This window comes from Rhinolophus hipposideros, assembly GCF_964194185.1.
Source record: "Rhinolophus hipposideros genome assembly, chromosome: 3".
Taxonomy (NCBI): domain Eukaryota; kingdom Metazoa; phylum Chordata; class Mammalia; order Chiroptera; family Rhinolophidae; genus Rhinolophus; species Rhinolophus hipposideros.
Window position 1 is genome coordinate 9,734,369 of NC_138049.1, and position 72,089 is coordinate 9,806,457.

The window sequence follows — 72,089 nt, forward strand, 5'->3', positions numbered from 1 at the left end:
ATCAGGAAGTGTGAATCCTCCAACTTTGTTCTTTTTTAGGATTGTTTTGGCTATTCTGGGTCCCTCAAAATTCCATGTGAATTTTAGGATAAGTATTTCTATTTCTGAATAAAACACTGTTAGGGTTTTTCTCTACATTGTATTGACTATGTACATCACTTTGGGTAGATGAATATCTTACCATCTGTACATTTGAACAATTTTAAGTCTTCCAATCCATGAACATGGGACATCTTTCCATTACCTTATGTCTTTAAAAACTTCTTTCATCAGTGCTTTATAGATTTCGGTGTACAAATCTTTTGTCTCTTAAGAATTCTATAAGAAAAAAAGTAAAATTCCTAAGTATTTTATTCTTTTTGAAGCGATTGTTTGCTGTCATGGTTTTAATTTCATATATATATATATATATATATATATATATATATATATATATATATATAAAATGAAATTTGTCTGAATATATATATTTGTCTGAATGCCCTCTCCATCCTTAAAAAACTAAATAAATAGAAATCTCTTCTTATGCCTTGGATGCAATATCTTTCTTATTTCCCTGGGAATGTGAATATTAGTTATGTTTTTAAAAGTTTTCTCTCCCTGCCTTTAAGCTGCTACCTCCTGTTTATTTTGGTCTCCATCTTCTGTATTGGAGAATTTACCTGGATATCTTATGGTCCTAGCTTGTCTGATCATGATTAAAAGTAAGGGCCAGAAAGCTGCTTGGGTGGGGCTTGTCTATTCTGAACTTCACTCTAGGATGGTCGAAGTGAGCTGTTTGTTAGGGAACCTGGAATCAAGAGTCTAGGTCTTTCCTTGTGAGGTGGTCAGACTCCTCAGAGAGAAAGTTGCTAGTCTCTTGCCGGGAGAGTGGAGGTTTTGCTTCGGATTCCTGGGGGCTGAGTGGGGGAAGAGCTCTGGCACTCCCAGCTTGCAACGCTGAGTCTGTACTTTCTCACTTAATCCTTGTGATTTTAATACAGTATGCATGTTCTAACCTGTGCTACTCATCTCCAGTCGAGACTGTTTTTTCTATGCAGACAATATGCCTCTAGTGGCCACCAGAATGGGTGAGGAGCTGCTGCTCATCCCTCTGGACTGAGGCAGGGGATCTACGGCTCTAACTGCTTCTCTAATCGTCTAGGTCTGTGGGTTTCAGTCACTTTTCCTTCCCTCGCCAGTTCTAGATGTCTCTGTGCTGTCAAATTCTGAGACTTTTAAGGTGTCTGCAGTGTAAATCTAATGTTTCTCAGCTTTCCCCACTAATGGCTTAGTATTTGGCTTTTTCAGGTCTGCTAGGGCAATTCTTTCTCATAGGTCTGCTGTCCCACAGTTTTCTTATTCTCCTTATGGTTTTTTGGCTTTAAAGGAAGAAAGCACACAAGCACACAACCTCTTGGTTTCAGGATTTGCCAAAGGGATGACTAACACGGGCTACTGGCTCCTTTCTCCAAAATCAACTCTGGAGAAACTAGAAAAGAACACAGAATCTAGGGTCTAAACAACAATGACTAAAAGTACAAAATAAAAACAAAATGCAAACAAAAGAAAACCTTGAGGAGGGTATGGGTACGTATGGCCTCTGAAGCTGGAATGGGGCATGGCCTGGCAAGTCAGGAAGAATGCATGTAGATTTGGGACAATCCCTGTCAGTCCTCTTAACTGAAAATCAGCTCAGACAATAGATCCAGGTGTTAGTTAGGGCAGGGCCTGACCTCTGCTGGATGAGGACTTCATGAACACCTGTGTGGATTGACCTCAGGCATTGGCCATGGGCCACATACTTCTCCATACCCTCAAGACTGGTGGGTTACACTGCAGATGCCTTACAACCTTGGCTCCACTTTAGAATCACCAGCAGCAAAACAAACCCAGCTCCCAGACCTCACCCCAGACGAGTGAACCAATTAGAATCACGGTATTGGAACAAGGCTTTGGGATCTTCAAAAGCTCCCCAGGTGGTTCCACAGTGTGGCTGGATGAGAGACACTGACTCAGGAAAGTCACATTCTCCCCAGGCGGCCTCCTCCTGATGTTCACAAGTGAAGTCCTAACCTGAAGCTTTGTCCAGGCAGTGGCAAGAAGCAGGTGATTGGAGGGACTCTTTGATGCCTGTGGTTCTTTCCTGGGACTATATCTATTTCCACTCAGATCTGTCTGTTTCCTGCCTTTGTCCACTACCGCTCCCTGCCCCTTCCCTGTAAATCCCCCCGCTAAGTAGCTGATTTTTCCAGGAAACATGGACTCAGAAGTTGGAATGACTAAATACTTGAGGAAAAGAACACCTCAAAAAACTGGGCCACATAGAATCATCTGATGTAGAATTACTGGAACAGATAGACTGTCCAAACCTGTAGAGAATTTTTATAAAAGTTTATTTGAGCTAAAATGACCAAATACGTGTATGCTGTTGAGCAAGATCTCAAATGCTCCAGAGAATAACAGTTTTGTAGTTTCTTTTATGCATTTGAAATTAAGGATGGAATTTAAGGAAGATGACATGAAGGTGGGAGATTGGATTACAGGATAGTTAAGATTATGTGCTTTCTGGAGGGTGGTCCTGCTTTAGAAGTGTATTGATTGGTGTGTTAACCTAGTACACAAAAACAATGGACAGGGCTAGCTTAAGGCAAAGATAACCTTTTACTAGGACGTTATAGGCCTGAGGTGTGACTGCTCAGGTAGGAATTTACAATCAGATCATCCTGTCCGGTTACCATGACCTGCTCAGGTAGGAATTTACAATCAGATCATCCTGTCCGGTTACTTTCCATAGAACCCCCTTTTTCACCCATATATTGAAGTTTAAAATAGACAGGATATATTAATATATAGTTTACTTAAAGCTATAATGGGAGATTATTTTACTGTCAACTTTTATGTGACTTTTTGTTTTAAGTATGTCAATATAGGCAACAGGTGGTTGGACCTCAGATTTTCAAATTCAACTAGATTCTGTCTTCTACATTCAATAATTTAACTCATTTAGATGTAATGTAATTGCTATTATAAGATTATTTCTGTCTTCTATTTTCCATTTTTTCCCTATATATTTCTTTTCCTATTTCCATTGGATAGATTGGAATTTCTTTTGCACCTTAATGATTTTACATTTTTGTTCTTTTGCTGTTTGCTTTTAATTTACTATCATACTCCTATTTAATTATCCCCATTGGTTCCTTAAACCAATCAACTTCTATATTCTTTTTTCCCCAATATGTTTGACCCCCTTTAATTTTTTAAGATTTTATTGGGGAAGGGGAACAGGACTTTATTGGGGAACAGTGTGTACTTCCAGGACTTTTTTTCCAAGTCAAGTTGTTGTCCTTTCAATCTTAGTTGTGGAGGGCGCAGCTCAGCTCCAGGTCCAGTTGCCGTTTCTAGTTGCAGGGGGCACAGCCCACCATCCCTTGCGGGAGTCGAGGAGTCGAGCTGACAACCTTGTGGTTGAGAGGATGCGCTCCAACCAACTGAGCCATCCGGGAGGCAGCTCAGATCAAGGTGCCGTGTTCAATCTTAGTTGCAGGGGGCGGAGCCCACCATCCCTTGCCGGACCTGAGGAGTTGAACCGGCAACCTTATGGTTGAGAGCCCATTGGCCCATGTGGGAATCCAACCGGCAGCCTTCGGAGTTAGGAGCATGGAGTTCTAACCGCCTGAGCCACCAGGCCGGCCCCAACTTCTATATTCTTGTTCTAAAAGACTACTCATGAAAACATTGGCTAGGATTTTCTCTTTCCTTTCCTTTCCTTTCCTTTCCTTTCCTTTCCTTTCCTTTCCTTTCCTTTCCTTTCCTTTCCTTTCCTTTCCTTTCCTTTCCTTTCCTTTCCTTTCCTTTCCTTTCCTTTCCTTTCCTTTCCTTTCCTTTCCTTTCCTTTCCTTTCCTTTCCTTTCCTTTCCTTTCCTTTCCTTTCCTTTCCTTTCTTTTGTAATGGGTATACTTTCTTTTTCTTTCATTTAGCATAGCCTTTATTTAATTAAAAAAATTTAAGACAACAGTAAACTTTGGTTATCCTCCCTCTCCATACTTTTTGCAGCCTCTCTTGGTCTTATTTTTTTAATATGAGTTCTTTCTCTAAAAATGTGTTCAATATGGATGTTTTTGTGGCAAACCTTTGAAGTGGTGTATTTCTAAGTATACTTTTACTGTACCTTTACATTTGATTGGCAATTCAGATATTAATAATGTAACACACAGTGGACTGTTGAACAGCATGGGTTTAAACTGCATGAGTCCACTTATACGTGGATTTTTCCCCCATAAATACATACCATACTGTAAATATATAATGTCTTTCTTAGAATTTTCTGAATAACATTTTCTTTTTTTCTAGCTTACTTTATTGTAATAATATAGTATGTAATACATATAACATGTAAAATATCGGTTAATCAACTGTTCATGTTATTGGTAAGGCTTCAGATCAGCAATAGGCTATTAGTAGTTAAGTTTTTGGGGGAGTAGAAAGTTATATGAGAATTTTCAAATGCGTGAAAGTCCGCAACCCCAACCTTGGATTACAGTTCAAGGATGAACTGTAATAGGTTCAAAATTCTTTTCTTTCAATACTTTAAAAGTGCTACTCCATTACATTCTTCAACTCAATGTTGCTGTTTAGATGTCTGATGTCAGTCCAATTCTGGTTCCTTTGTGTGTGATCTTTTGAGTGTTATGCCCTTAGATAATACAACTGAATTGATTTGTAGTGATCACATCTTTCATCTTGGAATTTTCCTTTCCAGTGTGATTCTCTTCTTTAGGGCAAGCCATAGTTCTTAGATATGTCCCTTTGTACTATCTTTCTGTCTGTCATAGGGATCTGCTCTTAGTAAAAGCTCTGGTGGACCTATTTACATACCAATCTTTAAATGATGAATAAGACACAGTAAATTTAGGCAATAAATAAACCTGAAGCTAGAATGATAAACTCTAATGGTAGAACCCCAACTGCAAGCTGGCGAAGTCTGCAGATGAGTCTTTAGATACGAGTCGTTCTGACTTTCTCTCAGACCCTGCTATGTAGCAGCCCAGTTTATGTAGAGCTTATTACATGCCTAGGACTGTATGTACTTTACATACATGAGTTCATATGCGCCTTGCAACCTTGGTATAGATATTAGCTCCTTTTAACAGATGGCGAAACTGAAGACCAGAGTGGTTAAGTGTCTTGTCGAAAGTCACACACCTAGTAAAGTGGCAAAGCCAGGATTCAAACCCAGTCTGGCTCCAGGGTCTGGGCTCCCAGCCAATGCACACTACTCCATCTTTCCTGCCAAGGACCAGTAGGGCACTGATGCTAGAGCCAGAGAGCATGACAAGGGTCTAGACTCACTGAAAAATTGCTGAGTGCCGGGCAAGGTGCTGAGTACTTTATATGAAGCTTTTACCTTTTTAGGACTCCAAATTAATTCCTTACTTTGAAAAATTTCAGACATTTATAAAAGTTGCAATGAAGAATTTCTGCATACTCTTTACAACACAGCCACTATATGCTAACATGTTACCAAAGTTCTCTCTCTCTTTCTGTCTCTCTCTTTCTCTCTCTCTCTCTCTCTATTTATATATATATCTATATATATCTCTCACACACATATATCTATATATATCTCACACACACACACCTATTTTCTTCTGAAAACTTGATAATAAGTTGCAGTTGAAGTATCTCTAAATACTTCAGTGTATATTTCCTAAAACAAGATCATTCTCTTCCACAACAGCACAATGACCCAAATCAGAAAATTAGCACTGGTATATTATTATCTATACTACATATCTCACTCAGCATTATCAATTGCCCAACGAATTTCCTCTTTTTGCCCCGGGGTTCAATTCAGGATCGCACAGACATGTAGTTATCACGCCTCTTCAGTTTCCTTCAATCTGCAAGAGTTCCTCATCCTTTCTTTTCTTTCATGATTGCATTAATTTTCAGCTGCTGCTATAACAATTTAGCACAAAATTTGTGACTTTACCCACACACGCTATCTTATAGTTGTGTAGGTCAGAAGTCTGATATGGTCTCACTAGGCTAAAATCAAGGTATTAGCAGGGCTGCCTTCCTTTCTGTAGTCTTTCTAGGAGAATCTGTTTCCTGTCCTTTTCTAGCTTCCAGAGGCCATCCGTGTTCCCTGGGGTGTGGCCCCCCACCCCATCATCAAAGCCAGCCATGGCCAGTTGGGTTAAGTCCCTCTCAAATCGACACATCTCTCTGATGCTCCTTTCATCCTCACATCTCTGACCACAACTGGGAAAGGCAGATTTCTGCGTTAAAGCCTCATGTGATTAGATTGGGCCCACACAGATAATCCAGGATAATCTCACATTTGGAAAGACCCCTTTGCCATGCAAGGAAACCTATTCACAGGTTTCAGGTATTTGGGATGGGGAAGAGCATTATTCTGCCCACTAGTATAACTTTGACATTTTTGAAGAATACAAACCAGTTATTTTGTAGATGATCTCTTGATTAGAGTTCGTCTGGTATTTCCACATGATCATACTTGGGTTATGAAATTTTGGCAGGATGGTTGTGCTGTTGTGTTGTTTTCAATCCCGTTTATCAGGAAGCATGAGATGTGGGTCTGTCCCATTACTGCTGATGTTATAGCCGTTGGTCTCTTTACTAAGGTGGTGTCTGCCTGTTTCTTTTCTGTAAAGTTACTATTGTTTTACTTTGTATTTAATTTTTTTTCACTTTGAATTTAATAAATACCTCCTTAGGAGATTCTTTGAAACTATGTAAATATCCTGTTTCTTATCATACTTTCAGCCACTAATTTGAGCATCTGCTGATGATTCTTTGCTTGAGATAATTATTACTGTGGTGGTTACCAAATGATTCCATTTTCTCATTTACTCTTTTTTTTTTTTTTTTTTTTTTTTTAGGGTTAGCATACAGCCTGCTGAGATTTTATTTTGGAAAAAAAACACTTGACTTGGCTTTTAGTTGGGGGTGTGGGTCTGAGGCGGTCCCCCAAGCAGTAGACTCCTCCCCCAAGGGTGGGCTGAGGACTGGGGTGTCTCCTGTGCCCAATGTCCCCTTGCTCAGCTCCTTTCCCACAGGGTCGGAGGCCAGGAAGGAGCCCGGTAGCCTAGCCTTTTACTTGGGTAGGACGTCAGAGGACTCAGACACCAGCTTGCCGCCTCGAGTGTCAATCTTCTTCACAACCACGGTCCTGGAGGAGCTGGTGCTGGTGCGGCTGGAGGAGCCAGAGTCCCTGCCAGAGCTGAAGTTGGCCTGGAAGTGTACGCCGTAGTTGAAGCCAGGGCTTGTGACGTTTCCATAGGCTGGGCTCAGCGCACCTGAGAAGCCACTGCTGGTCCTGCTATGGATACTCATGTTTCACCTCCCAGACTCCAGCCGGCTCTCCTCGCCCTCCAGCAGCTCTCTGTGGGTGGCGATCTCCACGTCCAGGGCCAGCTTGACGTTCATGAGCTCCTGGTACTCGGCAGCTGCCGGGCCGTGTCCTGCTTGGCGGCTCTCAGAGCGGCCTCCAGCTCGGAGACCTTGGCCTGAGCGTCCTCGAGGGCCAGCTCCCCACGCTGCTCAGCATCAGTGATGGAGGCCTCCAGGGAAGCGCTCTGGCCTTTGAGGGCCTCGATCTCAGCCTGGATTCGGCTGATGTTCTGGTTCATCTCAGAAATCTCCGTCTTCGTGCGATGCCGGGCATCCCCGTGCTTCCCAGCCAACGTCTGCAGCTCTTCGTACTTGATCTGGAACATGGTCTCAGCCTCGCCTGGCTGCCGTTGGCGATCTCCTCGTACTGGGCCTTGACCTCAGCGATGATGCCGTCCAGGTCCAGGGAGCGGTTGTTGTCCATGGACAGGACCACGGACGGGTCGGAGACCTGGGCCTGCAGCTCACGGATCTCCTCTGCATACAGCTGCCTGTAGAAGTTGATCTCATCCGTCAGCCCTTCCAGGCGGGATTGCAGCTCTACCTCGTTCATGTAAGCTTCATCCACATCCTTCTTGATGAGGACAAATTCATTCTCCATCTCTGTGCGCTTGTTGATCTCATCCTCGTGCTTATTCTTCAAGTCTTCCACCAGCCCCTGCATGTTGCCAGACTCCGACTCCAGCCTCATTTTCTCCTGGGCCAATGTGTCCAGCTGCCGCCGAAGGGTGTTGATGTAGTTCTCAAACATGTTCTCCATGTTGCTGCGGGTTCTCTGCTGCTGCTGCACGAGGCTCCATTTGGTCTCCAGAATCTTGTTCTGCTGCTCTGAGCTCCGCACCTTGTCGATGAAGGAGGCAAACTTGTTGTTGAGGGTCTTGATCTGCTCTTTCTCCTGGTTGCGCACTGCCTGGATGTTGGGGTCCACCTCCAACTTCAGGAGGTTCAACAGGCTCTGATTCACTTGGACAGCTGTAATGGTCCCCATATTCCCAGCCCTGCCGTAACCTCCGGCCAGATTCATGATGCCCAGGCCAGACCGGTAGCCGCTGCCTGCCCGGAAGAAGGACGAGGAGCTCACGCGGGAGCCAGGTGTACTCGAGTACGAGTGGCTGCTGAAAGCCTGGGGGGCAGAGATGTTCCCCTTGTAGGTCTTCTGGGTCATTGTTGTGGACATTGTGGACATGGTGGAGGCTGGAGTGGAGGCGAGGTGATGAGGAGACGGAAGCAGACAGACTCGAGAAGAAGCCAAAAAGTTGCTTCTCTTATTTACTCTTCACAATCATGTGATGAGTGTTGTGATTGTCCTTATATCACAGATGGGGAAACAGGCTTACATAAATTACATAATTTCCCAAGGTCCCACAGGTAATACGGGTAAAACTTTAGGTGGGACCACCATATGGAGGATTTTCAGGACCCTCTACTGATTCTCTTGCACAGCAAGCTGGTTGGCAAGACACACATTAGCTGTTTTTAGAGAAAGAAAATCAGATGGCTCAATGGACTTCATTTGATGTAATGCTGCATAAAGTTTCATGCATTTATTTTGGGGGAAAACCCTCACAAGGACCAGGTCTAGGAATAGAATAGTAGAAACAAAATCATAGTAAAAATTGCCGACTCTGAGGAGGGTCTTTCTTGTGGAAAAACAAGTGGCACTCCAGCCAAGCCCCAGCTCACGGATCCTCACATCGCTGACCTTACGGTCCCCAGGCAGGGCTGGATTCTAGAGGAGCCGTGTTAGAAAGCAGCCCTTCTGCTGCTTTTGGTAACGAAACCTCTCTGGAAGGGGGCCAGCACCGGCTGGTTGGATCGGGTTTCCCACTCTAGTGGGCTGATTCCCCAAAGGCCCAGTGAATTTGTATTAACCTTTGCCCACTGAGCTCCCTTAACTCCTCTCAGCCAATCAAAGACCTGACATGCCAAAAGTCACTTGGAGGAGTTTCCGGGACAATAACCCAAGGCCCAAGCGAGCCTGATTCTGGCTAATGCCGTACTGAGGTGCCCCCAAGGCAGGCTGACTCATTAGTGGAGAAGGGTCGAGAGGCGCTGAGTCTGCCATAGAAGGGGTCCCTGCAGGACTGGCCCCGAGCACCCTCCAGGCCCTTGTAAGAAAAATAAATTTATTACTTCTGCTTTCTCCTGGTTGTGTTCTCCCGACTCTGACCTTAATCAGTAACGCATCACACAAACAGGGATAATTGGAAGCAGGTGATTCTGGGATGGTGCCCGGAGAGTTCCCACTGTTGGGCTGGGGGTTTTCTGTTTCTCACACGAAGCTGGGAATTAGGAGTTCAGGACTCTCTCCTCACTAATTCTGTGCAGTGGGTTAAGTCCTCTTACCGGCTTTAACTTTCCCACCAGGGAACAGTATTTTATTTCCTTGTAGAAATCTAGCAGTGCATTAGGACTAATATGTTTGTGATGTTCTCTGAGGGGCTACTGTGTAAAAGCAGCAGCGCTGTGTCTGCAGAGCAGATGGCTCTGGTGGTAACAATGTAGCCTCATGCTGAAGACACCATGATGTCTACTGATGATTGTATGCTGGTCAATCCTGGGTGTCCAGACGCTGGAAGAGAAAACTGTTTGGATGATACCTGAACTTGGTTGTAACAAACACAGTGGAACACAAGGTGCGTGATTTGTTTCTAGTTGCCTTTTTACAAGTGATTTCCGAAGATGAAGCAGGTATGCCCAGAGGTAACAAGAAACCTAAGGCGAACACAGAACATGGGGCAAGCAAGGGCTGGGTATAATTTATAGAGAACACTCAGGAAGAGTTTGAGCGCTTGGACTCTAGTGTATTCAAAGTTCTCCAGAAGGATCACTCTCTTAATTTTCCAGAGAAGCAGATGGCACAGGTTTTCTTAATAAGTACTTCATTACCTTGTGAGTTCTTTGTAGGCAGAGTTTGTACCTTTGTATCAGCTGGGCTGGGCTCAGCACACCGTAAGTGTTTAATAAACATTTGTTGAATGAATATCCGAGAGATCACAATTACCCCATTAGATAAGATACGTTCTTATTTATCAACCTCATTGTCTCCTCTTGCAAATCACATTCTTATTTTCTTCTTGGAAATTGAGTCCAGCGACTAAATGTCACTCAGTGTCTAGGGTGGTTCTATTATGGCTTCTCTGCCCACAGTCTGTACTGCTGTAGATGGCCAAGTGCCATTAGAACCTGCCACCTGTCCTGGCCTTGGGTGATCAGGTAGGAGCAGTAGACTCCTGGCTCCATGCTATCTTAGGTCTTGTATGGCTTGGCTCTTTTCCTATAATTTGCGATTATGAAAATGAGAGACTGCTGCTGGTGTGAAGGCTATGTGGTCTTAGGGTCTGGAGGGGCTGTCTTGGGGCCCTCGCAGGCTGATACATGCCAGAAGATGGACTGCAGGGAGGGGAGAATGGAGCTGGCCAGCAGACCGGCAGTGGACGAAAGGCTGTGTGGCCCCCAAGAGGTGGAGCCAGTGGCCCGGTTCCCATGGACACCATGAGCCAACTGTACATGGTGTCTTGGCTTCTGAGTGGCATTTCTGTGTCCTTACTTTAAATTCTTCTCTTTTACTTGAGCTGACTTCAGTGAAAATCACTCTTGAGCATACTGTTACCATATCTTATTATTTCTTTCTAAAGCATAAATAAATGCTCATGTTTGCCCCTTTAATTTAAAAAGAAAATCTATGTAAGCTCATGGCCACTGGTTTGAATTTAAGTAGTCACTTTCTTAAACATTCCAAGTATCCTTTATTCCTTTAGTGTCTCCAGCATGCTCATTCCTTGTCTCTAATTGGGTATCCTTAACAAACCACGATGCTGCTAATAAAAGTCGGACAAATGCTGTTTAGAGTGAGAAGAGTGCCTCCAAATGCCAACACAGCTATGCCTTAGTTATCTCACTGTTGTAGTCAGCTCTGGCTGTGAGAGCAAAGGCCAGATGCTGGTGGCTTAAACAACAAACATTGATTTCTCACAGTTCTGGAAGCTGCAAGTCCAAGATCAAGGTGCTGGAGAAAGCTCTCTTCCTGGCTGATGGCTGCCTTCTTAGTGTGTGCACCTGGCAGGCAGAGAAAATGCATTGGTCTCTTTCTCTTCTTATAAGGACTCTAATCCCAACATGGGGACTCCACCCTCATGACCTCATCTAAACCTGATTTCCTCGCCTAGGCCTTATCTCTGAATCCATTACATTGGCAGTTAGGACTTCAACATGAACTTGGGGGGCGGGTATAAACATATAGTCCCTAACAATTACCCATTCCTATGGTTTTTTAAAAAAATGGTTTTTGTGTATTTGAAAATAATATTTTCTAATTTGAAGATTCAGGTATACATGCATTTATTCTTGGTAACTATGTTGTTGTTCTCTATCTTTTATCTGCATACTTCTATAAAGATCTTCTGTATCCTGTCTATTTTTTATTCTGGTCAATCTATTAAACATTCAGAGACATATGCTCCCACAATGTTTGTGAGTCTGTTTCTCGTCATAATTCTAATAGTGCTGTATATTGTGAGCTGTATTATTAAGTAAATATAGTTTAAAATTATAATGTCTTCCTGGTGACCTTTGCCTTTATCACTATACTATGATAACCATCTTTTCCCCTGCTAATGTATTTTGACTTACAGTTTGTTTTGTCTCATTTTATGTAGCTATACCAGCTCTCATTTGGATTGTATTTTTCTGGTATCTCTTTTATCTATTTTTATATTTCTAACCTTTCTGTAATACTATGTTTTAAACATATCTCTTACAAAAACATGTAGCCAAATTTTGATTTTTAAAAAGTAATCTGAGCATTTTCCTTTTGTAGATATACATATCTTATGACTATAGATTTCCTCCTGCTTTTTATTTATCCTGTCTTTTCTGTGCTTTAACTTTCCCATGTTTTACTTTATTGGTTAATTTAGTTTTCTTTATTTTCCTCCTCCCCACACTTCACTTTCTTTGGAAGCTATGCGGTCTATTGCTGTTCTTTTACTGGTTACCCTAAAAGTGTAATATGGTACTTCATATTCATGTTGAGTTAAGCTTTGTATTTATACGCTTCCTGACAAATAATACCTGACTAATACCTTACACTGTTTTAACTTCAACTACCCCTTTCATATTTCATAATATTTATGTCCAATATTTTAGTTTAGTTATATTCACCCCATACGTCATTATTGTTATTGCTTTAAACTGGTCCAAGCTTCTTTATAAATACCTGCATACTTACTCATTTCTTTGCTCAAAGTTATTGCATTTCAACCTTGCTTCTATATTCAATTTTTTTTTCTTGCTGAAGCAATACTTTAGTTGCAGTTTTCTCAAGTGAAGTTTTACTAATAAAGAAACTGTCTTAGTTTGCCTTAAACTATCTTTATTTGTTCTCATTCTTAAATTATAATGTAGCTGTGCTTAGAATGCTAAGACAACATTTTTTCTGTGAGCACTTTGGAAATTTTTGCCATTGTTTTCTGGGTTCTATTATTACAGTTGAGAAGTCTATTGTCAAATGCTGTTCCTTTGTGGGCAATCTGTATTTTCTCCATGCTTCATATAATTTGTCTTTACTGTTTTGCAGTTTTTCTCTACAGTGTGTTAGATGTGGATTTAACTTTTATTTATTATGTTTGATATTTGAAGTTATTCCTGAGTTACGGAATTCCTGTCTTTTTTAAATTTGGAAGTATTGCCTCTTCACTTTTGTATTGTCTTTCTGTGAATTCCCTTTTAGAAATTTTTTGGATATTTTCATTTTATCCTTAGTGTTTCTCAAATTAAAATGTTTTCCATTTCTTTATGTCTCTGTTTCATTACGGATAATTTTCAAAGAAATATCTTCCAACTCACCAATGCCCTTCTTCAGCTGTGTCTAATTTGCTAACTCATCTATCCATTGAATTTTAAATCAGAATGACTATATTTTTCATTTCTAGAAGCTGTACTTCAATAGTTTTTCAAATGTCTGTTATTTTAAGTAGTTTCTTATTCTTATGTCTTTCTTCTCCCCTTTTCTGGGTAAATATTTTAAATACACTCATTTATAGTGTATCTAATTGTTCTATCATCTAAAGTTCTTGAAGGGATTAATTATGGTGTGTGTGTGTGTGTGTGTGTGTGTGTGTGTATGTGTGTGTTGACCTTTTTTTTTCCCATAGTGGATTATTTCCTCATGCATCTTTAAATTCTAGGTTATGTACATGTCTTTGATGGAGTTATCTTTGTGAATTTCTGGCCTGAGTTTTGGATGCATCTCGCATAATAGTTTTGAGTTTGCTTCTGTCAGATACCTTAAGAATATTAGCATTTTAGAAACATTTTTACCGTAATTTCTTAGCATAAATTTTTCTGGACCATGTAAGCTTGTAAATTTAAGCCAAAAACTGGAGTGAAAGCAGGTCTATCGCTGCAAATTTTCAGGATAGTTTTTTTTTCCCAGAAAAAGCCCTGGTCAATAATTAAAAGCTTCCTCGATGTTTCTCTGGGCCAGTGGATGAAATTTTTCCTTTCTTAGCTCATCTTTTTATTGAGAATGTAGTCCTTTGAAAGTCTTGACTTCATTCAGGGGGTCTCATTGTCTATGCCTGTGAGACATTACAGCTCAGGACTCTAGGTACAACTCCTTCTTCAACATAGATGATTTTAACTTTCTGATTTCAGTTCATTTTCAGTCCTTTACTTTATTATACGTTTAACTATGCATTTACAGGATTTTTGCTATACCTCATGAAAGCATGTTTTTAGTGTGAGGAGTTTCAGGTTGTTTATTACATCTTATAGCTAGACAGAATTATTACTATTGTTTCTTATATGTCAGCTTTGAGCCCATCTCACAATGTCATATAGGCTAGAGAAAAACAATTTGCAAATAAAGTGCAAAATTATATTATTGTCAGTCAACTCTGTACAAATTACTATGTTATTAGAATTGAAAAACCCCCAAATTAGTTATTTATGTTTGACTTTAGAATGTGTTCTGGTACTATTGCTATTGTGTGAGTGGAGTAACAATGTGGAGATGTCATGATAAAATAGTGATTTCAATAAAATGTAGTCAAGACATATAGCCAGTATATAACTTGAAACTTGTATGTAAACCATGTTTCCCTGAAAATAAGACCTAGCCGGACAATCAGCTCTAATGCATCTTTTGGAGCAAAAATTAATATAAGACCTGGTGTTATATTATATTATATTGAAGACCTGATCTTATATTATAGTAAAATAAGACCAGGTCTTATATTAATTTTTGCTCCAAAGACTCATTAGAGCTGATTGTCTGGCTAGGTCTTATTTTCGGGGAAACACGATACCATATATACAAGTATATTTAAAAATTGTCAGTTATTTTGAGATTTGTATTACTTTCCTGTGGCATTTTCCCAAAGTGTATTCCTTAGTATGCTGGTTCCTCAACATATTTTACCAAAAAAGTTTCCATTGGCAAATAAATTTGGAAAATTCTACTTCTTATACTTCTACTTGGTGAGTTAAAGCATGCCAGCATACAAAACTCACTAAGGAGTCTTGAGGTGAAGAAATCAATTTTTTTTTAACCCAGTGTATTCCAAGTCTATTTGACCAAATAAAATATTCTTTATTGTTTTAAGTAACATTGTTTTAGTACTTTATTCTGTAAAACACAACTTGGGAAATGCTGTTCTATTGAGCATATGCTTTTATCAAGATACTCTTTAAATGTTTACTTAATTTCCAAAATAAGACATATTTCATAAACTCTTAGCTATGGGAAAGGTGAAATACTGTCATTTATGACAACATGGATAGATATTGAGAATATCATGCTAAGCGAAATAACTCAGACAGAAAAAGTCAAGAACCATATGATTTCACTCATGAGGGACCTAAACCTGACAGCAACAAATGAATAGGATAAACAAACAAACAAATAAACAAAAACTCATAGACATCGACAATAGTATGCTAATTACCAGAGGGAAAGTGGAAAGGAGGAGATAGAAAAGGGGGTCAGAAGGAGATTTGACTTTGGGTGGTGAACACACAAAGCAATATATAGATAATGTATTATAGAGTTATATACTTGAAACCTATCCTTTATGATGTTATCAACCAATGCCACCCCAATAAATTTAACTAAAAAAGAAAAACACTGAAAAAAATTAAATTGACATATGAAATTAAATAGCAAAATTTCCCCCAAAGAAAATGTAATCACTTTGTTATTTATGAAAGCACTTAAGTTTATTAAACAAATGATCATTTGTTTAGTAAACAATATGTATACATATATAAAATACATATATAGAGTTTTAAGGAACTTCCAGGGAGGCTACTTAAGGAGAGCTGACTCAGTTGGGAGAGGTCCCTTTTAGTCTTTCCACGTGGACATGATGCTGTCGTGTCAGCAGCCATTTTGGACCATGTGATGACACTGAGGATGAAAGTTACAAGCTAGAATGAAAAAGGAGAGAGACAGTGTTTATTGGTTCTTCTGTAGCACTGGGTTAAGCAATGTGAATAGTATCATCCTAGATCTTTTTGTTCTTTTTTTTTTTTTTTTTTTGTTGAGAGCCCACTGTCCCATGTGGGAATCGAACCAGCAGCCTTCGGAGTTAGGAGCATGGAGCTCTAACCGCCTGAGCCACCGGGCCAGCCCGATCTTTTTGTTCTTAAGGCTTAACCCCAAAAAATATTTTTGGAAGTGGAACAACTTTGGCCTGGGTGTACTGGCATTGAAGGTTGGGAGTATTGGGTCCTTTATGAAGACAGTATTTTTTGAGGGGAGGGATCCAAATAAAAAAACATGTCAATGGGTCTTTTAAGTAAGAAACAAGGTAAAGACTAAGGAAGTAAGTCACAAATTAGACTCTCCTTCTCTTTCTCCAGAAAGTTAAAGAGAGTAACTAAGAAAGACTGGAAAATATAGGCTATAAAGTATCACATGTAGTCTCGGCCCTGGTCCATTGCTTCTCCTACACCATTAACGACTAGAATGGAAGGGACGGGGTGTTCTTAGCTCTATTTTAGCCAGAACATGTAGTAAGTACCAATAGATGATATCATTAATTGTGCTTACATTCACAAAAATACAACTGGCTTTAACCTTTTCTTAAAAAATTACAGTCCATCTGACTCAGTCTTTAAAGGGCAGAAGAATTTCAAGTCGAAGCTTTTCTCTGTGTATCTTTATGTCTGAGCCTCTCAGTATATCTTTGTCTATATCTATGTGACTTTTGTCTCAGTGATGTGGTTGGTTGGGCACATCTCTGTGAAGGTGTGTGTGTGTGTGTGTGTGTGTGTGTGTGTATAAGAGAGAAAGACAGAGAGACAAACACACACAGAGAGAGAAGACTCTGTATCAGTCAGTTGCTTTTTTCCCTCCCTCCTATCCCTCCTCTCTTTCTGGTTCTTCATTTCCATCTTGTTCTTTCTTCCATTTGACTTGATCTCTGTATCTGGTCCCATGAAAGCATTGAGCCACACCGTGTGTTTTCTTTAATGATGTTCTTAGTTCTTTTCTCCTGATTCTGGGTCAATAACACTTGATAGAAGAAATGTTCCTCACTCGGTGGCCTAACCCTTACAGAGAAGGGACACTGTTGTGATGCAAATGGCAGTTTGTCCACATTTGTCTTGGACAGAAGGACTTTGACAGGGTGCAGACTGGCACCCAGTTCAATGGCTTACCTGGTTGATTCTGCCTCTACACTCCGCTGCTGTGACTGCCAGTAGTAAAATCTCATCTTCATTTGAAAATGGCTCCCCTCTGTGTCCTTAAACTTTGTTTCGCGTGGTTGCTCCTTATCAGTTTTCAGTAAGGTATTGGTTATTAGGATCTTCAGTCATAATCCTGCCCCCCAAAAGCTTTCTTTCGTCAGTGAGTGCTATGAGATTTGAGGAAGCGCATGAAGCATAGGTGTGAGTCTTGGGCCCGGCTATGCTCCCAAATATTTCCCCAGATTCCCCGTCTTTACAGAGCTAAGCTCCTCCAGGACCAGGGAGATGGAAACAGAGAGAAGTGCGCATAATTCCTGAGCCGAGAGGCGGCTGGCCGGAGTAATAAAGCTGTCTGTAAGGAAGTTATCTTTCATATACAATTGCCTCCCCTAAGCTCTTAAGCACATTAACTGCACCTGTAATTATACACACCTCAGAAAATGCATAAAAGCTGCCTTCCTTGCCAGACTAAAAAAACTGCAGTCTCCTCCATATCCTCATTGCCTGCTATACCTTAACGCTAGAGGGGGGAAGAAAAGGAAAAAGGAATGAAAGAAAAGAGAAGAGGTAATTGCCCATTAGAGAGTTGCTCATAAGTGAACTTTGTCTCCCGTTTACAGCATTAATTTTGCTCTGCGTGAACTGTACTTGACACCGCTCCGAGGGCGCCAGAGCTCGCTGCTCTTGCTCTTCTGCGCAGCTGTTTGCTGCCGATTTGCATTTCAGACAGTTGTACAGTGACACAACAACAACAAAATTCGCTTGGACTCCCAGGAATAGCTTTACACCAGAGTGGGAAAACACATGTGATTTGCGCTGGGACTCTGTCCTCTCTTTCCCACTGACCTACTTTCTTGCATTTGACTATTTGGCAGCAGCATAAAACCCCTGCTAAGATCTTCCTTTATGCCATACTGACCTCTTTCTCCTTCTCTGGTAGCCCTCTCTCAGGTATTTTTTTGGGCTAGAGGGAAAAGACAAATTCCCTGACCCTGGGCTCCTCAGGCATAATCCCTTGAAACAGGTTTTCCTACCTAAGATGACAGGGCATAGCCATAGATACAATTCTGGCCCAGTAGCCAGATACACTTCTCACATTAGGGGAAAGTATAATAGGCAATGACTTACCGTCACCTAGTTTCAAAACTGACTTTAATATAAACCATTCCTTGTGCAGTGTCAGTAGAATTAATTGGCTGGTAATCCACAGGGAACATTGAGATCGCCTACAGTTTATTTTATGAGTCCTCCTGGATCAATTTCATGTTTGAATGACTACTCCTATCATATATTTACATACACAGTTGTCTTTTGTATTCAGAGATGACTTGGTTGCCTTTTTACTCCCCAGGCATATTCTTTCTGCTAAAGAAAGGCGGAAGTATTACCTGAAGCCATTTTGGAAATTAGCAAAAATTTATCCAGCACCTAATCTGCAAATACACGGAGAATAGTTAGGAAAGGAATCCAAAAGACATAAAAAGGCAAAGTGTCTGCCCTCAAGAATCTTATAATCTCCCTGGGGCAAGAAACACACACAAATGAGACAGACTGGGAGCAATTGCAAAGCGTGATAATAAGTGCATAATAATGAAGCTGACATTGAAAGAGAGTCCTGGTGAGCTGCCTGGCGGGGTTGGTGATTGGGGAAAGTGAAGTAAGACTCCAGAGGGGCCAGCTCTTGAAGATGAGGTAGATTTTTTTGTCTCGTGTTGATCTTTCACAGGGATATACTATTAATTTTAGAGAATTTGTAGCCCTTGCACCTCTCTTGCCTTTGGGAGTTTTTTTTCTTTTTTCTTATTACTCCCCATTCCTGGACCTCTCTTCAGCTGATCTGGGAAGTGGGTGAAAGGAGAACTACAGGGCATTGAGGGCATCAAGTGTATGGAGACCGAGCATTTAATACTGTAATTTAGAGGACTCTGAAGTTAATACCATGTTTCCCCCAAAATAAGACCAGGTCTTATATTCATTTTTGCTTCAAAAGACGCATTAGGGCTTATGTTCAGGGGATGTCATCTAGAAAAATCATGTTCGGGCTTATTTTCCGGTTAGGTCTTATTTTCGGGGAAACACGGTACTTGCTGAAGAATGAAAAAGATCAGAAAGGCGAGAGGAGGCAGGAGGCCTGTGCAGGCTGGGAGCTGCTGGGCAGTGGGAAGCCTTCCAATCGCAATAGGGAAATGCGATTTAGGGGACATTTTGCTCCTGGTGTAGCATGTGAGGCTCCCTTTGGGGACTCTTCTAGAGTCATCAGAAAAAGTGTGGCTTTGCAAGAATTTTCGGAGTCCGGTTTATGTTTCTTTGTGGTGTATGTGGCAGAGTGCCAGGTTAGCACTGCAGAGAAGGGAGGCTGATCCTGTAGAGAGAAGGGGGCCCAGCTTCTGTAGAAGGAAAGGCAATTTTATTTGTATTTGAGCAGAGAAAAGGGAATGAAATAAATTCCTGACAGTTTTGATGTCAGGGAGAATTTGGTCAGATCTCCTGTTACATTTGGCTATGTCGTTAGTTGCTGGGGACATGAACATGTTTGTAGGCTATTTATTCATTCATTCGTCATATATTTATTGAGGGCCTTCTGTGGGACAGGCCCTGTTCTAGGCTCTGATAGTGCAAGGCGAGTCAAACGGACAAAACCCCTGTTCCGGTAGAGTTCACCTTCTAGTGGAGGAAGGTGTTTCAGTGCTGGAATCGGAGGCAATGTTTTTCTGCTTTGTCACATCTCGAGATCATTCAAATATGACTCACTCCTCATGCCTGTGCTTGACAAAGTTTAGTTAATCAGGGTTGGAACGAACAGAATCCTGGGCCATGGTTCTGAAAATGCAGGTCCTCGGATGGGTGTTAGTCTTTCTGCCTCAAAGTCACCTGTGATGTCTTTTAAAAAGGCAGAATCCTGGTCCCCCACTCAGCAGAGGGTCAGAAGGTCTGGTATAGGGCTGGAAATGTGTATTTAAAAAAAAAAAAAAATTCCCAAGTGATTCTTTTTTGTAAATTAAGTTTTGATTATATACACAGTTCTGAAGCCTAGATTTGCTCCCCATCCTGCTCTCAGGCCCAGCCCCTTTCTCTCTGAGTTTGGTGTACATATACCCAGACCTATTTCTATGACCTTACATATATAGATTTGTCCTGAGAGCAAATATATAGTAGTATTGGTTTGTAAACTTGTTGTTTTATATAAATGGGAACATTCTTTCCATGTGGTCAGTTGCTCAGGTTTTCCTTTTCCTGTTTCTCTTTTAAAGACAACGTCCAAGCGTTTGACTGGAGACGTGCACATCCTGTCCCAGAGCTGCTGAGAAGACTCAGGATTTTTGGAACCAACATCTTTGCCTCCTCTTTCATGAGGGCAGCAGTTTGCCTTAGATATTCACAGTGACCATGGTGGTGGGGGCGTCCTCACCTGGCTGGCTTGACTTCCTCACTTAAGATGCTCTCAGCTGCACCCTCCGTCCAGTCTACTGTGGGCCACCTCCTCTCGCTGCTGGGGCTCCAGGGATGGCACTTTCTCTCTCATCCCAAGGCCTCTCATCTAAACTCCCAAATGGCCAAATTCTCCCTGACACCGAACGGGGGAGGTTAAGGAAGACAGACAATTCTCTTGAAAACAGCCTATTCTTTAAGGTTATTTTCTTGCTGAAAAATCCCATTTGTGCGTGTCAAAAGCTGACGTCTTCCTTTTGGCGTTGTCTTAGCATTCTAACCATTCTCTAGGCAGACAGATGCCTCCAATGGAGCAGGCTAGGGGCTATCTGCTTGGAAGGGTGAAAAATAAAGAGCACGATTCATTTAAAAAATATTACTTGTGTCCATCTCATAAACAGGTTGTTCAGTCACTTTTCACTGGGTTGTGTGATGAACAGTCAAAAGTCAGCCAGAATGTTCACTCCATTTTGTACCTCTTTTCCAAATGGACGTTTTCAAAGGCAATTCTTGGCCAAAGATTTGGAGAGACTATCCTCTCCTAGCCAGACCCTAAATTAATTAATCTGTTCTTTTATAGTTTGATGAGGAAATGATTCAGAAACTCAAGACACTGACAACAGTCCAAAATCCTTCACAACAGCTCCCTTTTATTTTATACCTAAAATATGGAGTAGTTGTGGTGGACATTCCATAAGTGATGCTCAGTGAGTCACATCTTTGAATAATCTCCTCTCCTTGGTGTTTGTAGAAACTGTGACTTGCTTCTGGCCAATAAAATATGGCAAAGGTAATAGGATGTCACTCTCATGGTTATGTATAATAATATGGCAAAGATAAGCAGATTTTGCAATTAAAGTCCCAAATCAGTTGATTTTGAGTTAAAAAGATTATCCTGTGTGGGTCTGACTTAATCAGGTGAAAGCCCTTTAAAGAGGCACTGGGACCCTCTCTGAGTTCAGAGATTCTTTTTCTGACCTTAAGGGAGCAAGTGGTTATGAGTTGTACAGATTGGAAACTAATTGTCCCAGCCATCTGGGGGTGCTTAGAAGTGAGTCTTTCCCAGTTGAGCCTCTGATGAAATGCAGCCCAGTTGCCTCTGTGGGATCCTGAGCAGAGGACCCAGCTACGTGTCGGCGTACTCCTGACATATAGAAATTGTGAGACAATAAACACGTTGTGTGAAGCCACCAAGTTTATGTTAATTTGTTACACAGCAGTAGAAAACTAATGCAGTAATAATCATTTACCATCCATGCTGGTTTCCCAGCTCTTTGTCCATGAGGTTTCTCCCTGCCACCTTCCCATCTTCCTTCCATCCTTTCTTTCCTTTCTTTTCAAAAGTCTGAACACTGACAATCTCCCTCCCTGGGATGGTGGCAAAGGACACGAAGCTTGATCAAGTTCTGTGGATGGAACCTGGTGTTGGGGTCAGATGAATTCACTTAAAAAATAATGGAATTTATTTTTTAGAGTAGTTTTAGGTTCGCAACAAAATTAGGGAGAAAGTACAGGGTTTCCGTATACCACTCCTTCCCACCCCACTCCCAGCCATCCCCGCTGTCAACAGCCCACATCATGGGGTACGATCCATGAACCTATAGTGACCCATCATTGTCATCAGAAATCCATAATTTACATTAGTTCACTCTTGGTGTTGTTCATTCTATGGGTTGTGTGGGTTTTGAAAATTGTATAATGACATGACATCTATCCACCATTATAGTATCATATATAATTGTGTCACTGCCCTCTGTACTTTTCTTGTTCATCCCTCTCTCACCCCAACTGGTAGCAACCACTGATTTTTTTTTCTGTCTTCATAGTTTCACATTGACCATAAGTAATATGATTGGAATCATACAGTAGTAACCTTTTCAGATTGGCTTCTTTCACTTAGTAATATGCATTTAAGTTTCTTCCTTGACTTTTCATGGCTTGATAGTTCATTCTGTTTTAATAGTGAATGATATTCCATTGTCTGCATGGACCACAATTTATCCATCACTTACTGAAGGACAACTTGGTTGCTTCCAAGTTTTGGCGATTATGAATTGCTAGATCATATGGTAAGAGTATGTTTAGTTTCATAAAAAACTGCCAAACTGTCCTCCGAATTGGCTGGACCATTCTGCCTTCTTCTAGCAATGAATGAGAGTTCCTGGTTGTTCATAGTCTCACCAGCACTTGGTATTGTCAGTATTCCGGATTGTGGCCATTCTAATAGGTGTATAGTGGTATCTCATTGTTTAATTTGCATTTCCCTAATGACGTATTACATTGAACATCTTTATTCTCCTTTTTATATCTGAGATGATCACCAGTGATAAATCCATTTGTGACTTTCCCTTTCTCCTATGGAGCTCTACAGGTGGGCTTTCTTCATTCTCCAGTGAAAAGATTACAAAGTAGCGAGTACGTATGTCTGTTACAAGAAAGCAAGATGTTAAAAATTTGTGGAAGATCTTCACATTTTATTTCTATTTTTTATTGTAATATATAGATTTTCTTTGGGAAATGGAATGGTGTAGGCCTTGCAGTTCCAAATGAAGGAAGAATTCGCAAATGGACAGACAGGCTCTCAGGACAAGGGTCTCCTTTCACACGGGTGAGATGGCCCCTTATAAAATTGCTTTGGTCACAGCTTTTGTTTTCTAGTGAACATGAGGGAACTGTCAGGATATTAGGCTTTGTGGTTATCTTCTGCTCCATCTCTTCTTGCCCATCTATTTTCTTGGTGTCCATGCCCAGAAGCAGGGTCAAATGAGGTAAATGCTCATTCAGTTAGTGTTGGAAATCAGCTAAGTTCTTCCTCGGCCGACAGAAACACCATCTGGACAACTGGATTGGTTAACTTAGTTGGGGTGTTAAAGAACTATGGCAAGAAATTACATCCATTCCCTTTACAAGAGAAATATTCTTCCTCTAGTTTACAGTTTCACAATTTAGAAGTTACAAAGTGCTCAGAACTCTGGCAATGGTACAATTTAGTAGGCTGTACCATTTCATAGTCTTGTCATAAAATAACAGTGGCTAAGCTTTGTGACAAATGGCCTAACTCATGCTGCAAATGACAGTCTTGTTACTGGAGACATGAACAATGGAAGATGGCTGGCCTTGGCTTTTCTCACTTTTCTTTCTCTAAGCTTAGCAAGAGACAGTATAATTGTAGGTGGTTATATCTGAAAAAACTGTCTGCAGTAAGGACACAGCTCACCTATTTACAATTAGAGCCCTAATATCTTGCATGGTGTAAGTAGACACTGTGTAACACTCTTAGGTCACATGAGTGCTCAGGCACACATTTTTCTTGTCCATGAATGTGTTTCTGTTTCAGAAGAGGCAGTTAAGCATGGCAGATGGAACAAATGTGTTTATAGCTGCTTCCTGAAAATTGCATTAAAATGATAATAACAGCATTGAAAAGGCCTGGACCACAAGGACAAAAAAAACCAGGGGAGGACGCTCCCACATTTTGGAGGCTCTATGTCAAATGGACAGTGGTTACTGATTGTGCAGACGCGAGAAAAGTAAAACCTAAGCTGGCCAAGGAAGAAACCTAGACACAGGTTACACTGAACCATGGACTCGAAGCCTCAGCAACTGTTGTTACCAGCAACTTCCTGGAGATGCAGGTGGGGATAAGACCAGGCCTGGTGGAAAGCGTTTCTCTGAAGCAGTTAGAACCCTCCCACCCTGGTCCCTTCTCCTACAGGGGCCTCTCACTCCTGAGCAGGAGGTCAGAGTTCTGTGGTCTGAAGAGGCAAAGCGGAGCTCTTAGACTTAGGGACCCGAGGCTCACCTGAAGGCAGGGGCTACAGTGCAAATTGAGAACCTAGTAGAAATCTACATACTGATCATCCCATCCGTCTGAGGCTCCTCTCCCCACTGCTGAGGCACCATCTGGTCAGGAGTCTCCCAGGCTGCTGTCCAGCCTGCACCTGTTGGCCTGAGAGTGGGGGACCCAGGCTATGGGATCAGGGGATCTGTCTATCTGTGTCCCCTCTTAGCTCTGCATCTCCCTAGCTCTATGACTTTTTTACTTAGTAGCTCTTAACGCTTGTCTGAAATTATGGGTAAGAAGAGTCTTCATCTTAAAGGGGTGTGAGGATGAGATCAAAACTCTGAGGAGAGATGCGACCACTTCTGAAAGCCTCTTGATTTTGGGGTGACTGTAGAGACATGTTATCAGTACTCCCGTCAATTATCTATTATGGGATTCTAAAATTCAGTCCAATAGATTACATGCTAAATAATTAAGAGGGCTTCTCTAACTTCCTCTTACAGCTCTGGTGACCATATTTAAAATGTTAGCTACAGGAAAAACCTGGTTAGATGATTCCTTTCTAATCAGTTTCAAGTCAGCTTAATAGCCCTTTTCTTTAACTCCTCTTTTTTCATCTCTTCTCAAGTGTGCATCAATTTCACATCCCGAATACTTTCAAAGACATCGGTTTGATTGCAAAACATCCACAGTGATCTCAAACACATACACTGCTTGACTGCAAGTGCTCATCAGGCATCGCTCTCACAGACCTGTGACATCTCACGTCTACTGAACGAACATCAGTTATACCTATATCTTGAGGAATGCCAATCTAAATTAAAATATGCCAAGTTTCTTAACAGCATCAATAGATTTCCTAATTAACCTATGAATACTGTCAATCTGTTAATATAGTTCTCCTGTTATTTTAGAAATGAGTTATGCAACATTTCTTTTATTTACTCCAGCAATTTCAGAACTAAAGTGCTCCTTTGTGTATTCCAAACTTCCTTTCAAAAGTAAAAAAAAATGGAATAACATGAATTGATTCGTCAAAATGGCTGAAGACTTTTTGGCTTCTAGAATTCCTTTTCAAACCAGTCAGTTGCACTTCATGCATCTCCCTTTCTGTAATGCCTCTTGTGCAGATTGCTTTCTGTCCTCACTGAAGTCTTGTGGTGAGGCAGATTCCTGACAGTGGTCCAAGGAGCCTGTAGAGAGTAGCTTTTGTGATCCTTAGTCATAGCGTTCTTGACAAAGTTGCTACAAATGTGTCCTTCCTCCTTTTGAATGGACCCTAGTGCACAGAATTGGATTAACCATAATTTTTGTTTCATGCCACAGTCTCATTATTAATCCATGCATGGATGTTATTATTCATTGTAATATAATGGGTACCTAAAAATCCACCACCCAACCCAATAAATAGAACATTGGTACTATCTTATGTCAACTTATGTGCTTTTCTGCCATCTTTGCTTCTACATTTCTCAGTTTTCTGGGCCAACTCCCCCTCTGCCCCTCCAACTCCCCTCTGCCCCCCAACTCTCCCCCCCACCACTCAGGTTCCAAGATTCATCCATGTTGCAGCATGTAGCTGTAATTAATTTTTACCACTGGGTATTATTCTACTCTGTGGCTATACTACAATTTGTGTATCCAATTTCCTATTGGTGGCACAATCTGTGTCTTTACTGTGGGCAACTCTTGGCAAAATTGTGAAGTAGGATGGAGTTTGGCTTTAATGCTTTTAGGATGTTTTTCTATCCTTCTTTATCCTCTTCTCAGAAGTTCATCTAAGCAGCCTGCCTGGTACATAGTAAAGTGCAACAAATGTTCATTGAATGAATATTGTGACAGATAAGACTGAGGGCAACTCCAGTCAAATGGAAGTAACTTCCCTGAGCTTTTGCAGCCTTGTCTTGGCTTACAGGGAAGAGCGGGAGATCAGTGACCAGTGTCTGCATGGAAGGGGGACTGAGGGCTCAGTAGCTCTAGAACCCCTTCTTACCACCCCAGGTTAGTGTATTACCTCCCTCATTGACATTTACAAACCAGCTGGAGTCATGGGCATGGATCAAAAACAAAGGAATAAAACTGCCATTGTGGAATTTCAGGATTCAGGCAGGCTAGAGGAAGGTCGATCTTTTTGAGGGGTGGGAGTTGGGTATTAGATAGCATTGGTAAGATTTCTGGTGCTCTTAAACCACACTGTCTCCCCACATACTTTAAAGGTTGATCCTGGTCTTTATTCTATATTAAATAACTAATAGAAAAGCATGCACATTTCTCAGGAAAATAACTGTGCAAAGGATCTTATTTTTCATCCCTGTGGTTAAATGCAGATTTTCTGTTTAAAAGTAAATCTTTCACTTATAAAGACTGAATATGATGACACTTAAAATAATGTGTTTTTAAGTTGTCTAGTTGTTTAAATACAAAGTGCTAAAAATTAATGTTTTTCTTGGCTATGGACCCAAAGTCCTTTCCCTAAAATTTTTACGCTTTATGGATGTTTTGTTCTGACTGGTGCTGATAGCATCATTGGCTTCAGCGATACCATTCCAGCTGTAGCCTCCTTTCTTGTAAATGGTATTATCACACAACTTTAGAGCTGGAATAAACATCAAACGTCATCTGTTTCAGACCCATGGACCCCCTGCGTGGAATCACCTAAAGAAACTGCATAAAATGCAGATTCCTGGGCTCCATCCCTGATCTAATAAGTCAGAGTATTGGGGTGGAAGCTCAAGGATCTGCATTTTATAGCTCTCCCAGGTGATTGGGAGCCATATGATCATTTGAGAAACATTGACATGGGTATAAATTTCATTCTGTAGTGGAGGTTACTGCAAACAGACGTTAGTGACTTTTTTAAGGGTTTAGAATTAGCAGATTCATGGCTGGGCAGTCACTTGAAATGAGATTATGGCAAAAAAATGATACATTTATTTTTAAATAGGATTTAAAATGGCTTATTGTCAAATAACCCCCAAGTCCCGTCGGCTGCAAATGTGCCTAAAACACCTGTTATTACAGGTTAATCTTTTCTTGTTACCTTGAGTATCCTAAAATATGCAAATATTTGATGTTATGGTAGATCCCTCAAAAAAAAAAAATCCTGAGGTCCTCTGCTATTACTGTGTAATGATTCTTTTTAGAATTCTTTTGGGAACAAGGGAAAATAGTCACTATTTTTATTCAACTTCTGCCAAGATCTACAAGTCCCATTTCCAAAGATATTTACATCTTAGGGCGGCCTAATGGCTCAGTTGGTTAGAGCGCAAGCTCTTAACAACAAGGTTGCTGGTTCAATTCCCGCATCGGATGGTGGGCTATGCCCCCCACCCTGCAACGAAAGATTGAAAACAGCAACTATACTTGGAGCTGAGCTGCGCCCTCCACAACTAGATTGAAGGACAATAACTTGGAGCTGATGGGCCCTGGAAAATCACACTGTTCCCCAACATTCCCCAATAAAAAATAAAAACAAAACAAAAACAATAACAACAAAAAAAATCCACAAAGTTATTTATATCTTGCAACACGGGAGAACAGTAACGTCTTCAAATTTCCTTCTTAAAAGTTCCTCTTTGCTTAGAAAGTGGACTTCCTTGTTGTTTTATGATTCAGTTGAAGAACAGGGATTTACTTCTTCCTAAACTATCTCCCTCTCCCAAGGGAGGTGATAAAATAGACTAGAACCTTCCAGCCCACCCCCACGTAGATACATGTCTGGCTAAGTCCATGGAATACCTCTCTGTATCTGCCCCCCAAGACTAAATAAGCCATGCCCACCAAAGTTTTCACGATGGTTCAGGTATTTAGAAACACTAACCAGAACTTCATCTTTTGGCAGTGGGGGTTGACTTTTGCTTTGAATTGTATTGATTAAAGAAAAAGTGAAGTGGAAGTCTTTGGTCCAGGTCTCCTCAGGCCTTGACACTTTTGCTGTCACTTAGTTATAGAGGCAAAAGCTTGGAAGTCAACCCTAATTGGGGCTATTTCTAAGACACTTGGGATTGGTATCATAGTAATATTGCAGCATGAATTAATTTCATTGGTGTAATTTGGTAAGCACTTGGCCTCCTTAGAATTACCCTAAAAGTATGTGGGTCTGTCATAGTTTTCAGGAAAACACCATCAACAGCAATCATAAAGGAAACCTGGGCTGGCCCATGAGCCAACTGAGTTTACCTGTATTACTGGTCATTATCCTGCTGCTATTCTGGTTTTCAGAAAGGAAATTTCTTGGTTTCAACATTTAGGAATAAACTCTAAACTATTCATATAGTTTAGAATTTAAAATCACAAATGATTTAAAATCTAAGATGATTTACACACCTTAGTAATTCTTTTCTGGAAACAGTGTGTGTGTGTCTTCTTTCACACATGTTGTGTGTATCAGTAATTTGCTCCTTTTTATTCATGAGTAGTAGTCTATTTTTGAATGTCCCACAATTTGTCTTATCAATAGTTGATGGACATTTGAGTTGTTTCCAATTTTAGTGACAATGAATACAGCTGAAATAAACATATAAGTGTAGGCGTTTGTGTGGCCATTTCATTTCTATTGGGGTAAAAATCTAGTAGTACTGCTGGTCACAAGCTAAATCCATATTTAACTTTTAAAGAAATTGTGAAACAGTTTTCCAAATTGGCTGTACTGTTGTGTATTCTTACCAGTAGGGTGTGAGAATTTTAGTTGCTATTTGAAATGGTTTCTGACAGAAGTATAGGAAGGATGGATGTTAGTTTTCATTGGAAAAATGTGCTCACTGAACTCACCCCTAAATTTGGGGTGACTTACTATTGGAACCATTAGCGGTGGTCATGGCTGCCTCTCGGTATCTTCTCATACAGTCTCTGAATGAAGTAGCTCCAGTCTAGTCAAAACTTCATGGCCCCACAAAGTCTGTCTGAATGTCTGTCACTCCTCTTGGACTGAGAGCTGTCTAAGAATTGGTGGAGCCAGGAATTATTCATCTTTGCTGTCTCACCTCCTAGCATGTCTGGCACATAGTAGGTCCCTGGAAGTGCTGGTTGGAGTGAACAGCAAATGTCTAGTGGTAGGATGGTGTAAGGGAGGGAATACTCAGGTAGGGGTCCTCACTCCTTCAATTCTTGTTTTCTGTGCTGGAGAAGCACCGTGGTCATGAACTTCATGGAAACATGCAGTAGATGTGGAACAAAGCTGAAGAACAGTGAAGGACAGAAAGGTGGTGGGAAGATTCCATTAAGGGAGAGTATGCAAACCATTGAAACCATAAAAATCAAGCATATTGTGATCAAAAAAATTAAGAGGTACCAGAGATTTATTTGTTACAACATACTTTAATTGCCTCATCCCAGGTGTGCCTCCCCTCACATATTTCCCCCTGGATGTATTTGGGAGGGAAAGTAAAGGGTTGGGATTTTCAGATGCTCTGTACCTGATTTTCCCTCAGGCTGAAATCAAGTAAGGCTTGCTGATGCTGGTGTGTTGGTAAACCCTGTCCATGACGATCTTTCCTTGTCTTTAAACTATTCTCTGTCCCCTCTCTTTTCTTTTTGTTGTTGTGCTTTAGAGATGGTGAAAGTACCATATTCAATTGCATGAAGTGGTGGGCAGAGGTCATTCATTCTTAACAAAGTCAGCAAGCCCCCAGACTCTCCTGTTTATGTTCCTTTTAGCAGGCAAAACCATATTGTTTCTGTTTCCTTCCTTGCTTCCCTCACCTCCACTTTTATCCCTGAGAGGAAGTTCATGGCCTCTCTGAGTCTGTGTCACCTTAGCTTAATTAGCACTAATGCTAATTAGAACATTCATGGCTGTGCGTGGGGTGTTCCTGAGTGCAGAGGGATTCTGCCTGTGCCTAGGAACAGTTACTTCACTTCACGTGTGTCATTGTCGGTGCTGTGAAATGCGTTTCCTGCTCCTGCTGTACCAGGAACAGCCAAGCTCCGCTGCCACTACAGGAGGACTCAGGTAAGACATTTGCTTATTGGTCATTTAAACTAAGTAAATCTTATTTGGCATTGATGTACATGGCCACAACGCACAATTACAGGAAGAAAGTTTTCTAGGAAGCTGAAACAGTCCCAGAAAGATGTGGGCTGCCTTAGAGCCGAGGGGTGCCATCCCTGAGAGAGCTCAGGCAAGGCCCAGGCGTTGTGGGGTGCGCCTAGAGGTGGCTGGGCCCGGGCACCACGGGGTTTGGTTAGAGAGATGGGGACTAAGGACTGCTGCCTGCCACCTAAGAGACTTGTGACTGTAGGTAATTGACATAAATTTCCTGGACAATATGTTTCTCAAATGGCATTCTTCAAACCTGAATCTATCATTTTACAATGTGTTTTGTTCGTGTTTGTCCCATTTGTTCTGTGTATATCCGTTTTTGCTCATTTTTGGATTGGATATTTAAAAATGATTCCATGTGCCCTCTCTGTCAGTTAAGGTACACATTCTTTCACTGCTTACCCAAGGGCCTAGAGATTACGACAGAACTGACTTACTGAAATCTAACAAAGTTAAACGTACAGCTCTTCCCGGACAATACACAGACCTTAAAAACTTTAGTTCCATTTACTTCCAATTTTGCCTGTGATTACACTCTTTTCGTGTATTTTAATTCTACATATATTTAAAACTCCATAAAATATCATTGTCAGTATTGTTTGGATAGTATTCTCTGGGATTTACTCATATACTCACGCTTTTCCTTGTTCTTCATTTCTTTCTATATGTGGTAGACAGAATAATGCCTCCTACCCCCAAAGATGCCTACATCCTAATCTCTGGAAACTGTGAATATGTTAGGTTATATGCCAAGGAGAAGTTGCTAATTAAGATGGAATTAAGGTTGCTAATCAGTTGACTTTAAAATAGGGAGATTATCCGGATGGGCCCAATATGATCCCAGGGTTTTGTTTTTTTAAAATTTTTATTGGGGCAATATTGGGGAACAGTGTGTTTCTCCAGAGCCCATCAGCTCCAAGTCAAGTCGTTGTCCTTCAGTCTAGTTGTGGAGGGCACAGCCCGACTCCAAGTCCAGTTGCCATTTTCAATCATAGTTGCAGGGGGTGCAGCCCACTATCACATGTGGGAATAGAACTGGCAACCCTGTTGTTCAGAGCTTGCACTCTAACCAACTGAGCCATCCGGCTGCCCCACCAGCGGCTCAGCGGCAGCTTGTTGTCTTCAATCTAGTTGTGGAGGGCGCAGTTCACTGGCCCATGTGGGGATTGAACCAGCAACCTTGTTGTTAAGAGCACACGCTCTAACCAACAGAGCTAACTGGCTGCCCCAATATCGGGGTTCTTAAATCTGGAAGAGATGACAGAACCAGAGAAATGGCAGTGTGAGACTCAGCTCCACATCACTCACTGGCTTTGAAGATGGAGGAATGGGGCTGCGAGCCAAGAAATGAGTGAAAACTCTAGAAGCTGGAAAACATAGGGAAATGGATTCTCCCCTAGAGTCTCCTGAAGGAACACAGCCCAGCTGACACCTTGATTTTAGCCCAGAAAGAGACTTGATTTTAGCCCATTTCAGACTTCCAATCCCTAGAACTGTGAGATAATACATTTATGTCGTTTGGAGCTATTACATTTGTGGTAATTTGTTACAACAGCAGTAGAGCACTAATATACTGTATCTCTGGGCTTTTATTTGGGATCACTTTGCTTCTACCTGAAAAACTGTTTTTAGCAATTCCCTTTAGGGTGGGTCTGGTGGTGATGAATCTTGCCAGATTCTGTTCTTCTGAAAATGTCTTTATTATGCCTTCATTTTTCTGTTTTCAATTTCATTGCTTTCTCCTGTTAATTATTTCCTTCCTTCTGCTTGTGTTGGGTTTAAGTTTTTCTTTTCTAGTTTTATAAGGTGTAAACTTTGATGACTGGTTTGAGACCTTTCTTCTTTCCTAATATAAACATGTAATGCTATAAAAGTCTGTCTAAACTCTGCTTAGTTGCATCTCACACATTCTGATATACTGTATTTTCATTTCATTCAGTTCAAAATATGTTCTTCTTTCCCTTAAGATGTCCTCCTTGGCTCATGAGTAATTTAGAAGTGAATTCTTTTTTCCCCAAATATTTGAGGATTTTCCAGCTATTGTTCTGTTACTGATTTCTAGTTTAATTCCGTAACAGTCTGAGAACATACTTTGTATGATTGCTATCCTTTTAAATTTGTTGAGGTTTGTTTAATGGCCTGAATATGGTTTCTGTTGATGAATGGTGGATGTGCACTTGCAGATATTGTGTGTTCTGCTTCTGGGCAGAGCTTCTATAAATGTCACTTTGGTCAGCTTGATTGATAGTGTTCAGGTCTATAATTGTGGATTTGTCTGTTCTTTCAGGTCTGTCAGTTCTTTTGATTCATGTTTTTGCAGCTCTGTTGTTAGGCGCACACACATGTAGGGTTGTTTTGTCTTCTTGGAGCATTGACTCATTTATCGTTATGCAGGGTTCCTCTTAACCCCTAATAACATGCCTTGTTCTGAAGTCTACTTTCTTTGATATTGATAAAGCAATTTCAACTCTATCTTGGTTAGTGTTTGCATTGTATATAATTTTTCATTCTTTTATTTTTTACCCATGTTTGTTTTTATATTTTAAGGGGGTTTCTTACAGACAGCATATCATTAGATCTTGCTTTCTTATCTAATTTGTCAATTTTTGTCTTTTAACTAGTCTTGTTAGACTATTCACATTTAATGTGATCACTGATATGGTTGGATCAAAACATATCCTCTTATTAGCCATTTCTTTTTGTTGTCTTTTGTTTTTAGTCCCTTTTTGTCTGATTTCTCTTATGCTTAATGAACATTTAAAAAATTCCGTGGTCTCATGTAGTGACATTATTAATACCTCTAAAAATTTGTTTTAGCAATTGTTCTAGGGTTCATAATATGTATCATTAATAATAAGAGTCTACATTCAATAATATATGACTTCATATGTGGTGTAAGGATGTTGCAACAGTACTTCCTCACTTAGTTCTTTGTGCTATTATTGTCATATATTTTCTGTTTTATATGTGATAAAACACACTATACATGTCTACTATCCTTTAGGTAGTCAGTGATCTTTAAAAGCAATTAGGAATGAACACCTTATCTTACCTTCATTTATTCCATTTGTAGTATTCTTCATTTCTTTGTGTAGATCCATGTTTTTGTCTGTTACCATATTCTTTCTTCCTGATAATTTCATTGAACATTTCTTATGGACTGTATCTGCTGGCCATGAATTCCCTCAGTATTCATTTATCTGAGAAAGTCTTTATTTCTTCTTCATTTTTAATTTTGTTGTGTAGCGAATTCTGGTGACAGCTTTTCTGTTGTTTTCATCGCTTGAAAGATGTCACTCCATTAACTTCAAGCTTGCATGAATTCTGATGAGAAGCCTGATTAATTCTCATTTTGTGCCTCTGTTTGTACTGTGTTTTATTTCTCTGGCTGACTTAATGTTTTTTTCATTGTCTTTTGTTTTCAGCCGTTTAAATAGGATAAATGAAGGGTGTGTGTGTACTCATTCTTCTCTTTGTGTCTCAGTTTGGGTACTTTCTATTGATCTAGCATCACTGGTTCATTCGTCAGGTGGGTCAAATCTAATGATGAGTCCATCGAAGATCTTCCTCTGTTACTTTAAAGAGTTTTCTATCACTTGCATTTGATTCTTTCCTAGAATTTCAGTCTCTGTGCTGAAATTGCTCATCTGATCTTGCCTGCTGTCCACCTTCTCCATTAGAACCTTTAAAATATTAATCATAAGCATAATTATTTAAAATTTCCGATTAGATCTAATATCTGTGTCAAATCTGAATCTGGTTTTGATCATTGCTTTGCCTCTGAGTGTGTGATTTTTTTCTTGTCTTTTCACATGACTCATTTTTGTTGTTGTTGTTGAAAGCCATGTATCTTGCATAGGAAGTAGAGTGGAGTCAATAGTTTTTCAGCGTGGAATGAGCATACTCTTTCTTTTATGTCTTTTGTAGAGGGATTTGAATTAAGCTAGATAGGATGGGGCAGGATTGGAGGTTTGTTGTTGCTATGGTTACGTACAATCAGTACACTACAGGCTTTGAATTTCTCTAATGACATCTAGTGTTTAGGGTGGGGCAGATTTGCCAGAAGGGTATTTTTCTTGGATGTATGTTTCATCTGTCCTCATTTTTAGGTTTTCCTTTTGTGCTGTATCTCAGAGAAGATCTCTTTCTATGCCCTGGTCTCTCTTCTGTTCCTCTCCCAGTTGTCCTACACTATTGCTTATTATTTAGGGCTAGTTGGCCTATGGTGGTGAGGTAAGAGGGTGGTTCTCTGTTGTTCTGATTAACCCTCAGTCTTGGGCAGGTGCCGTAGTTTCTCAGTGCCCCTGTTAGTCTGTTAATTAGATTGAGTGTGGTAACCATTTCATAATGTATAGGTATATCAAATTGTCATGTTCCACACCTTAAATATATACAATTTAAATTTGTTGACTCTACCTCAATAAAGATGGAAAAATAATTGGTATGAGTTAATCAAATAAATGTTAAATACCTACAAAAGAAAAAAAAGAGAGAGATGTTCCTGTATTGTCCTCTAACTATATATAGTTCTGGGTCCGGCACCTATTCTTGCCCTCCTGTTTGCTCACTGGGATAAGGTTTATCCCCGAGTTTCTTTTCTGGAGCTGCAGTGTGTTTTTACTAGTTTGGTGAATGATATTCAATTGCCTGTATGTACCACAGTTTATTTGTCCATTTATCTACTGAAGGAGATCTTGATGGCTTCCAACTTTTGGCAATTATGAATAAAGCTGCTATAAACATCTATGTGCTTTTTGTGTAGATATTAAATTTCACTTCATTTATGTAAATATCATGGACATGATTGCTGGGCGATGTGGTAAGAGTATGTTAAGTTCTGTAAGAAACTGCCAACTGTGCTCCAAATTGGCTATACCATTTTGTATTCCCACCTGTAATGCATGAAGGTTCCTGTTATTTCACACCATTCCTAGCATTTGGTGATGTTCTGCTGCGTTTTATGATTTAGTGTTTATTTTTGGTTTCCAGCAGTTTTTTTTAATGTGTGCTTTATAATTATTATGCTTGGGAAATGAATCTGTCATGCTCCTTGAATCTGTGTTTTGATGTATTTCATCAGTTCTAGGAAAGTCAGCCATTATCTTTTCAAATATTGCCTCTATCCTGCATTAAGGTTCAATCTTGTATTATATATACAAGCACAAACATATGAACATGCATACACACACAGACACACATGCACACACACACAGATTTATTATAGGGATTTGACCTCATTAAATTGCCTGAGCTCGTTCAATAGTCTAGGGGAAGATGTTTCTCCTGTTTCTGGCACTGTAGTATGAAGTCAATAGGATAGATAGTTTGGAAGAGAAGATGGGGAACACACAGGAAGGGGCTAGAGCCTATATATGTCTCTCACTACTTCTAAGAGTCCAACTTTGATAATGGGATGCCCTGCAGAAAAATGTGGAATCCTTTGACATGGAGCTAAAAATGTGTTTGACTCAGGAATTGAAGAGACTGAGGAAGGAAATCTGACAGGGGCTGGCTGATGCCTCAAGCCTACAAAGTTAGTTGGCAAGAAGATGACAAGGTATGTATGCTGCAAGACACCTCGTGCCCTGCTATGACCTTCTGGCTGTAAAAGGGATAGGACTGATAATTTACTTCTGTCTTCTGAATCTTGCACAAAATGTCTTGTAACCCACATTAATCCATGCTATGCAGGGAAGAAAATTCTAGCAAAAGTAGTTCCAGCTTGACTAAGTTGGCGTGATACAAATTCATCTCATGCCTGATTGTCCTCTCTTCTATTTCTAAGACTCCAGGTACAAACATTAGACATTTTCAGGCTGTCCTTGTATTGTATTTTATACTTTCCATTCTTTTGGAACTCTGTCCTTCAGTGTGCATATTTTCTTATTAATTATCTTCCATTTGATTAAATCTCTCTTCTACCATTTTGAATCTGCATTAAACCCATCCATTCACTGTGTTCTTTTTTTTTTTTGGTTGAGAGCCCACTGGCCCATGTGGGAATCGAACCGGCAGCCTTCGGAGTTAGGAGCACGGAGCTCTAACGGCCTGCGCCACCCAGCCGGCCCACTGTGTTCTTAATTTTGATTATTTTAGTCTTCTGTTTAAGTTTTCCATTTGTTCTTTTTTTATAATTTCTAGTTCTCAGCTGAAATTGTCTGTATTCTCATTTAACTTCTTGAACATGTTATTCAGTTATTTTCACATATGTCATATAATTCTAATATCTCAATCTCTTGTGGGCTTGTTTTTATTTTCTTTTTGTTTCTTTTGGTTTTTGTCCATCCTGTCTTTTTATTGATTATAATTTCCTAGTTGTTTTAATTGGATTATAAACATTTTGTATAAAATTTTTAGAGATTACTTGAGTCTTGAATAACTTTATCTTCCTTCCAAAAGAATTTACCTTTTCTTCTTGCAGGCAATTGGTGTAGGGACTAATCATTTCCATCTAATCAGAGATTGAGCTGATTCAGTCTATGTAAGGATTTATATATTTCCACATACTCCTACATGGAAAAACATATATTCTCCAATGAGTAACCTTTTAGGGGCCCCAACTGAAAGCCTTAGGTGTTTAGTAGGACCTTCCTTCTTGGTGGGTCCTATATTCCAATCTTTGTGTCCTCAGCTCTATGAGACTCCTGAAATCTTTGCTCAGTTACTCAGCCTCTCTGCTATTATTTCTGAGTAAATGTACCTGTAGTGAAAAAGTGACTTTCTTTCTCTTGAAGAATCTTGGTCTCTTAAGTTCTTCCTGCTTTGGTGGATACCTTTGAAGAGACATTTCTCATATTTTGTTCATGTATAGCTGTTTGTGGGAGATGTTATCTGAAAAAACTATTCGCTCATTATGGGAAGAAGATATTACCTTCAAGTGGTATTCTTTAAAATTGGTTTTCAGGTGTTTTTGTTATTTAGTTTTAGGATTTAGTGATTGATCTGTTTGAAAGGAAAGTTATTTCTGAATTTTGAGCTGCAGCAATCTTAGTTGTAAGTGGAAAAATGCCCTCTGTGAAGTTTCTGTTGTCTGGTTATTTAACAGGTAGTTTTACAGTACTATGGCACGGGAAATTCATGATCAACACACTCATTACATAGAAGAAGAAAATAAGGCAAAAACAATTGGAAGCCTGAGGATTGAGTAACTCAGGTTTACAAGGAACAGTTGAAGACAAGAACAGAATTTGAGTTTGTATGCTCTAATGTTAAGTTCAGAAAATATTATATCTTTTGACTTTCTCATAGTATTTTGGCTGATATTTATAAATTGAAAAATATTTTAGGCCCTTCTCAGTTAGCCTGTCTTGAATGCTGTTGGTTGAGATTTTGGTGGCATTTTGGCTCTTAGGTTCATCTCTTTGCATTGTTTAGGTGACTCTTGGATATCTCCACATCCTTTGCTTGCTGATGTCATCTTGTGTAAACCTATACACAGCAGGAAAATCAAATACATGTAGCGATTCTTGAGAATGACTTTCATTTTTCCTAGTTACTCTGTTTTCAGATTTTAATTTTGCTGAATTCTTGTTTGTGTAGCTCCTATATTTGTTGTCTTCCCCTCATTATCTTCATGCACTTGTCAGCCAAAGCCCAATTTATGGACATCCCTTTCCAGCTGTGCTACAGTGGGGTCATGTTGGTAGCTTGGAAATGACTATAATGGAAGTATTTACACTATGGCAATTGGGAAACACCACCTAGCAAGGGTTTTATTCCCCAGACAGCAAGTTGTCAAACATTTACCAGCACACCCATGCCTTAATCCCTTCATGCAGCAAAGTACCATCACCTCAAAGATGGATATAGGTTTGGGGCCACTGGAGTGAAGTTGCATTGCCCACCCGTGAGTGTCACAAACAAATTTTGAGTGGAATACTTACTCTTCTTGTTCATAAAACTCCCTTGACTATTTCTACTTCCATGGATCATTACCTCAGTTTTCTTCTGTTCAGGCTGTAGCCTCTCACACGGATAGTTGGGATAGAATAGGAATGGAATTGTTCCTCTTCTGTTGTTTCCTTCAACCCACAGTATGTACAACTACAGGGAGCATCATTCACAGTATAGTGTATTCCACAGACTATGAATGGAGTCCCCTGGCATCGTCCGAGGCAGTGGTGTGCAACCTGGATCCCTGGTCCAACGGAAGGTGCTTTCCAGGTCTGCCTTGGTTTTGCAGCACCGTGGAGTTGAGTAGCTATTTCACTGGTTTATTTCATGGGAGCAGCATGGATTAGAGTCAGTGTTCCTGGGCACCATCCGCAGAGCTAATGAGAAGAGTCACTGCTGTTCCTGCTGCTGCCACCACTGTGGGTTTCTCTCTGGGAGTTTCCTCAAAGCATCAATAACAGGCTGCAGCTGGGACTAGTACATAGTGAATTATGAAGCTGGGGTTAATTTCCTACATTGACACGCCATGTGCAAGTGACTTCAGCTTTTGCTGACTTTATTTTTTACCTGTAAAATGACTGTAATGTTAATTCACTTTACTATCTTTTATAATAGCCACAACAGTCCTCATTACCTATTTAGTCTTTTAAAAATCCTTTATGGTAATAACAATAAAATGATTTCAACAACTACCATTGATTGATCACTTTGCCATCATTATCTTGGGTGCTTTACGCAAATTATCCCATTTAATTTTTACCAAACCCTTATGGGATAGGTGCTACTATCACTCCCATTTTCAGAGGAGGAAACTAAATCCACTAAAAGTTTTAAATGATTTGTCCGAGGTACCACCGGACCTGGCAGATTCAGGATTTGAGCCCAATGTATGACTCCCAAACCTGCGTTCTTAGCTACTACTGCCTTTCAGAAAAGGAGAGGACAAGTAGTAAAATTGGCCTCCTGCATGGTCCTTGGTGCTGTGGTGTGGGCTGCGGGGTGGGGGAGCAGAGGACTGGGGGGGCAGTTTGGATATGGCTGTGTTCCTGCTCTGCTCCCCAGCTTTCTCTCCCCCAGTAGGTTTCTCTGAGACAAAGCTGCGGCTCCCTCGGGGGGAGCTGCGTCTTGCCAGCTCCAGTCTTAAATTGCAGCCCTCCAAGGGGATTAGCACCATGGAATCCATGCACAGACCAAACCTGAGTGTCACAAAGTAAATATTTCACATTTCATGTTAAATCATATCCTAAAACAAGTGTGAAGAATTGGGATTCAGTGAGAAACGCACATTTCAGGGATTGAAATGGGTTTTGATTGGGGTGAAATCCAACCATCACTCTGCCCTGCCCCCATCTTTTCCTGGGGGGGTCCGGCCATTCTGTCCCATGTGCCGAGTGTCAATAGATGCGTGGGCCACAAGAGGTGATGAGGTGGTGGTGATGGTGGTGGGGGGTGGATGGAGTACCACTGGCCACACAAGCATTCCAGACTCAGGATAGGAAGTGCGTTTGGGCTCAAGGAAAGATATCTTTCTGATTATGCATAAAAAATTAACAGAAAAGGAAAGAAGGGCCAGGAATAGCGACAGATGGATAAATGCAGTATCTGTGAGGCACAGTCAACATATTTATGGTGACTAAGAACTATGGCCCAGGGCGCTTCTCAGAGGAGCAGCCAGCACTGCATCTCCCTGTGAGGACTTTTCAAGCGATGGCGTGAAGGTCTCCGTGGTCCCCACACTGCCTGTTTTATTGTGGGGTCGGCTGTTTGGTTTATGCCTGAATGGATGTGTGTTGCCTGTGTTTCGCCATGCTGTGGGAGGTGGGGTGGTGGGGCTAGGCGAGCTGGTCCTCCTGCCAACCAGAATCCTGGGCAGGCCCTGGGAGAGCTTCCCCACCCCCCTTATTCCTAGCATTTCCTAGCTGTGAGCTGGGGCTGTGAAGGTTTCAAACAATGTCAGGTTTCTGGGTGCCCCGGACAGCCAGTGAGAGGGCCTGATGTCAAAGGAAGGAGAGGACACACGACGCTGTGAGTCAGTGAGCCGATTGCCCGGCTGACCTTACAAGAGGACCTGCGGTCCTCTTTCCTTCTTATATGGCTCAAGTGTTTCTTATTTAACTAAGGGATTATTGAGTTTTTTGGGTGTGTTTTTGCTGTTGTAATTTGTAACAAATCCTGGTAGGCTAACTTCGTGAGAAAAAGAAAAAAATGAACTGTTTTTTAAAATCGAGGTTTCTGTATGAGGAGTTTTCTTTATGTTGCATGTGCCTGGATAGAGAAACCTGGTAACTCTGGATCCCCATTGATGCCTGACGTGTTACTGATTGTCTCCAATAGCATCAGGGTTCCTCTTGTTTGTTACCAGTCCTTAGTCTTCAATGGTAGCGTGGCATTTCCCATGAGAGGGAGGCTCACGACAGCCTGAGTGCCAGCCTGGTCGCCATACCTCTATCCCTAACCATATGGTTTCGCAGAAAATGTGGTTCTTCTTTACCCCTTGGGTTCAAAGCTCTGCAGAGACCCCCTTTTTTCTTACACTTGAGGCCATGTCCTTTAGCCTACAAAGAGGGTGGGAATATCTCTGCTCTATGTCCCTCCGCCAACCCCCACCAAAGGCTTCCCTTTATGTAGATCTGCAGAGCTTCAAATACTAACTGGGTCAGTCTGCTCGTGCCGCTGGAACAAAGTACCACTGACTGTGTATGTGTGTGTGGGAGAGGGGAGGGGAGGCTTCGAAAACAGACATACATTTCTCATAGTTCTGGAGTAGAGCAGTAAATCTGAGAAACACTTTGAAGGAAAACATTAATAACTGGGGCGATGGACGTGGGGGATGAAGGAGAATGAGTTTGAAGGACGATGCCTCGATTTCTGCCGTATGCAACTGAGATCACTGGTAAATGGAACTCGAAATGACGGTGCTGGGCAGAAAAACGTCATGAATTTGGTTTTAAGTACGCTCAGTTTGAGATACCTTGGAACTCTCCACGTGGTTATATCGCATCAACTAAGTAGTTGGGTACAACTACTGTATTATTTGTAATAATTTTTTTCCAGTTTCTTTTGGAATATTACCTGAAAGTTATCCTGAGAGGAGTAGCTTTCTTAGAGGAAATACATCTGTGTTATCATTTTTGTTCACTCTTAGAGTACATAGATCTTAAAACATTGTTCATGGGTAACAAATTTTTCCTCTTTTTGTCTCAGGTTATTTAGTAGAAGGAAAAGCACTCTTCCTTTATATTTCTCATTTATTGGTACAAGTGTTCCTGCTTCACCACAAGCTAGAGAATACGCCTCCTTTTTCTCGGTAACGCATTGGGGTAGGAGCCGAGGGAATGAACGTGTGAAAATCAGACAGCACTGCTTTCCACCACTGTGCTTGCAGACCTCTGGACCTGAGGCGCAGTGTTGAATACCTCTAGGTTTTTCCCATCAGAAAACTGGCAAATATAGTCAAGGACAACAAGCAGCTGAAATTACAAAGGACTCTTGGACCATTGAGACAGATTTTAATTCTTTTAGGATCAGCCAACCTTTTCTGAGTGTTGCTTCATCTTATGTAAATTATTAGAGTTCAAGAAAATTCAGTATTTATCATACCAGACAGGATGGATCGGAGCTTTCTTTTTGATTCCCCCAGTGTTCCCAGAGTAAATATGGTTTCAGAAAAACACGCCATTTGATTTTTAAAACATATTTTGGCTGCAATCTTGGCAATACCTCTTCTTCTCCAGGTAATACCCTTTAATGCATGATTGACATTATTGGACCAAGATGACAAATCTCGTGGAATGTCAGATGTCTTCTCAACCTTAAGTAAAGTTTGCGAAGGCAGAGTGTTTTAGTAAAAATTGAGGTATTCTGTTTTTTCACCTGAATGCCGTCCAATAAACTATTTCCCAATTTCTTTTAATGCACACCAGAAAACTACCACATTTGACATTCCATATTATCAGAAATGTAAACTCAAGGAGTCCCAGACAGGACACAAGTATTTTTTGTCTGATGTGAGCTTCAAGAGAGCTTAGACTTTCTTCATCTTAGTGTTTCTCAAAGGACCTTTCACAGTGACTAGAATTAAAGAAGGTGTTCCAATAGAGCTGGTTGAATTGACTAAGTTGCCTAAGCTTTAGTTTGGGGAGAGAGTACCCCTCCAACAACAGTTTCCATCCACTGAGTAGGGAAGAAGAATTTAACATGAGCTAATTGAATCTGGCGGTGGCAAACATGGGTTCTGAAATCATAAACCCTGCTTGGAATTCTGGCTATGCTTTGCCAGCTGTGTAACCCTATGCAAATTATGTAATCTTTAAACCTTCATTTCCTCATAGAGTATGTATGTAAATTAAGTGATGCAATGTGCAGAAAGCATGTAGATAACTAATAATAGTAATCTCAGTAATTGGGACGTCATAAAAGCCATAATGGGTTCGGTTTATAAAACATGGGTGGATGTGAGGAATAGTTCAATTATAAAATTCATCCTTAGTTGCCTCAGGATGTAGCTCATTATTAACAGTGAACTTTCTTCTGTGACTTATCATACCAGAACACTTTACCTGGATAAAGGTGTTCAGTGACTCTGCCCCTTGAGTGCTTTGTCACGAGTCCTACTGTTCAATCAGACCTCTGGACAAAGTAGGATTTTAAAGCCTATAAAGGCCCTTTGTGAATTTGGTGGCTTGTATCAACTTCAGTTGGCATGAGCTGGAATATCCGTCCCCCCATTACCTGTGTAACCAGGTGTGTAGAAGAGCTTTGTGCAGGGATTGTATGACCTCTATAAATGTCAACACATGGACTTGTTTCTTCCTAGTTTGGTTCATCCTCCTCTCCATACCTTCCCACTGTGGGGTCACACTTTCGTTCCTTCGTGTGTTGGATGCCCCTCCTAGGAAAGGAGCATCTTTCTAGGTAGGTGTGTAGAGGAGTGGTGGAGAAAGCCTGCTTCTTGCATTTGGGAAAACACAGGCCAGGACAGAGTGAGGAGCACAGGATGTGAGTGAGAAGGCCTACTCTGGGCTCCAGATCTGCATTGAGAGGATGCAGGCAAATTAACAGGAGACTCAGATTCCTCCTTGGAAAGATAAGAGTCAGGGTTGCCCTCCATTTCATCTTGCAGTATTCTTCTGGGTTTCAGCTATAAGAATGAAAGTACCAGAATATTATTCAGTCATTAATAGAGAGGACATTCTGACACATGCTACAACATGATTAAACCTTGGGGACATTGTGTTAAGTGAAATAAGGCAGATTCAAAGGGATAAATACTGCATGATTCTCCTTATTTGAGGTACCTAGAATAGTCATAGAGACAGAAAATAGAATGGTGGTTGCAGAGGCTGGAGGAGGGAGAACTGGGGAGACAGTGTATAATGGGGACAGAGTTTCAGTTTGGGAAGGTAAAAATATTCTGGCAATGGAGCATGGTAATGTTTATACAATATGGTAAATGTACTTAATGCTACTGAAATGGACACTAAAAATGGTTAAAATGGCAAATTTTATGTTATATATATTTTACCACAATACAAAAAAATTGCAAAAAAACAAAAACAAAAACAAAAACGAAAACCCAAAAAACCCACCCCAAAATGAAAGTATCATAAACATTGCAAGGTATGGTATAAATTCAGGTTATAATATGGAATGTCAATTGTCGGATTTTTAGTTTTTTCCACGGTAAGAGAGGCCAGAGGACAGAATAGGAGAGGAAATTGGCACTAACTGCTATCTCTAGGGTCTCTTAGCCTCTTCTGGCTCTGATGGGCAGCGCTGTGGCGAGAACACAGACTCAGTCTTAAGGCAGGGGTCTGGGGGCTAGGCCGGCCCCATTTGTTACTTGTGCCCGTGTGAACTCTCTGATCCTCAACTTTCCTCATCTATAAAACGAGGGGTTCATTCCAGATGGCCATCAATGCCCCCATCTCCATGGCACTACAATTCTAAAATTTCATTTACCTTCTTTTGATCTATTTCCATTCTTTGAAATAATTTCACCTTAATTTACTTTAATAAACACATGGGAACAAATCATTAGTTATCTGCTAACTATCATTAGTTATCTGCTAACTAAGTTAAATTTTTAAAAATAATAATACAAAAGGATTAAAGAAAAACAATACCAAAGGGTCTTAAGCTTCTGAGACACACCCTTTTTAGGGAAGAAATGAACTCCCAGGCCAGGTGTGAGCGGCCCAGGCAGTTGGAGTCGCTGGTCCTGGAGGGGGCAGGCTGTGCTGCTCTGCGGCGCCCTCTGGCGGCCGCTCTCTGCCATGGTCACCGTCAGGAGAGGGTTGTCCCCAGCTGGTGCCTTGGGCGGGGTGAGGACACTGGTCTGAGGAAAAGATTTACTCAGAGAAATGCGTGTCTGGTGCTTCGGGTGGAGACATGGAAAATGACATCTTTCTGCTCTAGAAGTCTCTTTCCCAGTGGCCAGTGATGAAAATGCCAGAAAAAAAGTGGCCCATGTATTATACTTATGTTGTGTGATATTCTACCACAGAGGGTCAAGTCCGTGAGAAGAATAAGTAATGGAAACAAGTATTTTTTTTTCCCTTGGCAGAAATGCACTCATTAGTAATATACCCTTTTACAAAGGGAGATTAGATAAATTAGAGATTAAAGAAAGTGGAACAGATGTTTTTCTTCTGATAAGAGTCATCCTATAAGAAAATGCTAGAGTTAGAACCAGTGCAGAAAGCAGGACGTACATGTTTGGGGTGGGGGTGCTCACACGCTTTTAGAAGGCAAAGAAGTACTAGGCAGGGGGGAGAGCTGACCCAGCCCAGGGTCACACCCAGACAGCCCACTGACATGCCCAGAGCAGTAGAACTAACGATGGCACTTTCCGTCTTGGGAGCAGCTGCTAGGTGCCTTGCGGAATTAGCTTTAACACTTTCAATAATAGCACTTTGCGGATATCATTTCTATTTCATAGGTGAGGAAGGAGACGGTGGCTCTGAGCGAGAGAATGGTTTGATCATCATCAGCGAAAGCATGTTCTCAACCAGCAGCGTCAGCATTGCTGGGTGCCCATTAGAAATGCAAATTCTCAGCCCCAGCCCAGACCGACTGCTTCAGAAACTCGGTTATGGGGCGAAGCAGTCTGTGTTTTAACCAGAGCTCAGGGTGATTCTGTTGCTATTAAAGTTTGAGAACCACTGAGCTCCAACCCTCACAGCGTATCTGAATCCTCGGGGAAGCTTAAAAAACAAGCACAGGTGCCTAGAGCTGAACCCCAGGACTAAGGTTTAATGGGTCTCGGGTGGGGCCCAGGTAATTTTAATGTGCAGCCAGGATTTAGAGCCACTGGCATAAAGGCATGGTGGAAATTGAATTTTGGATCTGTCTTCAGATCTTTGCTGGTATCTACCCGACTTGCTGTTCTTTAGTTCATAGCCGGCTTCTGCGGTGGAGAGAAGGTAGAAGACACCCACTTGACAATATCTAGATGGTGGAAATGGCTAGGGGCCCAGCAAGCGAATCCCACGTGGGTCTGACGTTGTGTAAGCCCCCGCGTCCAGTCGACAAGGCGGGTCCAGGATTGGCCCAGGAATGGGCCTGCCATCCAATTTCGACCAAGTGTTTTGACCAGAAGTTGGCTGTGGGTCTTCTGGGAGATTTTATCTTCCTTTAAGAGCAAGCTACAGGAGGAGACAGCAGACTAACACTTTCTCTTCTTCATCTGCACTTTGTTTCACCTGGAGTGATGCCTGGCCTTTGCCTTCCTGCTCATAATGAACCCATCTGGGCAGGGCAAGGAAAACACTGTGGGAAGAACCAATTCCCATGAGTGATCAGAGCACAAGGCCACTCTGCCTTGGGGTTCAGCCACATGAGGACGGATTCCTCGGTGGATTAGAAAACCAACTAAAATAGGCTCTTGTAGCCAACACATCCTAACTGACACGCCGCCTATCTATACATCTCACCACCTTTCAAGGCTGCTGTCCAGATCTTGCTTCTTCTACTAAGCCTTCCCTAACTGAGAGAACTCTAGGTCAGTTTTGATCTCCTAGATATCTTGCCAGTTCGCCTCTTCTGCTACTTATCACCTTCTGTTTTGTGATGCAGTTATTTCTCATATTTCTCTGTAAGATGAGATTTTTTTTCAAGATTTTATTGGGGAAGGGGAACAGGACTTTATTGGGGAACAGTGTGTACTTCTAGGACTTTTTCCAAGTCAAGTTGTTGTCCTTTCAATCTTAGTTGTGGAGGGCGCAGCTCAGCTCCAGGTCCAGTTGCCATTGTTAGTTGCAGGGGGCACAGCCCACCATCCCTTGTGGGAGTCGAACCGGCAACCTTGTGGTTGAGAGGATGCGCTCCAACCAACTGAGCCATCTGGGAGCTCAGCGGCAGCTCAGCTCAAGGTGCCGTGTTTAATCTTAGTTGCAAGGGGCAGAGCCCACAATCCCTTGCGGGAGTTGAGAAATCCAAGAATTGAACTGGCAACCTTGTGGTTGAGAACCTCCTGGCCCATGTGGGAATTGAACCAGCAGCCTTTGGCGTCAGGAGCATGGAGCTCCAACCGCCTGAGCCACTGGGCCGGCCCTGTCTGTGAGATTTTGAGACCCATATTCACATTGAAATTTATTCATTCACATTGAAACACTGCCCAGCACACAGTCTGGTGAGTTTTGGGCACTATCAGAGATCGATACTAGTTATTATATAGTGATCAAATCAACTATGGCGGCTTTCGGGCAGAAACTGAGGTAGGCCTGGAAGAGGCTTTCAAGAGATGAGTGAGGAAACTGAGGCCCCAGAGGAAGTGACTCCCAGAGTCAAGTAACTGTCTGGAGGCCGAGGATTGGATTTTTCGGGAGTCAGGATTCCCATAACTAGACTGGGCCCCTTTCGCAACCCTCTCACTCCTTGATTAGGATCTTGCTTTTCTGGAACCATAACGTTGGCTCAAATCCTTGTCTCCAACTTTTGACACAGGGAACAGGCCTTAAATGTTCTCGCCTTTTCATTTTTAGTTCCTTTTCAGTTCCTTCCACTCAGGTAGGTGGGAAGGCCCATTTCTTCCTATAACGAAAGCTTTACAATGGCAAATTATCAAAGAAGAGAATGATAACAACAATAAGTTATTTGTTTAGTCATTTATTTCTTAATTCAACAAATATTTATTGAGTATCTATTGTGTACCAGACACTTAACTCAATGAGTTCATGGAAAATGACAGTACTACCATTGAAAAAAATTCCACTATATAGAACCTAGTTTTGGGGAGGGGTGTCAGTTAAAGCCCCCAGGAGGAGCTGGGGGGTGGTTTCCAGGTGAGGAGGAGGGGGAGAGCATGCAGCACAGCTGGGAGATGCGAGTGAGCAGGGAACCTGGATGTACCCGCCGTTCAGTGTCCCTGGAGCAGTGTGGGTGCTGGTGCGAAGTGTGGATGGAGAGGGGAGCAGAGGGAAGCCTGCAGAAGCAGAGGAGAGGAGCCGAGACTTGGTCTGGAGATGGAGACCCAGACTCCATTAGAATACTCTTGTTCACCACATCAGAGAATGCGAATTCCTTTTATTGTTATAGATTTGATGGGAAAAAAAAAAAGAATGTGTTTTGTCTAATTCTCAGTGGATCCCTGAAAGTTCCTTAATGGCCAATAGACAGAAATCATTCAGGCTGACACTACTCTTCTTGTTCCAAGAGTCATGAATACCTGCTGGTCACTTCTGATGATACCTAAAACATCATCATGTGACCCCAGAAGTGGCTCTGATGGGATTCAGGTGATAATCCTATATGATGGGATCTATTCCCTGCTAGAGCCATCTGTTATTTTATCCAAAAGTAAGTCATTCTTTGAAGGCTGTACTGCTTTCTGTTGTATTATGGGGCTCTCCCTAGCGGGTCCTGTACTGTCAATTGTGTGAACCATCCTTTGTCCTTATCTGTGATTTGGGGTAGTGATACCTTCAGGACCTGCCTCACTGGGTTGTTGCCAGTCTCACTAAGACCACCCTCAAGAGGAGCTTTGCGAAGCATCAAGAGCCAATTAGGCACCATCCTGTCAGGAACTGTGGCCTGGAGCAGTCTGGAAGCTGTGGAAAATCAAGAAATCAGCTGACCAGCCATCTCTCCACAGGCGGCAGTCGGTGACGTTGTGTTTCCCAGCAGCGCTCCTGGTGTGAGGAGAGCCAGTGCCAGGGCTAATCACGCTCATTTGAGAGTCAACACAACCCCGTACAGCATCGTGCCACAAAGAGAGGCATGTAGGCCGGGCCGTCCCACAATATTTATAGGGTACCTCCTAGGAGTCAGCATTGTGCTCCTTTCTGCCTTCCCCGGGCGAACAAATGGACATTATCCCTGTTCATGGGGGGTCTGGAGTGAGGGAGAGAAAGACATAGAAAACCGACAGCAACAGCAAATAAGCCTACACTAATAAATACGTGACGAAGAACTGTGACAGATGCTGTGAGGGGAAAATGACGGGTGTGAAGAGACATTATAAAAGGAGGGCTGAGAGCAGGTCAGCCTCTCTTAGGAAGTGGCTTCTGGGCGGAGACCTGTGCGTGAATGGGAGTTGGCCAGGGAGACTTGGACAGGGAAGAAGCCTGGAGGCTCTTTGTTCAGTTACTGATCACGAAGGAGAGAGGATGATGATGGAGTCGGCAAGGCAGGAGCCACACCACACAGGGCTCCACAGGCCATGTCAAAGGTTTGAATTCATCTGGCCTGCAATGGGAACCACAGAAGGTTCTTTAGCAGGACAGGGATGTGACCGAAGGGTCCGTCTGGACACTGCATGGAGGATAGAGCAGAGCAGCCAAAGCAGGCATGGGAACCAGTTGGGTGGCCCCTGCTGTCACCAGGTGGTAGGTGGTGGGGTAGCTCAAGGGGAACAGATAGGATTAGAAGGACCTGGGCTGGGCAAGATGCACAGGGTAAGGGAGAGGGAGGCAGTGAGGACAGGATATCACCCAGGTTTCTGGAAGGTGCAGATGGAGTGCAGGAGGCCCCATGTACTGAGGGGACACTGGTGTCCAGGGCTGGGCATTGTGTTGGTTTCCCAGAGCTGCCATAACAAAGTGCCACAAGCCAGGTGGCTTAAACCACAGACAATGATTTATTTAATTTATCTTCTGGAGTCTAGAAGTTGGGAATCAGGGTGTCGGCTGGGCTGTGCTCTCTGTGAAGGCTCTAGGGGGGCATCTTTCCTTGGCCTCCCGTGTTTTCATCATTCTAATCTTTGCCTCTGTTGTTCTCTCCGAGTCTCTGTGTCTTCACATGGCCATCTTCGTATAAGGACACCAGTCGTGTTGATCAGCAGCCCACCCTACCTCCGTATGATCTCATCTTAACTAATTACATCTGCAGTGAGCCTTTTTCCAAATAAGGTCACATTTGGATGTTAGGACTTCATCGTATCTCTTTTTAGGTGACAATTCAACCGTCATGCTTCCTTTGAGATGCTTATAACCAACTTGTGACCAACTTGTCCTATTTGCCTGGGAATTTTTCTTCCTTCCTTCCTTCCTTCCTTCCTTCCTTCCTTCCTTCCTTCCTTCCTTCCTTCCTTCCTTCCTCCCTCCCTCCCTCCCTCCCTCCCTTCCTTCCTTCCTTCTTTCTTTTATTTTTAATTAAAGTTTATTTGGGTGACTATTGTCAGTAAAGTTACATAGATTCAGATGTGCAATTCTGTAATACATCATCTATGTATCGCATTGTGTGTTCACCACTCTGATTCAGTTCTCCTTCCATCGCCATATATTTGCTCCCCCTTACCCTCATCTCCCACCCCTACCCCCCTTACCCTCTGGTAACCACTAAACTATTGTCTGTGTCTATGAGTTTTTGTTTCTTCATTTGTTTGTCTTGTTCCTTTGTTGTTTTCTGCCTGGGATTTTCTGGTTTAAACCTAAAGTCAAGATCAGCAGCTGAAGTTCAAACATGAGGCCTGGGTTTAGATACACAATAAAAATGGATGAGATCTTCTTTCTAGGGAGAGAATGTTGGGTAAGTGAGGAAAAGGCCTGAACTCCGTCCTGAGGACCTACGGAGGTCAAGAAACTTGCAAAGTTGCAAAGGAGACTGAAAACTTGCAAAGGAGACTGAAAAGGAAATTATATACATCGAACCTTGTTTTCTTCTACAAATTAGGAAGTTTCTTGTCTGGGCCATGCCAGATCTTAAGAATTCTGGATGTTAGAGCTTGAATATATTCTATTACTTACTGTTATTCATAATTAATGATTAATGCAATTTGGGCTCTTGCTATTTAAAAAAATGTTGATTAATCCTTTTGTAGGTGAGCATTCCTTTTTTAATGGGAGGAGTCAACCATCTAATGTATTATTTTTTTAAGTTTATAATTTCATGTATCAGTTGCACCCACTGAAGCTTCTCTCGCTGGACTGGCTCCCAGAGTATAATGAAGGATTCTATTATTCCAAAGCAGCTGATAATCAAGATGCACAGTGAAATGAAAATGGACAGTTGTACACAGGCCAGAACTAACTGGCAAATTTCCATGATGTCTGTCCACTGGGTGGAACCTCCTTTGAAATGAAATAAAGTGACTGTTCAGGATCTTGGTTGAGGTTGAGTGGGGTGCCACGAGGAAAGGGTTTGGGAACCAACAAGTGAATCAGTGTGTTCAATGCTTGATGTGTTCCCTCCTGGGAGAAATGTTAGTATTATCCCCATGCAAAGGATGAGGAAATGGAAGCACTAAGAGATTAAGTGATTTATCTGAGGTTGTGCAGTAAGCTGAGATTTTTGTTTTTCTTCCCCGAAGTATGCCTTCAGTAGGGTCTGAAGGAAGATTGCCAGGGCTCACCCTGTCACATTTATGAGGCCTACTGCCTCACTAGGCTGTGGAATAAAGCTGCAGTTCTTAGCCCAGAACAGCAGAAAGAGGCGGCTATCAAGGCTGGTGAATTATCTGGGGGACTTGGGGATCTTTATCTGAAACACATGCCAGGCACACCCCTGAGCCTACTGAGTCAAAATCTCCCTGCTGGGGGTAAAGAGATCTTTATTTTGGAAAATACCTCTGCATCGTTATGATGTACACCCCTCTTCTAAATGAGGAAGGTCTCTGCTGGCCCCTGGTACTGGAGGTGACTAGCTAACTGAACTGGACCTTATTTTGGTCTTGCTGAGGCCTGGTGAGTTCTCAGATCATCTGAAGCTTTAATCTTAAGACCTAGAGAACCTTACTTTCCTTGTGAGGGAAACGTGAATGAACCTGGGTGAGTAGCATGGCACTTCAGTTTAGCTGGGTGTTTGGCTGCCTGAGTCAAACGAGATAACAGGCAGAGAATGGGCAGGTTGAAGCCCAGCTCAACTGGCCGTGACTTTGGGCAAATTATTTAACATCTTTAGGACTCCGTTTCCACATCTAAAAATAAGACCGTCTCTCATAAGTTTGGGTTGTGATGATGTGATGAGCTTCCATTATGTAATACTGAAAGCATATTGCCTTCCTAGGGTGGCTGACTTGTCTGCTTTGCCTGGGAATTTTCTGGTTTAAACCTAAAAGCCTCTTGCCCTGGGAAATCCTTCAGTCTTGAACAAACTAGGACAGTGGTCACTCTATGTTTGGCATAAATTTCACGCTCAATAAAAAAGATGAATAACCTCTCTTGTCACCTTCCCTCCAATCACATTGCATTGGTCTACCCACCCTGGAAACCAGTTTTCCATGAGGCGAAGTCAGGGAAGTCTGGGTCCTTTATGTGAGACAACAATGCCCTTGAGACACTGTTGAAATGGCAACTCTGTAAATTCCACCTCTGATCTCGACCACGTTTTGTCTGAACCCCCTTGTGACATATGTTCACCATTTGCAAACTCGCTGATGAGCGCTCAAGGGTGTGCCTGGAATATGGTGTAGCTTACAGCCTTTTGGGGGAAGCAAATGACCTTATCAGGTGGGCCGACCAGGTGGTTACTTCTCTTTTTATGGGGGAACAGGGCAAGGCACTGACTTTCCACACTCTAAATTCTCTGGGTAACTGGAGCTGGCAAGGGTTAACAGTGTCCCTAGGAAATAAATATTCCTACTTCTATGCAAGGAATCCAGTGCTACCCATGAGCAATCTATGTACAGAATTACTCCTGAGCTACTCAGAATAGCTCCTGAAATTGTGCTCAGTTACTTGATTTAAATACTGGTCTATCTAGGGATGAAGACCTAGGCAATGTAGATTCCCATTAATAATGAATGATTTGCTGTATTCTAATCCTGTTAAGCATACAGCTCCTGTGCAAATGTATTAGTGGCAATGTGTGTTTGTGAATTAAGCCCTTGGTGTATCAGGTTTATGAGCCTAATTGTCTATTCAACAGGCTATCACTTTATCACGTCATTAAAATTAAAGAGGTCCCTTTTGTTGGAGTGTTTTGTTAATCCTCCAAACGATATTTTCTTTCTTTCTCATTTTCTTTTTATTGAGCTTTATTAGGATTTAAATGCAACTGGAGCAAATCCTGCCGTTCCACTGAAACTGATTATTAAAACAACACCAATAATTATACATAGGTAGTAGAAAATGACACGTATGGTGCACTTGCAGAGAGATTGTGCATTTCCCCCCTCAGATTATGCTCAAGATGATGCAGGGCACTAAAAATAGGAGAACAGTACAATATGTCTCTGAAATGGGTTAAAGATTTAGTGACTGTTCTACCTCAAGGAAGTTTGAATGATTTCTGCTAAAATTATCGTCTGGATCCAAAAATGACATCCGACAAGAAGGTATGAACAATTCATTTGAAATCTTAATATCAGGCACTTATATGGTTGGCAGGGCTTTCCTATTTAGCTCCTTTATTCATTTTCTTCCAGCTATGTCTTTTTTGAAAGAAAAAGATCCTTTCAGATAAAAAAAAAAAAATTGTGCCTGGTCTCAGTTGCAAAATAGACTCAGGGGAAAGTTTTAGCTAAATTCTGCTTGGCTGTATTTGAACACCAAAAGAATTCGTCTGCCTTTTTTGATACTTAAAAAATAACCTTTTCTTTTAGTGTGTGTTTAGAAAAGTCAAAAGTATCTTTGTTTTCAAAGTTTAACCGACTAAGGACTTGTAACTGCTTCCTATGAAGAAATTTGCTTTTGAAAAGCAAAGTTTGGGGAGTTGAGAAAATGAATGCTCATCACCGTGCCAAGTACCTTCTCCCATCTCTCTCTCTCTCTCTCTGTCACCTTCACAGGGACTTTCAGAGTTGGTGTCTGAGTGTTCACAGCAGTGGACCGAGGGACAGGTGACCATTAAAACATAGAGTAGGCCAGGAGGTGATCCGCGAGGAGCGCCTAGCAGCTGATGGGGCTGGTTTTTCAGTTAGGTGAATGTTCTTCCTTTCAAAAATAATTTCAAAGATACTCATATTGAGAGACTACACATGTCTTCCGATTAGGCTCCAATTGGAGTTAGAATCCTAGACTGTAAAGATGGAAGGGACCTTCCAGGACAGTCTAGTCCAGATACAATATATGGATATCTTTATGTATGATTGCTTTTTCCCCTCAGACATTTGATTTGGTGTTTGAAAATTGTCCAACACTATTTAGAGTCAAAATTGACAAATAAGGTGGCTTACAGAAGCAGAGAGCTATAGCTTTTGCCTGTCCAATGTTTGGTTTTCTTATTTTGATGCCATTCCCTAACTTTTCTTTAGAGAAAGCTCCCCTCCCAGACTCTCTCCACAAGCATGGGATGGGGTTCATCTTATGCTCTAGGAACGGGCATATGCCCCTGGTTTTAGCCAATCAGCAAATTCTCTCCTGTTCTTCATAGTGATTGTTCAGGAGTGACCGTGGCCTGAATGAGCCAGTGAGAGTCAGGCTCAGGACATGTGTGGTAACTTCTGAGGTGAAGTACTGGCCACCATCTTGCCAGCTAAGAGCCAGTCGGATAAGGAAGCCAACACAGAGGAGAGCAGAACCAAGAGCTGGATAAGACCAGGGCTGCCAGCTCCGCTGCACTTAACTTTCCAGTCCTTTCTTGTTTGTTTGTTTGTTTATTTTTAATTCAAGCCTATTGGAGTAGGGTTTCTGTCACTTACCCATGAAAGGGTTTTGCCTGATATTGTTATCAAGCAGGATAAAATACTTTAGGAAACAACATTGAAATAAAAATAGATTGACATTCCTGCATGACTCTTTAAAAAAGGAGTTAGCTATTATTTGTGTCCTGATCAGAGAATCCGTAAGGTAAGATGGTATAGTGGTTTATAGACAGAGTAGAGAGTATAGACAGAGTCTCATAAGGCTGTGATCACAATAGAGGTCTGGCTGAGTTCCTTTCTGGAGCTTGGGGTTCTTTTTCAAGCTCATGTGGTAGTTAGCAGAATTCAGTTGCTTGTAGTTGTGGGACTAAGTTTCTATTTTCTTGGCTCTCATTTGGGACTGCTCTCAGCTCCTTACCAGGTGGCCCTTTCATGGGTGCATTGATAACATGGTAGCCTACTTCCAGGGCCAGTGTAGTTCCTTCTTGCTGCTGTAACAAATTACCACAAATTTAATGGCTTAAAGTAACATTATGTATTATTTTACACTTTCCATTGATCAGCAGCCCAGGCATAGCGTGACTCAACCTGTATTTCTACTCTGGGTTCCACAAGATGTTGGCAGGGCTGTGGTCTTTTCTGGAGTTTCTGGGGAAGTAGCTCCTTCCAAGCTGATTCAGCCTGTTAGCAGAATTTGGTTCCTACTGGTTGCAGGACCAAAGTCCCCAGTTCCTCGCTAGCTGTTAGCTTGGGGGCTGTGGTTGGCTCCTAGGGGCCTCTCTCTAGTCCTTGCACTTGGCCTCTGAATCTCAAAACCAGTAATGGTGTGTTGAATCCTTTCAGGCTGGGAATCTCTTTGACTTCTTGGCTGCTTCTCGCCTGCCTCTCTTCTGCCCCATTTCTCTGACTTCAGCCAGAGAAAGTTTTCTGCTTTTAAGGGTTTATATGTTTAGATTGGGCCCACTGGGTTAATCCAGGATAATCTCCCTACTTGGAAGTCTGTATCTTTAATCACATCTACAGTCTCTTTTCATCCTGTAACAGGTTCCTGAAGTTAGGGCGTTGACATTTTTTGCTGGGAGGGGAAGAGGGATGTTATTCTGTCTGCTATGGTAAGCAAGAGAATCTCATTCTAGTCTGCTAGAATGGACATATGATGTGACATAATAATGGGAAGGACTATTCAATCACCTCTGCTGTTAACTATGGGCCAGAAGCAAATCAGAATTCCTGCCTACATTTAAGGGGAGGGGGTTACACAAGCATGTAACTCACAGAGGTCTTGTAGGGTGTGTCTACCACAAGGTATTAGCTGGAAGCTGGGTGGGATGAGGTCATTGGTAGCCTCACAGTTGTTGGGCCAGGTGGCCATTAAGACCAGTACTACAGTGGGGGAAGAAAGGAGGTGTTCTTCCAGAATATTCTCTCCCCACCCAGTCCCAGGTAGCTTTCTCTTGTCTGACTCCTCCATCTCTCATTTATTACTGTTTCTCCCCACCTGTGTATGGGTTCCATTGGGAATTTTGAGATTTTCTATGGACTGGTCTGGCCAGGCCTCACTTTTATAGTGTGAAACCTGTTTGGGCTGAAAAGAGTTAGCCTAAGGTTTAGATGAGAAATTATTTAGTGGTGTGGTCCTTTCTGCGTGGGGAACACCGGAGGCAGGCATTTAAACCACACACAGGAGAGCTATGCTGAAAGTTCACTATCCTTTGCCTCATTTTTATTGGTTGCACTTCTCAACTCTCTTCTCTCCATTTTTCCAAAAATTATTTGTAAATGAAGATATTTTTTACGGACATTCCTAACCATTCCCCAAGCACCAAAGATATGTTCCCTCCTGGGGTGTGAATGGACCTCAGTCTTCCTGAGATAATAGCTTGGCTGCAGTTTCAGTTACTGAAAACTGGGTGTCTTTGTTAAGAGGTTTATCAAAACCACAGCAAGAAAGAATCCAGAATACCATTAAGTATCAGAATACAAAAGTGTTTCCTGGATTTATATTCTCCAACAAAACATAATTATGTCCTCCCTAAAATAGCGATACTCATTTTGTATTTTTTCTGAAATAGACTGTCTCGCATTTTGTCTTATCTAGAAAAAGACCAGTTTCTGCCTCCAGTGCCGTGTGCCTAATCTAAATAATCTACTGTATGTAAGCTCTCCGGGAGTTTTGAATTCAGAGTGTGCATGTGTGTAGTGTGTGTACATGTATGTGTTTATGGGTGGCCATCTTTGTGATAGGTGGGGGTCCAGAAACTGGCCCTCTTAAATGAGTTTTATAACATACTAAAATGCTATCTCTACACATTGTTAATTTTATGTAGAATGAGGGATATTCTGAGCCTGAAGTAGTAGCTATCATTTTGTGTTTCCACTTAATAGTGCTGCAAACATTCCCCACCTCCAATAAGACACAAATCTACCCATCTTCCATGTGTGGAAAAGAGACGAGAAAAATACATATATGCCCTTTATATGGGATGAGTTCTGCTAGCACTTCTGGGTGTGAGTTCTGCTAGCACTCTGAACTTGTTGGGGATCAATCTCAAATGTCTAACTTTAGATGAAATTCAAAGGCAGAAACTGTAAAATGTAATGTGATGCTCCTGGTTCAATGGTTTCATGGGCAGATTAATTCTAAGATGTATTTAACTAGCTTGGGGTATTAGAGATTTTGATAGATACGAATAAGAACTCTAAAAGGCTCCTTTAATAAATGAAGACTTCTCTCAGTATCTTATTTTGGTCCTCTGACAGAGCCATTTCATCCAAGTGTCTAGACTGTCACCTTCATTACTACATTATTCTTTAGATAGATTATCTTATATCATTTTGAAAATCCTGGACACTGCGATTCACTATGCTTTCTCCCCTCTTTTGACCTGAATTGTCCTCATAGCTGCTCCTACTTGGTCCTTTCTCTTGCTGTGAAGACTGATATGTGGAAGAGAAACTCAATCAGGCCAGTGGTGACTTTTGCCCAAGTTCCCAAATGTCCCCAAGTAGAGACAAGGCCGAGAGTGTAAAGAAAACGATGTATTTGTTGTTCAATTTCTATTAAGATGCATTTGCTGACTTAGTAAATAGCCAGGTACCCCCATAGCTGGGTGGAATGAATTTTGGGGTCTGGGGGGCTCCCCGGTGTGCCCAGCTGCCCCTTGCACATTGCCTAATGTCCTGGGTTCTGCAGAACATTAAAAAAATTAACACGCTTACCAAATATGTTTTTCTTGCTCATTAACTCGATAGAGCCCACTAGGTTTTTAGAATCACAGCAGCAAGTTGTAAATGATGTATGAAATGAAAAATCTTTTCTCGCCCAGTGATCAGGGAGAGAGAACTGACAATGCTTTTCTCACTGCGGCTGTTTCAATCACATCAAAACACAGAGATGGCCACACACCAGTGGTGACCTCGGAAGGAGTCAAGGATGAGCTCGCGCTCAGACCCTTGGGTCCCCGTGATTCCCTACTTCACATACTCCACTGGGGGCCAGAGAGAATGTGATTGACAGAAATCCAGCAAGTGACCCAGACAGGGATGCTCTGGATTCTGTTGAGAAGTCAGGGCCATGCCTCTGGAAACACTGGTGTGTGAGGCTTTGCCCTTGGGCTCTCTCGCCAGGGCTTTTTGGCTTACTTTGTGCCACACAGTTGCAGTTGGCTGTAACTTGTTCAGCTGCTGCTATTTATTCACTGGATAAACTAACACTTATTTGAGAACTCATATATCCAGAACTGGGCTAAGCATTGTGGAAAACAAAACGAACATAAAATATAATACATAAAATATAAAAACCCAGCCACTGCCCTCAAAACTCCTTGTAAGCTGATGAAATGGAGAATTTACTTAACATTTCTCCTCCAAATGGAATAATTTTGTTCTTTCTCTTATTGCTGTTCTTGTGGTGCTATCACAGTGATTCATATATAATAACCGACAATGTATTACCCACTTTTGTAAATATGTGTATCCTCTTTTGTAAGGAGTATGTATGTGTTCATTGTTTTTAAAAATGGGGAAGACTGAAAATGGGGGAAGACAGCTTTCATTGGATCTGTTTCATGGGGATGGACCAACACGAACCAAACTCAAAAAGGCTGATGTTTAGACCAGAATGCCGATTTACTCTTTTGCAATGTGCTTGTGACCTGGGTAGGTGCATTATAATCAGAAAGTTACGGATGAGCATGGACTGCTAACAAGGGTACTGGTGGGAGAATTTGAATGCTTACTGGCATGAGGCTCTGAGAAGCAGCTCTGGTCATCTCTCTCAGAGGAGGTGACCTGCCCTGGAGGCTGGCTGTTGTGCCCCTGGGATGGGCAGACGTCCCCTCTTAGGCAGGCCTGGAGACTCTTCTTTTTCTGTTACCATGATTGTCCAATTCCTCCTGACTGATACATTCCTTTTTTTTTTTTAAATACTCTTTCTACCTGAAAACCTATTCGACTCTTTTTTATTTTTTATTTAAGATTTTATTGGGGAAGGGGAACAGGACTTTATTGGGGAACAGTGTGTACTTCCAGGATTTTTTCCAAGTCAAGTTGTTGTCCTTTCAATTGTAGTTGTGGAGGGCGGAGTTCAACTCCAGGTCCAGTTGCTGTTGTTAGTTGCAGGGAGCACAGCCCACCATCCCTTGTGGGAGTCAAACCGGCAACCTTGTGGTTGAGAGCCCGCTGGCCCATGTAGGAAGAGAACCAGCAGCCTTCGGCATTAGGAGCACGCAGCTCCAAGCACCTTAGCCACCGGGCCGGGCCTGAATGATATATTCTTTCTTTAGATAGTTAATCTCATCAGCCATGATACCACCATGTCTTACAAGCCTACGGGTCTCTCTAGTTTCAGGAGGGTGTGCACATCTCTTGGTCTGTAGATACCCACTTTGTAGTTCAACTGCAAGAGGCATTGTTTTCTCCAAATTTTGTGCTGCATTCCATCCCTATTACCCTCTACTGCTTGGTAATATCACCACTCACCCAGGGTACTATAACAGACAGTACTAAGTTTAGAAATCGAGAAGTCAACCAGCAGCAAGAAACAGATGGTCCATCTCTGTCACGAACACATGAATTTTAAGATTGGCTTTGGTATGGGTTTGGGGTGAATTTCTGGAAGATTATCTTCACCCATTTAATTCAGCTGCTTTAGTGATAGCCACTGAATGGCTGGGTGGTACATGAATGTAAATGTGTTCATGTCTTTTTGGAGGAAGACACAGGACATGAATCTGGAGCAGGAACAACTGGGTGGTGGCTTGGCTGTCTGGATCTTCCGTCCATCAGCATGGTCACTGGGTCGGTCCATCATTAGGGGTTCTTATGGTGCTGTCCTGTAGATATCCTGTGTTTCAGTAGACCTTAGTGGTTGAACACGTAGCTGATTAACTGGATTGACTGGACCAAGGGTGATTTTGGTGGCTATGTTTGTATACATCCAACTCCTCTTCATAAAAACATGCCAATAGATCAAAAGCCGCCTACGGCTTTCATCAATACATTGAATATAAACTAAAAAAGACTACGTTCTAGGGCAAGAGCTCCATCACTGATATATAGTTACTTTGCAAATGCTAGGAAGGCATGAATCTCGGGAATTAGATTAGGAGATAGAATTTGTAGAAGATAGAATTTCTGCCTTTCAATACTCAGAGAGATTACTCCATTATTTTCCATTCCTACCCCTCCCGCCATGTATACCAATGCTTTGGAGCCAATTCCATTTTGCATAAATATTAGCAGACACCAGTCTGTATCCATGCAGATGTTTCTATAATTACCACATAGGAAGTAACATTTTTAGACAATGAAAATCTGGATAATCCCTAAGATGAAGTTATCCCAGAAGCTCAAGGACGCATGCAGCTTTGAAACACTGTTTGCATTGAAGATTTCGCAATGACAGATGGGGAGGTTTGGGAGGCAGAGAAGTCGGAGGAGAAGGCTGGCCAGCCCCCTTCACAAATTAAACACTTGATAGAAAGATGTGGACCTTGCTTGGAGTCACTTTGCTACGAAAAGAAGGGTAGAAATTGATCATGGGCTATAGAGGCTTATAGAATTTGGCAGAATGAATATAAGACAAAGTAATATATCTGCTCCAGAAAAATCTTTGATCTGACCATAGATTTATCCCTAAGAATGTCTGCATTGTTTAGATGCCTCCTGTCAACTAGACTGGGCATGCTCGCAGTGTCACTAGTCCTCTTAAAGAAATTCTGAACCTAAAGATGTCTTGGAAGTCACCTTCCACTACACTCACTGTGCCTCAGTAGACCGGGTCATCCCAGGGAAAAGCACACTGGGTTTTGCTGTTTACGTATCTCGTATCTCGACAAACTCAGCCTCTGAGGCAATGCATATAGAACCAGCTGAAAGGACATTAAAATGAAAAGCTAGCATCTTCCCTCTTCTGTGAAATATTCACTTCAAGGCAAATTCACCGCTCAGCCTGAATTTCAAAGATGCAGCTTGAATGCAGGTTCGAGTTAGTTTGAGAGTTAGTTCACTGAACAATGCCCTGTAATCAAAGGAGACATTGCCCCTTAAATTTTGAGAGTGTCAGACATGCACCCCACCCAGTAGGACTATGCTGATGACAGAGGATAAAATCCACATGCATATTTATGACACTTACCTAGTGTTTCTACAGAGCCTTTCTTCCAGGAACGCAAAGACTTCAGAAGAATCACCTCAGGGACTTCTCGGGCTGGGGGAGTCCCACAAGACCTCCTGGGTCACCCCTTTGCCTCCAGGCAGGCCTGATCTAGGCAGGTTCCAGCCTCTCCTCTTCCTGCAGTCTCCGGGGAAAGGGAACTCACAACCTTTATGACAACCCGTCTAATAATGAGATTCCTCCTGTTACCCTTGAAGCCCATTTGTTCTTCTCTCTTCAAAAGGGACTTTAATAGTCTGATCACAATTTATATACTCAGGCTGTTTTAAAGTCACCTTCTCAGCATGCTTTCTTAACTTAAAATCCTACAAACCATTTTTCTCAGGATTTGGACCATGTTTTGGGCCATCTAGCTAATTTCCTTGCTTTCCTCTACTCTGGACAGGGGAAAGAAAGTTGGGGAAGTAGGCAATGGATGTTTAAGGGCATGAGAGCTAGGGTCAAAGAGACATCAGTTTGAGTGACTTTTAGCTTCAGTATTTCCTGGCTGAGATTTGGGCAAATTACTTGGCCTCTTTAAGCTCTTGTTTCTTGATCTGTAAAATGGAGAGAATACAGTTGTAACTCACTGAGTTGTTGTGAGGATTAAATGAGCTGATAATGAATTTACACCATGCTGGGCACAGAGCTGTTTCCCTCACCACATTATTTTAAGACGCAGATTTCCTTAAAAGTTCCTTATATTCCAAAGAGGATGTGGTTTTGAGAAGCTGTGTAAGCGTTCCAGCTTGGTGAAGGTGGGGCCGGGGTATCTATCGGTCATTTGTGGCTGGTACTTGCTCTGATTTGTCCTGATTTCTTTCCATGTGGTCCATGTTCTCCCCATGCTAGTTGTCAAATTTAAGTCTAGATGGGAGCTAGCTAAACGAATATGTAGTCATCTTGAAGACATTATGATAAGTGAAAGAAACCATCACAAAAGGGCAAGTACAGTGATTGTACTTATCTGAGGCCCCTTGCTGGAGTAATCACATTTACAGAGACAGGAAGTAGAGGGCCACTGCCAGTGGCCTGGAGGGGAGGGGAGTGGGGAGTTAGTGGTTAATGGGGATAGAGTTTCAGTTCAGGAAGAAGGAAAAGTTCTGGAGAAGGCGGGTAGTGATGGCTGCACAACAGTGCGAATGTACTTAATGCCACTGAGCTGTACACTTCAAATGGTAAATTTTATTTTATTTTATTTTATTTTTATTTATTTATTTATTTATTTATTTATTAGTTTCAGGTGTACAAGACAAGGTAATACTTAGACGTTCATCATTTATATCCCTCACACTGTGAACCCCCCTCCCCCCATCCACTATCCCTCCGACCTCACACTGAACCATCACATTATATATATAAAATTATAGTTGGCATTCATTAATGTTTAGCTTCTGGTGTACAATGCCATGATCAGGTATCCACAGTATCCCTGAGGTGGTCTCCCAAATAGGACGCATGTCCATCGGATACCCAACAAAATCTTTACAACATTATTGAATACCTTCCCCAAATTAATTTTCAAAAAAACCCTGAGGCCATCTTGTGGTTACCAGCTGCTTCCAAATCCCTTCACCTTTCCCCTTATCCCCAACCCCCCCCCCACACACACCCATCTAACAACTCTCGGTTTTTTCTTTGTGTCCCCAAAACTGTTTCTGATTAGTTCATTCACATAGTCTTTTCTTTAGATTCCATATATAACTGAGATCATATGGTACTTATCTTTCTCTTTCTGACTTATTTCACTTAACATAATGTTCTCTAGATCCAACCATGTTGCTGCAAATGATAAGATTTCTTTCTTCTTTATGGCTGCGTAATACTCCATTGTATAAATGTACCACAGCTTCTTAATCCAGTCATCTACCGATGGGCATTTCGGTTGTTTCCATATCTTGGCTATTGTGTAAAGTGCTGCAATAAACATAAGAGTGCATACAGATTTTTGAATTGGAGTTTTGGATTTCTCCGGGTAGATGCCTAGGAGTGGAATTACTGGATCATAGGGTAGTTCCATCAAATGGTAAATTTTATATTATACATATTTTACTGCAATAAGAAAGAATATGCAGTGAATCATTTCATCTTTGCAAACAGAAACTCCTTTGATACTGCAAATGATCAGTTGTTTAGTTTTACTGAGGCGTATTTTCCCATATTAGGCAACCAATCAATCAATCAATCAGTCAATCAGTCAATCAATTAAAGGGGATCCCATACTGGCTCTATGTTAGGATGTGTCAGGGAATCCTAAAAGTGGTGAAAGAACACACCTGAATTTCACTGTTGCATGGGGAAATTTGGGCTACGGACTGGGCTATATGCCTAGCAAGGGCTTGCCGTTACACACGCTCCAGATATAAAGAACAGTGCAATTTCCCTCTCCATTCTGCTTTTGTCCGGCTTGTTGGACAAAAGCCTGTTGCCAGTTTACTTGGGAAAAGGGTGCCTTCAGACGAAGGGAGGGAAAACAGAAGATGGTTTTTCAGGAATCAGCGATGTGTTTCTTGACCCCTGAGAAAGAGGCAGGGGAATGCATTCGCAGGGGAGAGTGGGGAGAGATCAGTGGTGGGAAGGCAGCCTGGCCCAAGCAAATTCATCTTCGGGCTGAGAGAAGGGAGCTTATCAAGGTGAGAAACAGCTCTGCCCAAGGCAGGGGTAAGGTGCCTCAGTGTCCGGCAATCAAATGGGAAAATTAGAGGCTTTCAAGGACACTTGAAAGCCAGGCAGAGGCTTTAGAACAGAACCAACAGGGAGCCTGTTTGGAACTGGAGAAAATTAGCAGTGTTTCAGAAAAAAATGTGTCAGTGGCAAGGACTGGCCTGCAGGAAGGAAGTGGCATTCAGAGTGGCTTGTCTTTTTTCTCCACGTGGGGGGCCGCACTGTTTTAGGATTGGAGCAACTCTTTTTGTCTAGATGGCCCCCTACCCTGATTTGGATTCCTGTGTCTCCAAGTACCTGCTGAACGGCTTTAACACTCTCCCCAAACCACGTTTCCCTCCCAACTTCCCAGTGTCTGTTTTGGCAACACGTTTCAGACACACACACTTGAAATACGAATGTTGTCTTGGCCCCCTGCCTTTCCTTCAATGTGCATATTGCAGACATCAAATCATTTTGTTTTTTTCTTTTCACAGAGGCCTGGTTACAAGGATCGGCGGTCTAGTGTTATGGAAACTACAGAGAATAAGAACTTAAAAGGAGCCAATAGATTTGGCAATAAGGTGATCACTGGCAACACTTTTGGAATTGTTTTTAGTGTAATGAGAGGAGTGTGAGTGAGGCCGTACATGGCTAAGTAGGAAACTAGTAAGCAAACTGTGGCTGAGCAGAGTGTAGCACCTTGCACAGATCTATTTCTGAGAGTTTTGCTCTTCTCAAGGGCAAAACACCAAGAAGGTTCGTCTATCAAAGATTGCTGCCCAGAATCATAGCCTTTTTTTTTTTACCCCTTACTCCTTCTCTGTACTTCCTGGATGGGGTTGGTGGGTGGTGGTGGGGGCACTCTGCCCTCCCCATCTGTCAGCTGTAAACGAACACACCTGAATTTCACTGTTGCAAGGGGAAATTTGGGCTACGGACTGGGCTATATGCCTAGTAAGGGCTTGCCTTTACACACGCTCCAGATATAAAGCACAGTGCAATTTCCCTCTCCATTCTGCTTTTGTCCGGATTATTCACCTTCTTGAATTAAATAATTGATGAATTTCAAAGTGCTACTGAGTTCATTATGTGGTTTTTTTTTCAGTCCATTGTTATCATAACCGCAACTATTAATGACCCAAGAAAGTGAAAAACTAAAAATTTCATTTTCTGTGTAATGTAATTCTCATTGCTGTTGAAATGATTTCTCTACACTCACTCTCCCACCCAGGCCCTTGGGCAGCACAGCAAAGCGAACAGTGAACAGCAGCCCCTCACCAATTGCCCCCATCCTCCAGGTTCACTCTCCACCTGGCCTGTTCTTGCTTTTCTGAGCACGGTTGTGGGATTCAGGGCTGCATATGTGCTGGCGCCTCCAGTGGTTTGCAACCATCCAGATGCCTCCTTCGACTTCTTGGGTAGAAGCTTCTGGTTACTCTGCTTTCCTGCCTTCTAGTGTTGGCCTCTCTCAGAGGTCTCTAGGTGTGGTCTTGACCCAGGGAAAACCACAATCTGGGCTCCTTTTCTCTGAGTAGAAGGTGAAGGTTAGGATGTGGTGGGAGTCAATCTTTTACAGATGTGACATCATTTAAAAGAAAAACACAACAAAACATGAGTCAGCTTAAAACTGTTCCCAGGGACTCCTACTTCTCCCCTCTGAAATCCCTCACTCTGGTCACTCTGACTTGCTCTCAACACCCTGAGTCTGTTTGTCTGTCTGCTCTCTCATCACTGAAGCTTTGTAAGCAGCCACTCCACCCTTGTTGCCGCCCGGAAAGTCCCCAAAGCAGGGCAGAGCAGCGTAGTGGAAAGACATCACATGGGGGCCAGACCATGCAATCCAGGCTGGGTGGGAAATCTGATGAAGCCAGTTGGTGTCCCTTCCTGGGACAGTTCATGGGGAAGGGAGCAAAGGGTGGCATCAAGTCTGTCGTGAGGAATCTAGTTTTGCAGCAAGACGGATCTTAAAGATGAGCTACATGAATTGTTTCCAAAGTTTTCAGCCTTTGGCTGCAGAACTCTGAGGTCACTGCTGAATTGTTGCAAGGCATTTGTGAATCCATGCCAAACACTGCCCATACAATAAATAAATGTTTCACACACACGCTCCGATCATTACACTAAAATGTGTATTAACATGCATAATTAATAACATAAATTTACATTAAAGTTTAACCGAGTTAACGGTAGTTTTATTTTTTTTAATATGGAGTATTTCTCAAACAATGATTACTAAAACTAGTCTACAGGCAAGTGTACTCAGATTTTCAGCAAATCTTGGTTTGAGTCCTGGCTTTGACATTGTGTAATGTTTCTTAACCTTTCTGTCTCTATCGCTTCACCGACTGAATGCACTTTATACTACCAGAATTATCATATTGTTAAACGACCTAGCATATGTATATATGGCAGATAATAAATATGCTCCACAGCACTTCAAGAAATATGAGAGGTTCCTTTTTTTGGTTTTGTTTTACTTTTTGAAAACCAAACAGATTCAACAGAAGGGCATACCTTTCACCAAAATGGTGTGCAGTTCAGTGGCAGGAGTGATATTGCTGTTGCTGGATGTATAATGGGGTCTCTGAGGGTAGTTTTGACATGGATGCTGGTTGATATTTTCATTTTTATGAATGACTTACGTAAAAGTGACATAACAAAGACGTTTTGGAACTTCCCTGGTTTGCAACATCACTAAATGTATCTTCTTTATTGAATTCGATAATCATTTTGCATACTGGAAGAATATTTCTTTAATTTTTTTGTGCTGTTCAAACACAACTGCAAAGCACAGACACAAGATATTTTTGTTTGTTTGTTAAATTTACTGGGGTAACATTGGGTAGGAAAATTATATAGGTTTCAAGTGTACAATTCTATAATACATCATGACATAAGATATTTTTAAGTTTAATCTGCATTATTAACATTTCCGTAACTTTTTCTATTGAGATATAATTGACATATAACTATATATTTCAGGTGTATATATATTTCAGCTGTACAATGATTTGTTATCTGTATATATAATGATTTGATATCTGTATATATTGCAAAATGATCACCACAATTCTTTACTTTCTTAAGTCTGCACCAGAGGTCAGAAAAATTTTTCTGTAAATGATCAGATAATAAATATTTTAGACTTTGCAGGCTACACAGTGTCTCAATTACTCCACGCCACTGTTGTAGAGAGAAAGCAGCAACAGCAAAGACAGCCATAGACAAGGCATAACTGAAGGGGCACAGTGTGTGCAACTAAAACTTTATTTATAAAAACAGGTTATTGGCTAGATTTAACTTGTGGACCATAGTTTGCTGATTCCTGGTCTAGAACAGTACATCAAGCCCCGATCTGTAGGGGTTGCTGTTTTGTGTGGTGTAAATACTCCCAGTAAAGCTGATCTGAAGCTCTCTAATGTGACATCACCGCACGCAGAGTTGGCAAGAGACGTGGAGCAGCCCCTGTGATGGTATTTCCGCCCTTAGGTACAGTCAAGGTAAATGATCCAAGAGTAGATTGTAGCAAAATGCTGTCAAATACTTAGGAAGTAATGAGTTTTGAATATTTATTGCTTTTTGTATTTAATATAATTTATTCAATTGTCAGTTTACATCATTTAATTTTTAATAATGACTGTGCTTAACAACTGGCTCACAAGATTTCTGACTCTTATGAGCCAGTGTGGCTGGCAGCCCCAGAGCCCCGAGTACTTTCCTCCATCATGGGATCACATAAGAGTTCCATCTACTCAACAGTGCCAATGAGATGTCCTGGCTCAGGTTGGTGGTTCTGTTCTCTTTGTGGTCAGATTAGCGTAGAGATCTCACTCCAGCTCTTCAGGCACCAGTCCTTAGTGCCCAGCTTCTTCAGGACCTACGTCCAGTCTCACCAGAGTTGTGCACAGGCCCTGACCCCTATGGAACCCACACTTCTCAGTCATCTCCATTGTCTGGAGCCTCCCTGCCCTCCCCCCTCAGGTAGAATCAGCTCTGTCTCCAGCAGCACTACCTGGGGAAACCTCTCCCCTTAGGCCTATGTTTGCAAATGAAAGCCTGGGGGTTAAGGGGCTCATTTCCAGATGCCTGAGAGACTTCTGTTTCTTCCCCTCACATAGAAGGGATGTTAAATCCCCCTCTACTGTCCTCCCTTGCCCCCATTTCCAGGAAGAGTGGTAAGAGGAAGGAAAAAAATAATACTTCTTATCTTTTGAGATTCCTCCTGCAATAATAATAAAACAGGAATTATCTAGCTACCTGTTTCTAAATAAAAGAAACTGGGCATCTAGGTGTTAAAGTGAAAGTAAGAGAAAAAATAGGTCAGAATAAAGGAAACATTGGCTTAAGCTCTGTACTTAATTTAGATTTCTAAAAACACTTAACAAAATTAGGTAATTAGGCCTAACTATGTATCAATCATGATGACACTAGCCTATATAGAGTTTAAGAAAATCAGAAAACCAGTAGGAAAGTGCCAGCTATTTAAATTACTGACCTTTAAATTCAGGCCATGTTGCAAAATTTGGTCTTTGACTTAACCAATAAACAGGCACTTTCTTTATGTTATTTTCATTTTTTAATGTAAGTATCAGTGTTTGGGCCAAAGGAAGGTAGATGTTAAGTTTGCATCTCTTCCAAAAGTCTTAGTGGGCATAGTTTTTCTTTCTTTATTCTGAGGTCTACTCATTGACAATTATTATTGCCCTATTAGAGATATACAGTAAAGCAGCACTATTCCTGATTCTGAAACTATGTATCATTGAGAACAGGAGAAAGTTAAAAATAATGCGTGGGATGCCCAACTGCTAATCTTCACCCCTTGTGTTGACATTTAATTCACCCCAAACAGCGATTTGCAATGTCGTTTTCTTTCTTATCTGAGTTCTATTTTGGCCTCCTAACTTAAGTTGACTTCTGTCACCCTTTCCTGCCATTCACTTGTTTTAAGAAAAACCAATAGGCTATTTTTTGGACGAGTTTTTGGCTTACAGAAAAATTGAGTGGAAAGTACTGAGTTCCCATATACCTCATCCCCCCGATTCCCCATTATCACATCTTGCATTAATGTGGTACATTTCTTACAATTGATGAACCAACACTGATACACTTATATTAACTAAAGTCCATAGTTAAAATTGTGTTCCCACTTTGTGTTGTACAGCTCTATGGGTTTTGACAAAAGTATGATGTCACATTTCTACCAAGACAGTATCAGACAGAATAGTTTCACCTGTGCTCTACCTGTTCACACCTCCTTTCCTTCCCCTCAACTGCTGGAAACCACTTATATCTTTATTATCCCTAAAGTTTTGCTTTGTTCCTCCCTTTTTAAATTCTATATTTTTAGTTTTTGATAGATTATACTTGTTAATTGGATAGGCCACTTGGTCTTCCCCAGCTCCATTCCAAAATCCAGTGCTCCAACAACTCGTTTCACTATTATACATTTTGTATATAAGCCAGAGCGTTCTATATAAAGGGGAATATTTAAATCCTTTTTAATCTAATGTGGTTTCCTACGTCTTTTACGAAAAGTTTTCCTTGAGTAACTACCCACAATTTCAATTAGATCTAATAAAGCACACTACAGTTGGGAGGCAGTTTTGAAGCCAACCTATTTTGCAAGCCCGTTATTTCTCCTTCCATTATTTTGGGACAAGTGTTTCTAGTGACTAAATTATGCTCCCACTTCCCATAAATGGGACCCTGTGGAAGATGCATTCTCTTTGAGGTTCCCAAGGTATTATTTGCTGTGCTGCACCCTTAGTTAATGGAAAACATCTTGCTAAGATCTTGGAGCTGATTTTATTCTATGCCCATCTGCCTGAAGTGAGTTATACTTAGAGGACAGGCAGTCTGTAAGTGTGATTAAGTCGTATGTAAATAGCATTAATCCCCTTTTCTTGCGCTGTTAGATCTGGTCCAATGTAAAACTCCTATGGGAGTTCCTTAGGTAAATATACAGTCTTGAGAGTTGCTACATAAAGAGAAATGTTATACAAAGCAGTATGCCATATTTAATTTTAATATTAGCCTGTGACATTAGCAGAGATGAAATTTAGCTTGGGAAAGAGATTGTCAAAGGTCACCCAAAAGGGGAAAAATCTCTTTGATTTTCAAATTTTGCATAGAAACGAATTCCTTCTTTCCTTCTCTTTCTTCTTCCTTCCCTCTGTGCCACCAGAAATTCCCAATTCTCTTTTAAGCTCTTAAGAGGCTAAGATTTGGGGCCTATGATCACATATGAAGGATATGATGAAAGCAGAGGGACCTTCTAGTTTGTGGCAATTTTCATTGAGAAAGCCTGGGAATTGGCCTTCTTTATAAAGAAACAGAGTTTGTGTGTGGAGTTCAAGAAGCTTTGCCCATGACTGTGTCACGTGGGGGCATATTTTGATCTCCATCACCTTGTTCTCAATCAATGGGGTCTCTCTCTCTCTCAAAAAGGTTATTTTTTATACTTTATTTATTTATTTATTTTGACATTTAATATTATTTTTATTAATTTCAGGTGTACAGCACAGTGGTTAGATATTTGTATAATTTAAGAAGTGATTTCCTTACTACTCTAGTACCGTCGTGGCTCTATGCATTATAATTACCATGTTATTGACTACGTTCCCTATGCTTTACATCCCCACGAGTATTTTGTCACAACCAATCAGAACTTCTTAATACCTTCCCCTTTTTTTGCCCACACCCCGAAACTCCTCTCCACTCTGGCAACAATCAAAGTGTTCTCTATATCTATGAGTTTGTTTCTGTTTGTTTATTTTGTTCTTTAGATTACACATATAAGCAAAATCACATTGCATCTGTCTTTCTCTGTCTGATATACTCCACTCAGCACAACACCTTCTTGGTCCATCCATGCTGCTGCAGATGCTGAGAACCCATTTCTTTCTATGACCGAGTAATATTCCATTGTATATATGTACCACCCCCTCTTTATCCATTCATCCAATGACAAACATCTAAGCTGCCTTCACATCTTGGCCATTGTAAACAAGGCTGCAATGAACATATGGATGCATACATCCACTCAAAGTAGCGTTTTAGGTTTCTTCAGATAAATACCTGGAAGTGGGATTACTGGGTTCCTCTTTGTCTCTTATTATAGCCTTTGTTTTAAAGTCTATTTTGTCTGGTATAAGTATTGCTACCCCAGATTTTTTGTTTGTTTGCTTGTTTCTATTTTCATGAAATATCTTTTCCATCTCTTTACTCTCTATCTGTGTGTGCCTTTTGATTTGAAGTGAGTCTCTTGTAGGCAGCACATGTAAGAGTCTTGTTTTCTTATCCATTCAGTCACCCTATCTTTTGATTGGAGCACTTAATCCACTTACATTTAAAGTAATAGTTGATAGAGATATAGTTATTCCCATTTTATTATTCATATTTTCGATTTTTTTTTTTAAATCTTAAAGAAGTCCCTCTAAGATTCCTTGGAATACTGGTTTGGTCATGATGAACTCCTTTAGTTTTTTCTTGTCTGGGAAGCTCTTTACCTGTCCTTTGATTCTAAATGATAGCTTTGCTGGGTAAAGTAATCTTGGTTGTAGGTCCTTGTTTTTCATCACTTTGAATATTTCATACCAATCCCTTCTGGCATTCAAAGTTTCTGTTGACAAATCAGCTGATTGTCTTATGGGACAATGTAGGTAACCAACTGTTTTTCTCTTGCTGCTTTTAAGGTTCTCTCTTTGTCTTTAATCTTTAGCATTTTAATTATGATGTATCCTGGTGCAGGCCTCTTTGAGTTCATCTTTCTTGGGACTTTCTGTGCTTCCTGGGCTTGTACACCTATTTTCTTCACCAGGTTAGGAAAATTTTCTGTCATTAGTTCTTCAAATAGGTTTTCAATTCCTTGTTGTCTCTCTCTTTTTCTTCCGGTACACCTATAATGCGAATGTTGATATGCTTGAAGTTGTCCCAGAGGCCCCTCAAACTCTCCTCAGTTTTTTGGATTGTTTGTTGTTTTTGCTGTTCTGTTTGGGTGTTTTATGCTATCTTATCTTCTAAATTGCTGATTTGTTCTGCTACTTCATCTAATCTACTGTTGAATCTCTTTAATATATTCTTTATTTTAGTCATTGTATTCTTTATTTCTGACTGGTTCCTTTTTTATATTTTTTCATCTCCATTTTTATGTTTTCTATCTCTTTGTTGAAGTTCTCCCTGAGATCATGGAGCATCCTTATAACCAGTATTTGGAACTCTGTTTCAGATTGTTTGTCTCCATTTTGTTTAGTTCTTTTTCTGGAGCTTTGTTGTGTTCTTTCATTTGGGACATGTTTCTTTGTCTCCCCATTTTGGTTGTCTCCCTGTCTTTGTTTCTCTGTATTATGCAGAGCTGCTATGCCTCCTGGTCTTAGTAGAGTTTCTTATATAGTAAGTGTCCTGTGGGACGCAATGATGCATTTTCCTGGGTCACCAGAGCTGGGTACTCCAGGTGTGTCTCTTGTGTGGGTTGTGTGTACCCTCCTGTTGTAGTTGAGCCTTGGTGCTGTTTGCAGGTCAATGGGAGGGATTTACCCTCGAGCTGATTGGTTGTGAGGACTGGGTGTGACTACAGTGAAGTAGCTG

At 41.4% G+C, this 72,089-nt stretch overlaps 1 pseudogene across 1 annotated transcript; it reads right to left on the minus strand.

Annotated features, from left to right (window-relative positions):
* Nucleotides 1–7,102: 7,102 nt before the first annotated feature.
* On the minus strand, nt 7,103–8,576 carry LOC308491660 (keratin, type II cytoskeletal 8-like; annotated as a pseudogene). Its single transcript has one exon. The product of its transcript is annotated as a keratin, type II cytoskeletal 8-like (transcript).
* Between the last annotated feature and the right edge of the window lie 63,513 nt (nt 8,577–72,089).